This window comes from Pleurodeles waltl, chromosome 5 (assembly GCF_031143425.1).
Source record: "Pleurodeles waltl isolate 20211129_DDA chromosome 5, aPleWal1.hap1.20221129, whole genome shotgun sequence".
NCBI lineage: Eukaryota > Metazoa > Chordata > Amphibia > Caudata > Salamandridae > Pleurodeles > Pleurodeles waltl.
This window is the reverse complement of record NC_090444.1, coordinates 1,753,683,076-1,753,755,164: the sequence shown is the minus strand read 5'-3', so window position 1 is coordinate 1,753,755,164 and position 72,089 is coordinate 1,753,683,076. Positions and strand designations below refer to the sequence as shown.

The 72,089-nt window shown below is 43.6% G+C and overlaps 1 long non-coding RNA gene across 1 annotated transcript; it reads right to left on the bottom strand.

Annotated features, from left to right (window-relative positions):
• Positions 1-25,684: 25,684 nt before the first annotated feature.
• LOC138296741 (uncharacterized) lies at positions 25,685-59,906 on the bottom strand. The gene is made up of 2 exons (XR_011203887.1): positions 59,528-59,906; positions 25,685-26,229 (listed from the first exon to the last, which is right to left on the bottom strand). It is a non-coding gene; the product is annotated as an uncharacterized lncRNA (long non-coding RNA).
• Positions 59,907-72,089: the final 12,183 nt, after the last annotated feature.

Here is a 72,089-nt window from a genome sequence, read left to right as displayed (position 1 = left end):
CTATACCCAACCTCTAGACCTCCACCCTACATCCTCCCTACTCCCAAAACCCTCAAAATAAACGTTTAAAAAAGACTTACCTGTACAGATGAGCAGCTGCACTTTACCCCAACCTGGATCCCAGGTAATAGACTAAAATGGCACAAATAGTCTACAAAATAGAAAATAGCAGTAAAGAAATGGCCAGTAAATTTAACTAAAAAAAGACTATATTGCCATAGAAAATATTGTGAAATAATTGAAAAATGTTGAATGATGTATTATCATTAAAACATATGCAAACTTGCCAAAAATGGTGTAAAAAAATGAAATATTATAAAGTATCAACTAATTAATAGTGTAAAATATATACAAATATGGAATACATACTGAAAATCAAATGTGAAAAAAGATGTTAGACATATGTAGAACAATTTAAGAGTTGTTAAAAAATGTTAAAAAATGGGAAAAAGTTGAAAATGTACAACATTCGATACAGTTTAAATATGATATACATTTTATCTAATAATAAAAGTGCATTCAAATGTTTTATTTATCTATATAAAGTTTATTTTTAAGCTGAAATATACATGTTTAGAAATGTACACATATGCATTAAATAAACTTTAAATACATACAAAAAATTCGAAAAATGGGTTATATGTCTTTATTGTATAAAAATATGTAATTAATAATATTTATTTCAAACATACAGCCAATTATTTTATTACATTTCTAAACTCCACCAATTAAACAATATAAACTGTTCCTACTACATACAAATACAATTTAAAGAAAGGATATCATACTAAAATGATACAATTAAATAATCACACTCTAACATAAAGTATTTTAAGAAAGAGTTGAGCACTAAAGGAGTGGCATTTATTATACCCACTCAATCTATACCAATTTGAAGAAGGTGTTTGACACCAAAAGAGTGACACTTACAATTCACACTCCAATCTAAACCAATTTGGGGAAGGTGGTGGACACTAAAGAATTGACATTTACTATTCCTATTCTAATGTAACCCAATTGAGGGAAGTGTTGGACACTAAAGGGGTGACATTTAGTATTCCCACTCCAATCTAACTCAATTTGGGAAAGGTGTTCGACACTAAAGGGGTGGCATTTAGTATTCCCACTTTAATCTAACCCAATTGAGAGGAAGTGTTGGACACTTAAGGAGTGGCATTTACTATTTCCACTCCAATGTAACCTAATTTGGAGAAGGTGTTGGGCACTAAAGAAGTGACATTTACTATTCTCAATCCAATTTAAAACAATTTGAGGAAGGTGTTGGACACTAAAGAAGTGACGTTTACTGTTTCCACTGCAATCTAAAACATTTTGTGCAAGGTGCTACACACAGATAAATGTTTATACACAATCAATACTCCCTACTTACACATACCTTTTCACCTATAAAATAAAGTGAAATTTACTTAACAATGCCACTAACCAAACGTTCATAGCTATGTATTAATAATTAAACATTAACATCTATCAGAACATGTTTAGCACTATTAATAATTAATATATATTTAAAATATGTACTACTATTCCTTAACTTTGAACCATAAAGTAAAAAATAAAATCATAATCCAAAAGTAACAACCAATAAATTGAAAAAAAAAAAAAAAACTATTTTTACATTCATTTCTTAAAATCTTTTCACAATTAATTATAATACAATTACATTATGATTTACAATATAAAACTCCAACTTATTTTAATTTTTATTTTTTTTCCCAAAAATATATAATTTATTTATTTACTTACAAAAATTGCAAACTTATTTCATTTCTTTAAATTTCATTTAATTGTTTTATATTTTCATTTTTTACTGTTAAATAGTTTAATGTTTACAATAAAATATTTCTATGGTTTATTATAATTGATATATATTCTAATTAAACATATATTATTTGTTGTTAAAAGTATTAATGAAACAAAATAAATGTAAAACATTACAATATTAATTTGCATATTTTAAAACAATTACCATTAAATTTACATTAGAATTGGCACTTTAAAAAAATCTTCCTATCCTTAATGCCTTAAAACCCAGTATTCTCCTGCAAAAAAAATTATAAAGCCATTATTTTTAAACACTAATACAACTAAAACACACATTTCAACAATTTCATAATTAATAAATTATCTTACTAAAACAGAAATAAAAAAAATAATAAACATGTAGAATCAAACAAACTACAGTAAATAAAATACAAACCAACACTTACAAACAATATTACATACATTTTTTTGTAAATCAATATTTTTTATAACAATATTGAAAACAACACTTAAATCATTTTTTTACCTTCAATTTTCCTGTCAACATGTTTTTGACATCCTGATATTCTTGACACAGTATTTTTATATCACAATATTTTTTATGCAATATTTTGTCCAAACACCACAGTGCTGGATACTGTGACTTCTAATTTCCTGGCGTGTCTCCCTTATATGAACTTGATTAGGTGAATAGTAGTTAGCAAAATAGACCCGTAAACCATCTATCAAGCCATATATCAACCCCTGTAAATAGAGAACCAAGTTGCAAACTGGGGCATTTTTGTACCTACGGTGACTCTCATTGGTTGGGCGATTCTAGGATCATGTCAGCATAATCGCATTCCCTTTTTGCACTGATTTATTCGTACTTTCCAGGCTATTATAAGTTCACTACCCTTCTTTGCAATTACTAGTATATTCTTAGGTGTCTACAATTCATATAGATATGCCAGTTTTACTTCACCATTTCATTTCACCTTGGATGAAAAGGTGCAATGAACACTTATGCAATACCATGTTCTCTAGCTCAATTCTTGAGAATCACTTTCTTATGTGCTTTACATCTTGAATTTGTACTAAATCTTTTATGGTATCCCAATCTATCAGTTTCTTTCAATGAGCATTTAAATGTCTAAGTGACCTTTCACATTACTGAATATCCTGTGGAACTATCCATATTTAAGATTATTTTTCAGAATCCTGGAGCGATAATCTCCAAAAGGTAAAAACAAATATTTATCCATTTCTGTAGTGAACAGAGATGTTAGAGGTGCCTCTCTCTGAAGTTCAATTACCAGGCACAGTATGGCTATGAGACTTTTACTATTCTTAAAGTAAAGTTCAACTCAGAGCCACGAATATTCAGCCATTCATCGAAGGAGAACACATCTCCCTCTTGTGCACTTCAAACATAAGAAATATAATTGATATACTAGGCCAGCAATTTAATGCAAAAGTCTAAAGTAATTTGTGTCTTCAGAGCTATTGTTAAGGAAATTGACCTTTTCTGGAGCCACAATAGTGCCCTTGAGCTGTACAAATAATTTTACTTTGCTTGTGAAATAATTGGGATTGAGAGACAATTTAGCCAGGTATACAACAAACTGTGTGCACTTTATGAGGTCTCTAACATTTTTGGCCTTAGCTACAGACAAATTTCAACTGTCTAGTGAGATCTTTATCTCATATTGTCACATAATAGGTGTAGTGGATCCTATTTAGTTTTAATGGGAATCAGGAGTTTAGCTTAGCCTTCTGGCTTGCAGGCCTGTGCCCCCTTCACCTAGTTACTTTTAACCTACTTAGCTTGCTCTGTCTTAGCCTATTTATTTAATTATTCCTTCCAAGATGGCTGCTATGTTTCTAGTTAGGAAGATGTTTTGATTTCACGTCATCAGTGCCACTCTGTGATGGCGTCACTTTCAGAGTAAAAGTTAAGTGAGATGCATAGGTATTCACATCATGTCCTTTTCCCACTTACGTGTGGCAGGAACACAAAGTCTCATTTTGACTTCGGTGGACAGAAATGCTTGTCCGCGGAAGTTTCGCCGTCAGGTCACCGCCAGTGCGGTGAGCTGACCGATGTCCCTATTATGAGATGGCCGCTGGGCCAGCGGGCGGAAACAGAGTTTCTGGCTGCTGGCCCAGCGGCCAACGGGACACAACATTGGTGCTGGCTCGTAATTGACCTGGCAGCAATGTTGCTATGCGTCTGTGCACCAGCACCTGTCATGCTTTTCATGGTCTGCAAAGCAGACATTGAAAAGTGCGACGGGGCTGGCCATTGGGGCCCCTGCAATGACTATGCCAAGTGCATGCAGCACTGCCCTGGCGGATCAAAACCGCCGGCACTGCTGTCACCCCCAGGCCATCCAGAGGCCGAAAAGTGGTGGAGCCAGCGGTCCGACCGTGGTGCTTTTGCCACAGTCATAATATGGCGGTCTGGCCTCCACCAAAGAGGTGAGAGCACCACTTTGGCAGTGTGCAGACTGCCACCATGGCCCTGACGGTCAGAAGACCGCCATGGTCATAATGTCCCCAATAGTGTACTTTTGGAGGGAATTGTTTATATAATTGCTGCCCCAAGCATTCCTTCTTATCTACTGTTTGGGAACATACCTGCATCAGGGGTCCTACATTATTTGTGTAACTACATCTCACACAGACAGGGTTGTCAGAGGGATTCCTATCAGATGCCATTAATGCTACCTCTGCTGCACGTCGCCTTGATGCAGATCCAGCCTTGGTGTCCCCATGGAGTCTGATCTAGATCTAGGTGTTTTGTGTAATTTCTCCAGCTGAGATTCGTTGATCTTCCAGCTGTGATGTAGGCATAGCGTCGATTTCAGCACTGAGGCCGGCAGCATGACGTTTATCAGCCACATTGCAGGTGGTGCGTCGGACTTCTAGCCTTTTCCACCAGCTTCACCTTTCAAGGGCCCAGAGACAGGTTAGGGCACCCCTTGGCAGGGCAGTAGTCGTAGCAAAGAGTCCAGGTGCTGGCCGAGAGAAGTCTTTGATGTCTCTGAGACTTGAACAAAAGGAGGCAAGCTCAGTTCAAGCTCTTGGAGATTCTTCACCAGTGGGAAGTCACACAGAAGTCAGTCTTTGTCCTCTCTCAGGCAGAAGCAGCCACTGCAGGCCAACCCAGCAAAGCACAGTCACAGGCAAAGGGGCAGTACTCCTCCTGCAGCTCTCCAGCTCTTCTCCTAGGCAGAGGTTCCTCTTGGTTCCAGAAGTAATCTGATTTTCAGGGGTTTTGAGTCCAATACTAATACCCCTTTCTGCCTTTGAAGTTGGCAAACTTCAAAGGGAGGTCTCTCTTGTTTGCAAGATCCTGCCTTGCCCAGTCCAGGCTCCAGACTCCCACCAGGGGGTTGAAGACTGCATTGTGAGAGGGCAGGCACAGCCACTCTAGCTCAGATGGCCCATCAGGATATGCAGGCTACTCCCTAGCTCCCTTTGTCTCACTGTCTAGAGGGAATTCACACCAGCCAAACTGTCAGTCTGACCCAGACAGGGAATCCACAAACAGGCAGTGTCACATAATGGTTTAAGCAAGAAAATGCCCACTTTCTAAAAGTGGCATTTTTAAATTGACAATTTAAAAAACAACTTTACCAAAATATGTATTTTTAAATTCTGAGTTCAGAGACACCAACCTCCAAATTTTCATCTACTCCCAAAGGGAATCTGAACTTAAATATTATTTAAAGGTAGCCTCCATGTTAACCTATGAGAGAGATAGGCCTTGCAACAGTGAACGCTGAGTTTCGCAGTATTTCACTGTTAGGACATGTAAAATACAACAGTACATGTCCCACTTTTAACATGCACTGCACCCTGCCCATGGGGCTACCTAGGGCCTACTTTAGGGGTTCCCTATATGTAGAAAAAGGGAAGGTTTAGGCCTGGCAAGTGGTTACACTTGCCAGGTCGCTTTTGCAGTTTAAAACTGCACAAACAGACACTGCAGAGGCAGGTCTGAGCCATGTTTACAGGACTACTCATGTGGGTGGCACAACAACTGCTACAGACCCACTAGTAGCATTTGATTTACAGGCCTTGGGCACCTCTAGTGCACTTTACTAGGGACTTACTAGTAAATCAAATATGCCAGTGATGGAAAACCCAATCACCAATTCAATTTACACGGGGTGCAAATGCACTAGGGCATTGGTTAGCAGTGGTAAAGTGCCCAGAGCCCTAAAGCCAACAAAACAGGTCAGAAAAAGTAGGAGGAAGGAGGCAAAACGATTGGGGATGACTCTACAAAAAGGGACTGGTCTAACTAGGCTGTAGGTTGTTTGAGCTTAAACTCTTAAAAAGACTTTACCCTCATTTGGTGTTCAATCTTTTTACCCATTTTTTCAAAAATGTCAGCGAAAATGTCACACATGCACAAACACTAAATCTAATAGGGTATGGATTAAGAGATGAGGGTGAGGATGTCACATTCATTGTAGAAGCTAAGGAAGCTTACCAAACAGAAATGTTCTATTCCTGGTTAACCTTTTCTGAGGAAGACCCTATAACATACATATTCTACCCATACAGAGTTGCAAACGTACCACAACGGTATCAAGCATACCAGAATGTTGAAATACCAATTACTTATCAAGAGCATCAGAACTAATTTAATGGCACCCTACCACACAAAATACAACCCGTGAGATTGGGTCCCTTAGGTAATGACAGACCAACTTGTCTAATGTTTGGCAGATTTACGCCACACCCCGGAGTATCAAACTTGCAGGCAGCTGATCTGCGCAATCTTTCTGATGAGCTAGTAACATTATATAGATGACTTGATCAGCTCGTATTGCGAACTTTGAACACAATACCAGCGCATCCAGCACCCGCTGGATTCCAATTGGCTGTTACTGGGATCAACCCACAAACGGTATATTCTATCATGGGAAAGGTGCCCACAGAATGAGAGAAAATCCTGCTCTGGATGGCCCTGGAAACAAATCAGCTGGAAGCTGTGTTTCCCCATACGGGACCACAGGAAAAACATGGAATTCTCACAATGTGCTTGCCATTCAGTATGGTTCCCTCAGTGGATGTCTGCACTACATGGGGTAAAGGCTTCGCTGCAATATATGCTACCGCACATGATACCCCAACACTTTCCAATTTATCTGAAGTGTTAAAACAGGTTTAAAATGAACACTGGGCTGCACCAGCCCTAGACTTGGGGATGAAATTAATGTGTACCTTTGAGGCAGCCTGCTCAATAGTACTCAGTAATATTAAAGGGAAAGCAGTCGCCTAAGCCATACGCCAGCGGCTCTGCGAGATTCCACACCTGGTACAGGAGAAACAGCTACCGAAAATTATTTCCGATACCTATACTAGTATGGGACGGGATAGCTTGGGAGCCAGGCCAAAAAAGCCTGAAATTCAGAGTACCACCCCTAAGAAAGGTACCAAACAAGCACAGGAGGGTTCTAGAAAGCACTGGGATAAACAAAAACAAAGTAAAGACAGACGAGGTCAAAGAGCAGATTCTCTACACCCTGAGAACTCAGAAAGGACATATAATCTCAGAAATCGAGAAAGTATAAAGGCTCCTGACAGATATACTGATTCACGCCCCTCTGCTTTCTTTCAGGATGCACTGGATGAACGTAGAGAGAGAGTGGGCCAGTTAGAACAACGTCCTGATTACGTGAAACAGAAGAAAGACTCAGTGCGGTCTTCAGATAAGAGAGAAGACAAGTCCCCACAACAAAAGCCACAGTTTAAAAAGAAAAAGGTGGCAGGTCTTTCAATTGAAAATGCCAGTAAACTTGAGAACACTGCTGGACAGCGCAGCAGAAGTCACAATATGTCGCCAGAGTCTGAAAGAACATCTGGAAACGACAGAAACTAGTGACTTTATTGCAGTCAAGACTGTGGATGGGCATGTTCTCCCACCCGGCAGTAAATATCCAAATCGAGGGAGACATAGAGCGCACCATTAGTGTAATATTCTGGGATTAATTTAGTTGTGATATCCTATTGACCGAAAGGGACTGGCCTCCTGAACACGTCCGTAAGTTCCCACATGGAAAGATGTCATTTTGCCTTCTTTCTCTGATCTTGTTCCAGAGGTGGTAAAACGAGCCAACGCTCTCAACTGAGCTTTAGCACAGGCACATGCGCTATACCACAACCATGTAGACTGGGATAAGGATAATCCTTACTATGTAATACCGATTAGGTATACACCCAAGTCTCAGCCCCAATATCCTGTTAAACACAAAGCAAAAGCTCCAGTGAGGGAGATCCTCAGTCAGCTCGAGTACCAACATTGTAATTGAGCCCTGTGTCTCTGCAATGAATAACCCATTATTCCCCATTGCAAAACCTGACCATTCTTACAAAATAGTCTTAGATTACATACACTTAAACAGTCACACACGCACATATACAATTCAAAACTCACACAGCACTGCACTAATTACCAATATAGTGCGTAAAAATTTAAAAATAACTTTGGATATATTTTTTTCTGCCAAAATTTAGCTCATGAAAGTTGGGACATGAGTGCATTCTCATTCAGCTCACAAAAATACTTCTGTTGTTTGCCCCAAGGCTACAAGAACTGCCCAGGGCTGTTCTCAGCCTGTGTAACATCAGTATTGCATGATATTGACCCTGAGGCATTGTCCTATGTGGATGACATATATCACACAGATGACAACCTCAACATTCATCTTTCCAGGGTCGATCGGATCGTTTTGGGATTCCCAGCTCTTTGTTACAAATTTAATTTTAAGAAAACAAAAATAGCTTTTCTTGGTGTATTGTTCCTGGGATATGAGCTACCAAACGAGGGCAATAGCCTGGTCCTGCACTTTTTAGAAACATTTGATCAACTCCAGCCACCAAATACTGTAAAATAAACTACAGTCTTTACTTGGTTTCTTTAGCTTTGGCAGAACATACATTCCTAACTATGCACAACACATCAAGCCACTCTATGATTTAATAACCCAGATTTTTCTAGCAGACACTGGACATTTGAACACACATGCATCCTTAGAGGTTTGCAACAGGACATGCTAGAAGCAAAACACTTACTCACCTGTGACAACAAAACAAATATGTTCATCAGAATAATTGCTGGTGCCATTGGGTTCACTTATGTCACCCTAACCAAAGGTGACACGGTGCCCATTGCATATAAGTCACATTTATATTCTAATGCAGAACAATGCTTTGCACCCACAGAAAAAATTCTGACTGCTGTACAGATGGCTGTCATCAAGGAGTGCCACTTGCCCGAGGGAGACACATTATTGTCGTTACCCCGGTGCTAGCCTTGGAGGCTGTCACCAAAGCACGCATTCCTGGCGCTAAAGCATTATATCCACGCTGGATTCAATGAGAAAACTCCCTTCCACTGATGTTGATTACATCTTTGATCCCAAACTTCAAACACAAGAATGTATCCAATACATGCGTACCCCACACCTCTTGACATCTTGCGGCCACAATAAGACTCTTACAGAAACGCTTCTGGTGGCCAGGTCTGTAAAGACCAAGCAATACTTCATTTGCTGTGACATTTACCAGCACTAAAGGGCTCAAAAATCAAATGCCGACCGCAAACATTCCTCTTAGTGTCCATTAGGCCACTACAATGTGTGTACCTGGACCATTGTGGTCCCTTACAACCTGATGGTGCATACAAATACATCTTAGTCGCTATAGATTCTTGTTCTAGATTCCTGTGTGTATGGCCACTGCGGACGGCTGATGCTCGATCTGTTATAAAAGACTTGCTGATCTTTATTGGTACATATGCGGTTGCAGCATTCTATTCAGACCAGGGCCCTTCTTTTGCCTCTAAGGCATTCAGGGACACCAAGAGGACGATGTGTGTTGAACTCCATTACTCCTCACCCTACCATCCTGAGGGTAATTCAGTCATGGAGAAGAGGAATCGAGATCTAAAGCAATCCTTAACAGCTTAAGTATTAGGTTCAGGCCGCAGTTGGCTTCTTTACCAGAGTGAGGGTCTAGAGAGCACTGAATAATCTGGCAAGATGGTCCTTGGGTGGACGCATTCCTTACGAGGTTCTCTTTGGGATACCTATGTATGTCCCAGATCTAGTTGGCCCTGGCTTGTTGACAGCAGATACACCTTTTGACATAAATGAACGTCTCACTGTCTTACAGGAGCTTCAGCAAGTTTGTGATGATAATCCATTCGCCAGTGCTGCCACCTTAGAAATAAAGAATTTGCCAACATCTTCTACAGGCTGGATTCCTAAAGTCGGGGATCTGGTTCGTGAGAAGATTGCTGTGAAGAACAAATTCGGCCCATTCTACAGAGCACAGATCCTGGTCCTGGGAATACAAGGCAACAGAACAATCATCTTATCACCGCTGCCAGGCTCTAAAGTAAACAAGTATGTCTCCATCGACAACATCAAATTATACCATGTGGCTGATCCTGCACAGTAGACCCAGAGGTCCCCTGTATAGTTCCCGGTCCCCTCTCACTACCCAACAGGACATAACTCTTCAAAGAAGAAACAACAACTCCTATGACTACAAAAGCATGTACAATGATGCTGCAAATGCCTCCTCGAGCATGGGGAGGGTGGAAAATGATCTTCTGCTAACTCCAGTTACCACTTTGCCAACAACTGTCCAAGATGTGGTTGTCTTCAAATCCAGCTCAACACAAACAGAAGACATTGTCTACTATGAACCTCCATGTGAAGTGGATCCATCCACCAGTAATGCACCGGCTCCTGTGTTTTCAGAGACCGCTTCTGGTTATTTAGTTGACCTTGATGACTTTTCTTCGTCTTCATCCACTCCTGCAACTGAAAATGTTTCAAGGACACGTGAGCTGTACATATGGCTTAAAAATAACTATTTGGTTTATCTGTGGAATTATCTGTGTATATTTCTGACATTGCTTGCCTTTCTGTTATGGATTGGTGTTGTCACTGTTTTCTTTCTCCTTATCATTGGTCATTATCTTCCTCAACGCTTTTATATCGAGCTGGTGGATGAAGTTTTAACTCCATAGCTTTTCACACATAAGGTCCGAAGAGACTTCTCCCTTGTGAACAGTTCAGCAGTACCAATTCCAGATGGGATGGTTTGAGATAAAGTTCCATTCAATATGTACGGGCCTACTGAGGTCATTCAAATTCCATATGTCTTTAAAATCTCAATGTAATACACCTGGTGTTGTTTCTGATGACAGGGATGTTTAAACAGTTGATTCAATTTTTGCAGAAGTGCAGGATTATACTCTATTTGAAAGTGATGATTTGTACACTAACACTAAGAAATATGGGAAAATGTTCTGTTATACTAATTGGAGACATTACTACCTGCACCAAGCAACTAGATATAGATTGGTATTTAACTACACACAGTGAAAACACTGCTCAACTTCACCTGTGAAGGACCAAAGCTTTATTCAGATAAATTCACATACTTTTCTAAGCATGACATTTAGAATGCAGACTGACACTATCTGAAGTTACCACCTTCTACAATTAAGAAGATTTTGCTAACAAACGCTAAATTGATCTACTCAGATTCCTTTGTTCCCAACTTCGGGTTGAAGGATACGAATACTGGAAAAACACTATTGACGTGAAAAGTGTATGGGGAACACAAGATTGGCAAATTCAGGGTAGGGAATCTTTGTTTAGAGCATGCCTTATTCCTGTTCAAATTATATTTTTAAATGACACAGTTCAGCAGACATCCTGCCTAGGGTTAGCAAAAATTCACCATTTGGCAATCCTTCCTAAATGTTAGCCAGGAGGAATTAGATACGAAGGTTCAGGCTGCTGCCTATAATTCTTCACTTTCTGGTCCTGGCGGGTGTTTATTGTGGTCAGTAGACACAAATGGGTGCCAGGCGTGTTTTTTTAATTCCTCAGTGGGTTTCAGGATTAGCCATCCGGACCCTCGCTTTGTCTCGGGTCAACACTCAGGTATAGTCACCACATATACAGTGTGGGTAAAATGTGCCAACAATCGGTATAGACTAACACCTTAGCAGCAGTTAAAGAACACCTTAAGAAGCTATCTGAAGATATAAACTTACAAGATTTCTTGTTAGGTCCCAGAAAGCCACGCTCTAAACGATTTCTGTATGGGATATACAATGAGATCCGCAAGCTTTCTCAAATGGAAGCAGCTGCACGGTTAAGACAGATAGAAAAGGGAAATTTGGAAAAGACTTTGGCTGTTGTAGACATTGGCATGAATACTCTGTCCAACAGAATATACTCCATTCAGAACATAGTGTCATCTGTGATAGACATCATTCAGAATGACATGTCCTTTTTATTCCATGGACAAAGTCAACTGCATTCAATCATGTAGTTAGGTTGGACACTACAGACTCTGAAAAATGGTTGCATTACATGGAAATACATTAACAATAGTGACCTGTTTGCTGCTTTTAATTTATCCAGGGAACAACAGACAATGGCGAAAAGGGAAGCGAGTTTCACCATGCTTCATATAGAAAAGTTAGAAAAGTTGCCGTTCACAGTTGCAGAAAGTCCATCAACGGTATGGCTGGTACATTGGATTGTAAATCTGCCCATTTCCACCCTTCGTTTTTTTAAAAGCTTGAAACATCTTGCCGTGGGCAGATACGAGCGGCTAAGAGATAGCTATATTAAAGAAGAATGGGAGTTGCCTTTTGAATATAAATGTCTGAACAGCGAAACAGAAGTCTTTTTCAGAGGAAGCGAATGTGAGACTACTGTTAGTCATTCAATGATCTGCAAACAGGTGTCCCTTCATGGTCTTTGTAATGCGGGGGTCGTGAACTTGGCCTGTTTTCTGAAGGGTACTCCCATCCCTTTGATTCTTCCAGCATTTCATATACTTTTGAATGGAAGTTATGTGGTCCTGAACGAATGCGGTATGAGACCAGGAAATGCCTACGCAATTTCAGTCTCTAAGTTTGTAATTTGTTGTGGACATGTTTTATTCCCCCCACACAAGAGATAAGAGTAGCTGAAATGTGCCCTCACATTCATAATAATAATGTAAATTATGACAAGCTGAGCAGATTGAAGGCGCTACTGTTCCAGCAACAAGTTGCGTTGACTTCGGCTAGAGAGACATATGCTCTCCAGATAGAGAGATCATCAGCTGAGATACAATCCCTATTAAATACCAACATCCCCGAGCACTTCAGAGAGCTGGTATTGAGCATATTCAATGCTTCAAGCACTACAGGGATTGTGCACTTCTTTAAGACTGCTGGGTCTGGGTTTGTGTCTATCTTCCAGATTGTTTTCAGAGTCATTCATTCAGCCATCCATTCATTCTTTTCAAGTGTGTTTGGTGGCTTTCCTGTGACTTTAGCATTGATTGGTGTTATATTGCTGCTGCTGTTCCTGATATGCAGTGGTTGTACCTTCTCAGCTAGGCAAAGTGATGAGCTACTACCACCAGCCCAGCTGTGCCGTTGCGCATGGTGCAGTTCTTTAGTGCTAATTTGCTGGGGGACTTGGAGCATGATTGGTCGCTGTCATTCTGGCCAATACTATGGTGTGTGCAGCCGGTTTTACATTGCACCTGGTGACTCTTTGAGTGTCTACCTTTGGTGTTCCTTGCTGTTCCACCGGTGCCTCCTGTGGACCGAGAACTGCTCATGTTCCCAATAAGGGTTCATTTACAGCCGTGCCCCATGAGACTGAGGCTGATCTGCAAGGCCACCTATGAGCCACCCCTTGTCAACTATCGGGCCCCTTCAGGCACTTTGGATGATACTGCCTTTGGGGGTGATCCTGCACTTGAGGCTGCTCCACACTACTGCTCCGTGGATCCGTCTGCCAATCCTGTCATTGATCTGACGATGTGGAATCATTCCTGGACGCTCTTCCTTTCGATGACTTCAGAGACATTCTTCAAGATCATCACTACTGGTAAATAAATGTGGCCATTGGCTACTCTAAAGTCTAAAAGTTAAGCCCAAATTGCCTTTTAATTTTAACTTTTGCCTTCTGTGCTTGCCATAGTTTACATTTTTATCTCTTTGTGTGTTTTTAGCTGTTTTTAACTAGTTTTTAATAAGCTTTTACTTGTTTTTAGCTCAGAGCATTTTTAGCTTAGACTCATACACCTTCTCTGGTGTCATCACTGTGGCGTCGTCCTTGTTCCTGCAATGGGGAGGGTGTAGTGGATCCTATTTAGTGTTAATAGGAATCAGGAGTTTAGCTTAGCCTTCTGGCCCGTAGGCCTGTGACCCCATCACCTAGTGACCTCTAACCTACTTAGCTTGCTCTGTCTTAGCCTATTTATTTAAGTATTTCTTCCAAGATGGCTGCTATGTTTATAGTTAGAAAGATGTTTTGATTTCACATTATCAGTGCCATTCTGTGAAGGCGTCACTATCAGCGTCAAAGTGAGATACGTAGGTATTCACATCATGTCCCTTTCCCACTTACGTGTGACAGGAACATAGGTGGTCAATGTGGCGGTCCGGCATCCACATTACGACCATGGCGGTTGCGCCACGGTCAGACCTCCAGCACCAGCAATGTCTTTGCCACCCGATGGCCTGGCCGTGCTGACGGCCCCAGGGAAGCGCTGCACTGGGGATTATGACCGCCCTCCCTGCCGGTGTTTACATGACAGTTGCCCCGCCATGTAAAGGCTGGCAGAGATGGAGTGCAGAGGGGCCACATGAGGACTTGGCATGGACAGTGCAGGGGCCCCCATGGCCAGCCCCTTTGCGCTTTTCACTGACTGCTTTGCAGAAAGTGAAAAGCGGGATGGGTGCTGGTGCACCCTACGCACCGCAGTATTGCCACCAGCTCAAATATGAGCCAGCGTCAATGTTATGGGCTGTTTTCTGCTGGGCCAGCAAGTGGAAACTCTGTTTCCGCCCACTGACCCTGCAAAAACTCTGCAGGAGTTTGGCGGATGGCCTTTTCCATCCGCCAAACTCTTTATGACTCCCATAGTGTACTTTTGGAGGGAATTGTTGATATAATTGCTGCCCCAAGCATGCCTTCTTATCTATTGTTTGGGAACATACCTGCATCAGGGGTCCTACATGATCTCTCACGCAGACACAGTTGTCAGAGGGATTCCTACCAGATGTCATCAACGCTACCTATGCTACACGTCACCTTGATGCAGACCCAGTCTTTGTGTCCCCACGGAGTCTGATCTAGAGACCTCCTTCCAAGGTAACGAGGGTTGGGGGGCTCCTCTCACGGACATGGTACTGGCAGATTAAGTTCACCACACCTAGCTCTCTTTAGAGTAGAGATTAAATTCCACGCTAGGATATTAGGACCTATTTCAGATCTCATGTTATTACAAGGTGATGGGGGTCTTTATATTCATAACTCTCTATTTTACAATTCTGCTTCTTGCATTGGTTATTTCCTAATTATTTTCCTAAATATTGCAGCTCATGCATGTTACAGTAGATTGCAATTTTGTTAATAGAACCTATTGAAAACTTCACTGCATCTCCTTCATTGCCTGTGTGTGACTGAGACTTATTGCTCATGTGAGAAAAGGGCAATCTCCATTTAATCAAGACTCCCGTGAGATGTCACACTCTTGAGTCCATGCGTAATGGCTGCCAGAAATCACCTTTTACTATTTTGGTTTTTGGTGAGGTACTGCTTGTGAGCCGGGAGGGTTGGGCTGACAGTTGCGACTTGTTGGATTGGTTTAGTCGCCTACAAACAAAAGTGCTGTCATCCCTAAAACCAGCAGTCTTGCCTAGAGCAAGAGTCCAACTACGACATAGGTGTATGCACACACTCTACACAACATGCATATGCATATAGAATTCAGCTTTGAGGCAGCCCCTTTCAGCTATTGGCTAATTTGGGTCAACTGGCTTTAGACAGTTGCTTTAGGGGTTGTCTATCAGCATTAGTTTCAGCCGGTTGAATGTCATGGATGTAATCTACTGAAAAAGTAGTTCACATGCGCACACTTTTGTTAGTTCCTTTAACATTGCATTTTTTTATTTTATATGAATGTTCCTGTCATTCTCTCTGCATGCATAATTGATCACCCATACCACCTGTCCGTTGCTCCACACCCCTGCCAATCCTCATTCTGCATGTCTGCAGCAATGTTCTAGAGCTGGCATGCATGTGAACTACAAAACATGTGCTCCTCTACCTCACTTCAAAGCATGGGCGTGCACAGCCCCAGCCACAACCACAAGTCATGGGTTCACAGTTTGCAAACTAGCATTATGATGGTTATTGCTGCAAACTTAGACCCTGACCCACTGCAACCCACGGGCCCATGGGAGTGGCAGGTACCTGTCAAAAACAGACTTACATACTCCAGCCTGGAGGATCACCCAATGTTTCCTTAAACGCACTGCAACACGCCGTGCATGATGCCTTTGTACAGCAACCCCATACAGTGAGCAATCTCTTCCCAAGAGTAAAGCTCATGCTTTGACAAAGTTCGGTCTTCATTGTGTTTTTCATTTGTTGCCATAATATAGGCTCACCATCTCTGGTGATTCTCGGCATATCCGCAGCCAGGACACCATCAGACTGCAGACTCAGAAGTGTAAAAAAGAAAAAAACATGACAAAAGGCCATTTTTATCTATGCACCTAGAATCTTTTATGTGTGCCCGGAGAGTGGAGTGTCAGATTCCGTGCATTCACACTTTTGGTTTTAACAGTGTCTGCTATGTGGATAGCACACAACTTCTGATCTATGTGGACCAATGGCATGGTGACCCAGGTAAAACCTAGGGCATAACTTTAAGGGGGTGTTTGGGGTGTGACACCCCCAAATATATTCCCTGCTTGTTATTTGGGACTGGGCGTGCTTTGTCTCTGTTTTTTCCTGATCTAATGCAAAGAGGTGTTTCATATTTAAAAGCATTTTTTAGTCCTCATTTCATTTAGGGAAGTTTCAACGTGTTCATTTTTTGAATTTGAACTTAAAATATGTATACTGATTTACGAAAAAGTAGTAATTTGTATCCTTCGAAGTAGTCCCATAACTGGATGAAGATCTATTACAATTGGAATTCACAAGCAATGGCAGTAGTGGACTTAGAAACCGTCAGTCACATGTTTCAGGTTTCCAGGCATACTACTGGCAAAGCCGTGTGCCATTTGATCATGTGACATTTATAGCTGTTACTGTTTCTAAAATGCAGATTTCACACACACTATGGGTCATATTTACAAGAAATAGGACATCGTTGCAGTAAGGCAGCGATGTGTAATACGAACTTGTGCTTCGTTGCGACAGTTCCAAATGCTTTGGGTGTGTCGTATTTATGATACAAAACACCATGGTGTAAGGTCCCAAGGTGCGTCCGAAATTCAGACTGTGAGAAGGGTGGTGCAAAGCATCTGTCCTCAAAGTGATGCACAGCTGATTTGGGGCTTACGACAAGTGCAACTTCAGCAATGCGCCATGCAACAGAGGTGATGCGAGGGTAATGGCTGACGCAACAGGCTTAATGTATGTGGACTAATGTAGTTGAGTGTGAAATGGAGGAATTCCAACCTTGGACACAATTCCATTGGTCCACGATGAATAGCAGACATGTATGAAGTATGGCTATGGTTACATTACAGTGGGCATAGTCTACTTATGTGCATTAATATACATAAGTATGTGTGACATATTGAGTGGATACAAGTAATTGTTGTAATTTAAAGTGACAGTGACAATTCCTGTGTTACCTAGCTTATGTATGCACTTACCTTTTGTGGTTTGTAGTTGGCATAGCTGGATTTGGGGACCCATTCTATGTGGTTAAGTAGTAATCCTGGTCTGACCCTCACATGCAGTACACAGCATCACATTAAATTGCTGTGGTGGATGATAATATATTAGGAGCCATGGTCCCAGGCTACTCAAAGGGTCTGACAACATGATTGATACATGTGTGGGTCTACTACTAGTTGAGGGTGTGTGATTTAATTACTGATCCCATTGTTTTAATTGACTTCAGCTGGGCAGATTCCTATGCCACAGCCACTGTGTCATTTCCTACGCTTGCATACTACCATTAAAATCTGCATGGTGCAACCGGTTCTTGCACAGGTATTTTCTGATGCAGGCCTACAAAAACTGACACATTAGGCCTAAAGCGTTGCCTCGTAAATATGGAATACTGACAGCTCCACAGTCGTGTCAAAAATAATGAACTTTAAAAATTCAGAACTCTGGTTCTACTAATTGGATTGTCATGGTTTTGGCGTCAATTTATTAATATTTACTCTATTTTTTTTTTAATTGGTTAGGGATTTTTATTGTGTTGTATTTTCACTGTGTTGCTGTTTGTGTACTGCATTAATACTTATCACATTGCCTCTGAGTTTAGCCTGACTGCTTTTTGTACCTCACTACCCAGGGTTAAGCACAGGCTAATTTAGTGACTTTTTGTGGTTCACCCTGCAGGGGATTGTGGCTGTTGCTTGACCAGGACTCACATCCAAGTCAACCAACAATCTAGTTTCTCACACTCACAATATGCATCACACTTTATATACCATACACCATACCATACATCACATGGTATGCACTACACATAACACTAATCCTATACCACATGTAGTATAGAACACATTATATAGCACATATTATATGCTACATATCATACCACATGCCCTACACACATCTCATAGATTACATACCACAGACTATCCACAGATATGCTGCAGATCCTAGTCTACACACCCAACCGCAAATCAAACGACTCAAGTACTAGACACCAAGTGCCCCTTTTAACACCATAATTTATATATGACACATCAAACCACATATATACTACTCATTACTCTCCACACAATATATCACACACCAGCCCACATCATATTCTACACTATAAAGCCCACATCATGTACCATATGTCACACCTTACTCCTCTCCGTGACCCGCCAAGTCAACGCCATCTCTTTGTCATGCTTTCACACCCTCTGACTCCTGCAGAATATTTTCAAATGAATTCCCTCCGACACAAGAAAGACAGTCACCCCCCCACTTGTCACCAACAAACTGGACTATGACAACACACTCTATGTCGGCATCACCAAGCAGCTTCAATCAAGACTACAAAGAGTCCAGAATTCAGCAGCCAAACTCATGCTGGACATCCCCCAACAGAGCCAAATCTCTTACCACCTCAGAGACCTACACTGGCTCCCAGTCAACAAGTGCAACACATACAATCTCCTGATCCACACCTACAAGGCACTGCACCACATAGGACAGGCATACCTCAACCACTGCTTTGCCTTCTGCGTACCCAACAGAAATCTCTGCTCCTCACAGGTCTCCCTGGCAGACGTCCCAAAGATCCCGAAAAGCTCAGCTGGAGGAAGATCCGTCTCCTACCTGGCAGCCTGGACATGGAACACGCTACCTCTTAAGCTCAGGCAGATCACATCATTGAAGCAGTTCAGGAATGACCTCAAGACCTGACTCTTTGACTGAGCAGCACACCCACAACAGCACCTTGACCCTATGGGTAATTAGCCACACTCTACAAATCTATGATTGATTGATTGATTGCAGTCGAGAACAATTGTTTGCCTAGAAGGACAAATGAAGAAGCTAGGATCAAAATGTGGCTTTTGATGTTGCAGATCAGACAATCCAAAGACTATAAGGCAAAGCTAAATGGTGTAGATCAGTGAGCCCTGCCACTCCCACTGCCATTGTAACCCAGATCTAGGTGAATTCTGTCTACTGTTGAGAACCCAGGCATATCTTTAAGGATGCCGTGCATTCCCTCACAGAGTACCTGCACTCAGTTATGTAAACAGCAAATATTCTGTACATGGTGCTGGAATTATTCTGTGGTAAAAAAGGGTCAGATCACTAGCCAGTGTACACATAGAAAAAAAGCCGATTCTGTGAAGCAGGCTGGAAAGTCTGTCATCTCTATTCTTTGGTTTTGCACGTGAAGCACAAACCTCACTGGAGGCCAGTCTGCTGGCATGTTTTCGTGGCCAGTAGCCCACAGAGTGCCACAGAGATGAGCAATGATTTGTAGTGCAAACACCACAGACCTCCTCATGGAACACATTCATACTTTGTCACTGTCTCAGTCTATATAGGTGCTTGGTGGGATGACTTCAGCAATATATATTTTATCCCTCAATAATCATAAAGCATTTATTCATAGGAATCTAAAGGACGTGAAATGCAAGATATTACAGAGCTGCAAACATGATGTAAATCGGCAAAGAATGTGGATTGTTCATTCTGCTTCAACTGTCGATTCCAGGCTGCTCTCCAGACACAAACTTTATGTAAAGTGATGCTCCTCATATTAAGCTTGTCCTGCAGTTAAGATGACTCCATGTCACCCAGGATGTGATGCTCCAGTCCTGCATTTCATTTAACTCCCTGGTGCATTCTTGGAGTTGTAGGCCTGGTCCCCTTCAGTTGCTCAATCTGAACTAATAAACCTGAAAATTATCATTGTAGTCAAAAAGCTCAAAATTGGAGCATTGTTTCCGTGGGGACCTGAAGCCATATGGTAAATTTTTGGAAATTAGATGTAAAAGGCCCCATACTTTATCAAGACAATTCATATTCTTAAAGACATGGAATATCACCTTCCCAAATAAACACCATGGGCTCATTAATGTGCATGCCACCTGAGACCTTGTAGTTTCTAAACCATTTATTCATTAATAAAGAAAAACACATGCATCACCAAGTCATTCTTACCATGCCCATCAAGTGTATCTACTACCAATGTAATTTTTTTAAACAGTTAAAATAAATATACATCAGAGGATATCCATCTCATTCTTGTGGTTTAAGGTCCATGCGCACTCTCGTAATTTTAACTAGCATCAAGACGTGCAGTTCTAGGTGTTCATTGTCTTGCACCACCACACCAAAATGAATTGATTTGTTTAATGCAGTGCACTGTATAAATGTTATCATTTGTTCATCTTTTCATCCAAGCTAGATACACAAAAGTCAAAGATTCAGTATTGACACCACATTATTTGTAAATGATATTCACAATATTTCAGCATTAGTAATTTCCATAACAGTGGTGTAAGTATTTATTAATTTGATTTTCATAGTTATGAATTTTCATAGCTATCCAGTTGGTAATTCTTGAATAGCTCAGCTGATGCATAGTTCACCAAATGGTCTATGCCTTTTTAAAGACTGAAATAAAACATATCATCGCTATTTGAAAAGGACATAAGGATCAATTTACGTTAACACTTTAATTTGGTGGCACATGGGTACAGAAGCACACACTAACTTATGATGGTAAAGGAAGAGCATATTGATATTACTAAGACGTAAAGATAACAAGTTTGTGACAGCAGAAAGCAAACAAGACCACCCTTTGTTTTCTCACCTAAGGTGATTTCTTCATCTAAGAAAATAGCAATCGTAATGAGAGTATAATGAGCGTATCATAGTGCCAGAGTAGGAGAGTCTTTGAATAGTATGGTCGTTGTCTATAGATGCTAAAAATAAAGTAGAGAGACAGAGTAAAGTACGAGGAGCCGCATCCTAAAATTGGACCACTATACCTTTGTGGTGTTGCAGTTAGGTACTGTCTAAAATAATAATTGTATGTTGAAACAATATACTATGTTGTAAATAGTTAGGTTAACTACAGATTATGCATGATGGTAGTGGTCCATATTATTTGGTTACAAGAGAGTTTCAGGATGCAGCCTGTAATTCATTGTTGTGGTTTGTGCAGATACATTTCTGGTGCTGTTTTTAGGTCTATACTACAGAAAGCATTAGCCTTCTTGCAAGAACTCATGTCATCCCACAACACAAACCATACATGTAAATTAGCACTTGTATAGCGCACTACTCACCCGTTAGGGTCTCAAGGCGCTGTACTCATACCGCTATGGAACCCCTCCTGGCTTTTCCCTGTGAGGCGCCCACTCCTGAGCACCCCCAGGGTGAAGCCAGGCATCCAAGCACTGTTGGGGCCGTTGTGGAGATTAAGCAAGCTATTGCCCAGAGGGACCCATGAATTAGATTAGGCACCGAGGCGAGAATTATCTGGTCAAGGGGAATTGAGCCCAAGACCTGCCGAAGCGGGACTTGAACCTTGGTCTTGAGCCAGATCTCTGCTTCAGGGTCTGCCGCTCTAACCATTGAGCCACACTTCTCCACATGATATATGTGAATACAGAAAGGGGCTTTATAAGAGCTCCTTTCAGCAATTGGCTATTGTGATTCAGCTTGCGCTAGGCACTGACTTTAGGAGTTGTCCACTTACTCTCCCATTGCCCTTGCGCTCTCTCTAACTGCTGCCCCTTCCAGCCCTCCGACTCATCCATTGAGCCCCAGGGTTGTTCCCTTCCTGTCTCAATTCCTGCTGTGTTTACTTTTTTATCTAGGGCCCAGCTGCTGTATAGTGCTACCTGGCTGTCCCTTGCAGTTTTCATGTTCTCAATGCTCTCTTTTACATTTTTTACTTTACTGTTCTATCTTGGTCAGTCATTTTGGAATGGTAAAGAAAATATGGAAAATGGTTGCATGTGTTGTAATGCATATGTGTGCAATCACATACATTTTTAGGTGTGCACACACGTAGCACACATTTTGAATGGTTTTTCATACTGTTCTAAAATGGTCAGTGTGTGGCCCATGAAGGTGCATTGGCAGGCACAGTGTCAGTTCATGTTTACATTCCCATTGCACACATGCTATGTAACCAGAGGTGGCTCCTTTGCTAGGGCAGAGAAGCGGTCCACCCCTCCCCCGCCAGCAGCTGCAAACCCTTTAAACCAAACTGTGACAAGCAGTGAGGGGAGTGCACTGTGCACTCCCTCAGAGCGCATGTGTGGTTGGCCAGCCATCTCAGGCCGACCAAACACACATACGCAGTGTGCTCTCTCCAGCCCATCACTGTGTTGCCGGGCTGGGGAGAGCAGGCACAGGCTCCCAGTCTCCCAGGGTGTGATCTGGCTGGGTGCTCTCAGTCAATCCTAACTCTGCTCTGAGCACATCAGGATTGAGTGCAAGGCAGGCTGAGAGCCTGTGCCTGCACTCAACTAGATGACAGAGGAGCAGAGCAGCACGTCATTAAGGTAAGTTTAAAAAATATATATATTTTATTTTATTTCTTTCCCACCTCCACCACGCGCCGCACCGGCCCACTCCTTTTGCCTCCCACAAGCTGCCACTGTATGTAACAGGGGAGCACAAAGGCAAACAGGCATTTACAAGGCCAGTAGGTCAAAATGTGTCTATTAAAGCAGAGACCTACTGGCTTTGCCACAGAGTGTTCTAAATTATCTCTATTATTTATAGAGCCTGGTGCTGAGCTATAGTAGTCAGGGGCCGGTTCTCCATTAGGGCAGAGGAGTGTCACCCCCCAGCCAGCAGAGGCAGCTGCAAAAGATGAAAAGAAAACGATAATAAACGTTGTTTATTGTCGTTTTCTTTTAAAGGGACGGGTCCACGGGGTTGACGAGCAGTGAGGGGGAGTGCTCAGCACTCACCTTCAGAGCACATGTGTGTTTGGCCAACCGACTCAGGCCAACAAAAACACACATGCACAATAGCCTCTCTCCAGCCCCGCAACTTGAGCCTGCACAGGATCCCAGTCTGCCTGGGAGCACCCTGGCTGGGTGCTCCCAGCCAATCCTGATGCTGCTTTGAGCAGTGTCAGGATTGGCTGCAGAGCAGGCTGGGAGCTTGTGACTGCAGCGGCAGAGATGGAGGAGCAGAGCAGCGCGCAGGGTTAAGGTAAGCGTTTAAAAAAACTAATTTACATTTTATTTAATTCCCACTCCCCCGCACGCGGCCCCGCCCCTTCTGCTTGCTGCGAACCGCTCCTGATATTAGTATCAAGCGATTCAATATCTATTTAGAATCTGAATGGCACTGTTATTAGGAGCAATTGTCCACTAAATAAAATAAACCAAACTTTATATGAGTGGCACAACCAGGAATAGTTTCAAGGTTCAACTCTCTGCAACTGGAAAAGAAAAACATTTGATTCCTCCTTTGAGCAATTTGAAAACCAATCACATGGACTGGTTTGCCAGTGCCCAAAGACTTGATACCACACATGCTTACTGTCATGAACTTTGACAAATTACCCGTGCAGACATACATACACATGGAAGTACAGATGAAACTGACACCCACTAAATAAATATTTAACTGTGAGCATTTACTTTCAATGAGCATTTCTTCTGCTGTGAAATCAAAGGTCACAACCTGCACAGACACTGTCAGCACTAAAATCAGTGCCAGATTTGCCATTTATCCCATCTGGCATTTCCCTCTTGGGCTGGAGCCATTGAAGGACAGTTTTTGAAGGGGGATGGCTGCCGCCTCTGCCACTCTCTCCAGCTACCCGTGGTTTACCGCAGCAGGTAAAAAGGAAGAGAGAACGAGAGCGAAAGATAGAAAGAGAGATAGAACAAGGGAGAGAGTGAAAGAGAGGAAGAAAGTGAAATTGGTTTGAACACCTTTGCCAGGGTTGCTTTTGTGACTTTTACCGCAAACACCCAGGGTTACAGAATGTGCTTTATTTTATGTGCAGATGTTACTTTTCAACATTGGTTTAAATAAGCTTCTAATCAGGACAACTGTGCCTCAGGTACATTTACATTCAGAGGTGTTTTCCAACTTCCCAAGAGATTTTAACCACATCTGGGTTTTATTTTCAGGGACTGACTTGCTAGTAGGGGAAATGTGGCAGTAATAACACTCTATCATACACAACACACTGGCACACATTAAGGACTGTTTCACCTTTAATCCCATATCTGTAAACAAACGTGATTCACTGGGAAAAATACTGCAGTCGTCACCATCATCATCAAGCAAACTATATTTATTAGGGTGAAACACCTTTTTTTCTGAGACATCTTTAATTTGACCTAGAGTGCTATGAAAACTACTCTACATGTTTGTCTTTGGCCATTTACAATGACGATTTTAAAAATGATAACTTAAACTAATAAGTAATGTCCTTGTCTGTATGGTTATAGAACAAGCATTATACCCATATCATCATCACCAAATAATCCAGGATGAACATGAAGTAGAAACTCTGTTTACATAGCAGAGTGTCATTGTCCATCATTTCTTTAACCTTCAGTGACTTGCACTTGACTTAATCGATTCACCCCTGGAACATTCAAAATACATAAACCTGCCGAAAAGTTCGTGAAAAACTGGAATTTTACTTCTGTAGGGTTATTGCTAAGGTTGGAATAAAGTTCGGGCTTCTCTGGAAGTCAAATACAAGCAGTATTTCTAGATATCTGTACACGTCATAGGTAACCACGGATACTCAAATACATAAATATTTCTGCACGTGAAAATGTAGCACGTGCAGTTCCATATGTGGAAATATAACACAAAAGTTCATTTACATTTTGTTTTGTTTCTAGTTTTTGCCTCCATGGTGAAATATTTGTGTCCACGGAGAATCAGCTTCCCATAAATGATGGTGGTGTTTCCTAATGGACTGGAAATCCATTTACTCTAGTTTTTGCTACGAATAACGTTCTTAGTATTTATGGGGATATAACCAGCAACGTGTTGGGTTCACCAATACAGTCAGACCCACCAACAAACCCCCACAAACCTGCCTTTGTAATGAGATTGACACTCAGGAATTCCATCACACTGACAGAATTTCCAAATGTATATTTTCCATTTTTGAGGATAAAATCTTACCATTCTTGAGTCTCTGACAGAAAACTGGGATTTTTTTCCTTGCAGAAGATAATTATGCTGAGGTGTGCAATAACGTTTGATCGTTGAACCCAGCAAGGTGAGATTGTCATTGGGACTGAGGCCTAGGGGAGGAATGATTTAAATGAGCACCCAGACAGTGGCCACGCTTAAAACAAATGAAGATGCAAAAATCTTTGCGTTTTTCAATGAACTATGTCACAATAATTCAGACAAAAGGTATGAATTGTCTAATGTATATTAGTTTTAATGGAAACAGGCAGGAGGCAGTAATCATTTTACAAATACCTGTTTGGATGGGATTGTATTGTAAAGGTGTTCATGCAACCATAAAAGGATGAGATGACAGATACATGAGGCTTTTTCTTCCACATTCTAACAAAATAGTGCCCTTGTTAAAGGAATACTTTAGAAAATGTGTTCGGTTGGAGAAACAAAGACAGCAGAGAAGCAAAAATGTAGATTTGGCTGCTGCATATCAATTGATTAAGGTCTATATATAATGCAGTTTGAGATGTTTCAGCAATCTGCCACCATGCTTTATTGATTAATCTTTCATTCAGTATGTTTCCAAGGAGGCCCTCCTGTCTTCTTCTGGGCTTCTTCCATCATTCTCATTTATCCCAAGCTTCCACAGCCGTTAAGGACACACAGCAGTTGTATGTCCCTCCCCTGCAGGGCCCTTTGCGTATTTCATCCTCATGGCAAAGTTCCTGCCGACAAACACCATGCATCCTAATTTGACATAAAGTTGAGTCCGGGGCAAACGCTGCAGGACAACAGACAAAGATAACAGATTAGTTATGTAGTTCTTTTTTCAGCAAATATTCATATGACAACAGACGTATAGGCATAGGATCACCTAGTTCATCAGTTAAAATCACAGAGGTAATTTGTATATGGGAAGCACTACCAGACTACTGTTTAGTGGTGCATTTATCTTGTATCTTCAAATTACTTACCCATGAAGGATTGTGTTAAATTCATGCAAGTGCTTTTGACTTGGGCATACAATACTGTAGATGTTGCGACATGACAATATATAGATATATTTTTCTAAACTAAAAGGTCAACTCGTTGAACAGTTGTCCTACCTACTAGGGAACTGTAAAACGCATACACAACTTAATGATGATGGTGCCTAATTCAGGCAAAAAATGACAGGATGCATGCTACTTAAAGATGACTCCTGAGAAAATGCAGAGCATGTAGAAGATGAGGATGGATTGGGGGTGGAGGGACAACAGATAGAGGCATGTAGCTAGACATCACATAATGGTCAAGATTCCTAAAATCTCAGGCAACATTGGTGCTGCAGATGCCACCTTTAGTTATGCTTATGAAATTCACGATTGCTCATTTAATCTTTACTGATATTTGGAGCCAGATGTCAATAAAATTCATCATCATCCTCTGCTTCTCAGATGACACACTATGTTATTCTGACTTGGCATCTTACATTGGAGTTAAAAAGACTGACAGTACAAAAATATGAATATGTAACAAGTGGTGACACATGATCTCACAGCATGAGTGCCCATTCAGCTAATTCTCAACTTTTGGCCGACAGCACTTTGCATTCTGGGTCTTGCAGTTTTTTAGGTCGAGTATTGCAGCGCGCATGTGCTGCTTTTCCGACGTGATGGTGTGTATCTGGGCTTTTAACAACACCCACCTCACGCCCATCACTACCACTCGTTCGTGGGCTTGCCCTTCAAAAATACTTTGATTACATTAGTAAATGGTTTACCTTTGTCCCTCCTTGGGGAGGTTTTGTTACCACTTTGGCCATGCCCCCTGTTACATGGCTAATTGCACTTTTGCCGATAAGTTTAACTGTAAGCGAACTTCTTTTCCTTTTTTGTTTCTCTTCACTCTGATGCTCATGGCGGCCGTGGCGCTGTGAATCGGTTTCCTTATGTGAAAGTGTTTAACTTTCAATATTCAGTTTATGTGGCAAGAAAAGTTGGGTTATGAGTTTATAATGCTGATAGCTCTACCTCGAGCAGATGTGAGACCCATTACATTGCAAATGCTTGTTTAACTTTAAAATTCTAGGCATGAGACTATGGATCCCATCACTAGACTATTTTTGACATACAAATACAGGACTGCCAGAGGGGGTCACATATGGGGTGTCATCAGACGGCTATCTACAAGAAAATGAGCATGCATTTTATTATATTCCGCTTTGTGTTTAAGCAGGGGTATGTGGACTTTGTGTTGCATCATTCTTGGTGATGGGCCTAATTGGTAGAAAATGCCTGTCGGCGGGGTGGAAGAGGGAGAGGGGACACAGCTGCAATCCCTGCGGTGCAAACACCGGCGTGGAGATGGGTCAGTGTTTGCCTGAACTGAAATGTCCACAAGTCCTCTGCGGGTACCTTTGACCTTAAACCAGAAAATGTTAAATAGCAGCTTTTATGCAAAACACACAGCATTTCCAAATCTTTACCGTGAACAAGGAAAAAATATGTGAATGTTTTAAACATGTAACTATTTCTTTGTCATATATCATGATAGCACAGCCTCTCAGACGAACCTGCTATAACAACTGTTGTAAAAGATTGTTGCAAAAGCCTGTAGTTCTGGTGATGAAGTGCTCTGGTTGTATGTGGCTACCATGGTGGTATTTAGTACTGGTAAGCATTTATTCAAAGTGGAAGGTATAGTTAGTTGATGCACTAAGAACTAAATAATCATCATTCTATATCATTGTATCCTTGCCTAGCGATTAAAGAAAATGGGATCATAACCGTTACTCTATAAGATCCCATTCTTGTTGAAGGATGAATGAAAATGTTAACTATTGGCAGGTGTGGAGGCGGTGTCTCCAAATCGCTTTAGTGGGACTCTCATGCTCTATCTTGCAGCCCCAGAAATCCCCCCGTATCTAAAAAAGCAAGATAATGGGTCTGATCATTCTGAAAGCAAAATATTTTATTATAATTTTAAAGTGTTTGAATAATACAATTTCAGAGATTACTACATCACTGAACATCACGTTGAAAACTGTATTATAAAAATAATTAGAATCAGTTTATAGCTGTAGTCAATAGAAATGCTGGCACAACTGTGCAGCAGCAGTGGATAATCCCAGTGTCCTAATGTATGCACTTCTTAGCCCCATCACAGGAAAGCTGCATTTTAATCACTTTGGCTTATGTTAGCCGGCGATTCTGATGTTTTTGGTGAAATCTGGCTAAGATGGATGCAATGCTTTTTTAGTAATTACTTTTAAGGTTTAGTTTCTGAGAACTGTCTCAACAATATATATATTTTTTTTAACTTTGTTTATCATTTTTTTTCATGTCATACATAAACATAATCGGACCCACTGGTCAGGGAGTAACATGAATTGCAAGATTGAAGTACAAATTGCAAGGAAACCAAGGACAAGTGGGACATTGTCAGTATTACAGTCCAGTTTAAGAGAAAAGAAGTCCATGTACTGAATTACACATAGAGGCTGAGCTTATTAGCATTACCAACGAGTGCGCGTGCCAAGCATGCCATGTACCAGAGGTCCGAAGGTGCACTAAGGCTAATCCCCTATCTCTGGGGTTCCCAGTGTCAACAGATAGTCCCTCAGCATTTGCCATATGTCTTTTGGTCAGGCGGTGGGTGGCTGCAGGGAAGTATACAATTCACTAGCAGCAGCGGTTCCTTCGTTATGGGGGAGGAGCTTCATCCCCTGCCAGCAGCAGCTGCAAAACTTTTAAAATAAAATGATAATAAACTATGTTAAAGGGGCGGGACTATTGGAATGATGAGCACAAGAGCACAAAGGGGAAGTGCACAGCCCTCCTCTCAGTGCGCATTTGTGTGTAACCAGCCATCTCGGACCGCCCAAACACACATGCGCACTGAGCTCTCTCCAATCTGGCACTGTGTTGCCGGGTTGGAGACAGCAGGCAGAGGCTCCCAGTCTGTCTCGGAGCACCAAGCCATGATGCTCCGGCCAGTCCTAACGCCAGCAGCATGAAAGCAGCATTAGGATTGGCGTCAGGGCAGGCTGGGAGTCTGTGCCTGCTGTGACGAGGACCGAGGAACAGCGAGGCAGAGGTGGTGAGTAAGGTAAGTTTTTTTTTTTAATGTATTTTTTGTGTTTGTCATTCCCCCTGCTACGCGCCTTGCTGCCTCACCCCTTTTCCACGCCACGAGCCACGACTGTTCACTAGTGTTGTCTCAGTACATAAGACTCTTCATCCACACTTTTGTTGTGGGTGGGCTCTTCCTACCCCAGTGCAGGGCTATCTCGTGTTTAGCCAGGAGTAATTATATGGCTGTGAATCGTCTCACACTTTTAGGAACATCCTCTATGTAACCCAGCAGTCCAAGCAGGGGGTTGTTTTAGAGTGTGGCACCTATCATCAAGGTTAAGTGACCGAAGATGTCCCTTTAATAGGATGCAAAACTGCAACATGTCCATGTCATGTGGGTGAAGTCTGCTGCCATTGTGTGACATTTTGGGAAATAGAAGATCGCGTAGGGTCGAGGCGTGTCAATGTAGCAGGTGTGGCGTATGCTCTATGTAAGAACTTATAATGTATGAGTTTGTGGTTGTGGTTAAGGGATACGAAGCGTGTTTGTGCACAGCATGTCTACCAAATTTGTTTTGGATAGGGGCTGCCCTCAGCTCTTTTCCCAAGCATCTCTGAGCTTTGGATCACATGTTGGTAAGAGGCCTAAGCAAGCATACTATAATTTGGAAGTTAATCTGTCACCCGTTTTGTCTGTGATTACTAGAGTAAGTGTTGTAAATTCCTCTGGAGCTAATGGATATGACAGGATCTGCGCCTGCAGGGCACTTTGGAGGTGCCTGAGCATTAAGTGATCCATGTGTTCTGCGTTAAGAAACCTGTCATCCTCGGTGCTGGAGAAAACATGTTCATCTGGGAAGAGGTCTCTGAAAGTGTGGGGGACATGGTTAGTCAATGTGCATAGGACCAAATTATCTTGGGTAATGGGGAGTCATGGGGGGCATGGTTAGTCAATGTGTGAACCATGGCCCCCATCTTCTCTTGGGTAATGGGAAGCCATGGGTTATTAGTCAGTGGTATTGCGAGGGAGTAAAGTATGCCTCCATTCTGACGCTGAGCAAGGTTCGGCCAGTACCCGCTAGTTGTGGAGAGGGTTTGTATATCCTTGGATCTAGTGGCTGGCCCATTGGGAATAGTGCCTGCAATGGTGTTGGGCCGCTAGGTCTTTTTCAGGTGTGCTATAAGGAAGGTGTGCATCTGCATGGTACCAATGTTTGGCCAGCTGACACTGTGAAGCCAGATAATACAAGTGAAAATGGGGAACACCAAGCCCACTGAGCTTGTAAAGGAGTATCAAGAAATCCCAACGAATTCGGGGCTGTCTGTCCACCAATATAATCCACAGTAGTCGACTGCTGAGGGCTGCAAAGAAGGAGTTTGTGAGAGGTGTGGGCATGTTTAGAAATAGATACAGAAAGCCGGGTACAACCACAATTTTGATAGAGGCGATGCAACCTGCCATGGAAAGAGGAAGTCGGATCCATCGTTACATCTGAGATGCCAATCTGTCCACAGCTGGGCCATAGTTTAATCGTATGACTTGTTCTTTATCACCTTGTATGTGTATACCAGGATATCAAACATAGTCGGTGCACTATGTTAGGGGAAACTCACAATGCACAGCTGCTGCCATATCCGTGAGAGGGAACAACTTGGACTTTGCTCAATTAATGTGCATACCAGAAAAATCTCTGAATCTGACTATCGGGGTGTTGAACGAATAACAGGATGTCACAGGCATATAGTGAAATTAGTAGGGGACCAGATTTAAACTGCAATTCTCTGTGCACATGCTTCTCATGTAGAACAAGGGCGTACAAGGGGGTTCATTACTATAGTGAAAAGCAGAGGTGACTGCGGGCACCCCTGCTTTGCCCCCCTGGTGACAGCAAAGGAAGGGGTTAGTGTGCCTCTAGCCCATATCCGCGCAGTCAGTTGTGAGTATAAGAGCATAATCAGCGATGTGAAGGCACACGGAATATCTAGTTTGCGGAGTGTGGCATGAAGGAAGGGCCATTCTAAGGAATCAAAATCAAATGCTTCTCCCACGACTAGTAGGGCCTCCGCAGTGGGTGTAGGTGGGGAGATTCTATTGAGTGCAGCAGAACAGTGTGAAGGTTTAAAAACATAGATCAATGGGGGACAAAGCTCAGTTGGTCAGGAGGGATGATTTGGTCCACCAAAAGTGAGAGGCACGTAGCTAACAGTTTGACCAGTATGTTATTATCTAAATTAAGTAAGGACGGTGGTTGGTAAGAACTGCATAGATGAGGGTTTTGGGAGAAGGGTAATCACTGCCTCCCATACTTTCAGTGGGAGCTTACCTACTTCTAGGCTTCTGCATACATGGCAAGGAGGGGTGGTGCCAATACATGTTTATACGTTTTGTAGAAAACCACGGTAAGGCCATCCAGGCCAGGTGCCGTAGAGCCTTCCATGGCATCTATTGCAAGTATGATCTCTTCGTTGGTGAATGGTTAATTGAGGAACTGTTGTTGGGCAGATGTCAGTCAAACCATGGCCTCATCAAGGTATTGCGCCATCTCGGAGGATGCCCTGTTTTGGCATGGGGAATAAAGATGAGTATAATAGCTGAGTAATTCAGCCTGTCTATCTACAGTGTCCATGACGCGGGTGCCGTCTGTCCATTGTACCTCTGGTATGTATGGTGTATTTCTGGGTCTGGCTAGCATGCGGCCTGTTCTCTCACCCTCTCCATAGCAGCGAGCCCTAGCATACGTCCCTTGGTAGTTTGGTTTGCGCTCTGCTAATTAGTTAAATTTAGCTAATAGGGTAAAGTGTTTGTGCAGTAGAGATCCAGTGGACTGTTGGGTGGCTGCCCATTCTAGGTCTGTCAGTTCTGCCTCAAGACAGGCGAGACACTGACATATGTCTTGGAGCGCCCCAGAGTATTTTGCTATACAGACAACCTTGATGTATGCCTTAAAGGCCTCCCAGAGGGTGGCTTGCAAACTGACTGAGTCCTTATTAAGTTTGAAATATTCTGTGGTTGTGGATCAGAGTTTAGTGTGGAATAGTGATCGGAGAGAGAGAGCATGGTAAGAGCGTGATGGAGCCGAGCCAATGTGTAGTCATGAAGGTTTTAAGACAATAATAAATTCATGTCTACTTGTTGTGAGGTGCAGAGTGGAATGTGTATTCTGGGGTATTAGCATGTCGCATGCGCCAGGGATCTGTACTTTTGAAGGTGTCATAGATGACACGGAGTATGCGCAGTGAGCGGGGTTTTTCTACAGGGGCTTTGGCTGTGGTCCAAGAGCATATTAAAATCACTGATCGGTGTCCATATGGTCAATTTGGGACAGTAGTGTCTGGAAGAACTTTGAAGTGCCTGTGTTGCAGAATCTGTTTCGCTGCATGGGTACCCGCAACTAAAACCCATCTGCCCCACTCTTCGACATAGCTAGCATAGGAGTGAAAAGGGAGGCTTTTATGGATTAATTTGCAGACCCCTTGTGATTATGTGCTATAGCACCAGAAATACCAAGGTGGACACCATGTGGCCGCAAATGTATGTGCAGAGTTCGGTGGCAAGTGCGTCTCCTGTAAGAAGGCTATCTGCCCGCCATATCTGTTCAAGTATTGCAGTACTCGTTTGCCCTTTCGGGGGTTATTAAGGCCCCGGATGTTCCAGTACAAAAAGACAATGTCAACAATGGACTTCGTATTGTTGCTCGTGCTTGTCATCTATAAACATATATCAATGGTAATGGCATTAGGTATGGGGAGAGCTTGTTGCATTTAAGTAAATTGGAGAAATAAAAACAAACAACACAACAGTTGCATGTCTCCATCTTCCACCCACATCTGGCAAGAACATGCCCAGTGAATCCCAGGAATACAAAAAAAGCAATAACAAAGCCCCTAAGAACATCGGTGTGGCATCAATCTCGGGAGGGGGGGTTAGCAACACTGCAGCGGGGTGCACTTCTTGCAGGATTAACAAGCAATGTTTGAAATGAAGACGAGTTACGTGTTGCAGTAATGGTGCAAGTGTCATGTATATAATGTCTGTAGGAAAATGCCCTCTTTTGTCTTGGTTACCCCCACTTTTTGCCTGATGTCAGTGTGGTTTTACACTCCACAATTGGCATACTGGTGGCCCCATGTAAGTCCCTAGTATATGGTACCCATGGGAGCCCATGCAAAACCTCTCTGCAGGCCTGACATTGCAGCCTGCGTGAAAGGGTGCATGCACCTTTTTCACTACAAATCACTCCACCAGGTCACTGTAAGTCACCCCTTTGGTAGGCCCTCATAGCCCAAATGGCAGGGTGAAGGTACCTGTGTGTGTGGGCACCCCAGCATGAGCAGAAGTGCCCCCACAAACTCCAACTCCATTTTCATGGACTTCGTGAGTACAGGGACACAATTTTACGTGTGTACTGGGCATCGGTCACTACCTATGTCCAGCTACACAATGGCAACTCTGAACCTGGGCATGTTTGGTATCAAACATGTCAGAATCATACCTCAATACTGTTGCCAGTACTGGAAGTATGATTCCATGCACTCTGGGGACTCCTTAGAGGACCCCCAGCATTGCTCCGACCAGCTTTCAGGGGTTTTCAAAGCAGCCCAAGCTGCTGCCACCCCTCAGACAGGTTTCTACCCTCCTGCTGCTTGATCAGCTAAAGCCCAGGAAGGCAGAACAAAGGATTTCCTTTTAGAGAGGAGGGTAACACCCTCTCCCTTTGGTAATAGATGTTACATGGCTTGGGAGGGGTAGCCTCCCCAAGCCACTGGTATGCTTTGAAGGGTACATTTGGTGCCCTCCTTGCATAAACCAGTCTGCACTTGTTCAGGAACTTCCAGTCCCTGCTCTGGCATGAAACTGGACAATAGAAAGGGGAGTGACCACTCCCCTGTTCATCACAACCCCAGGGGTGGTGCCCAGACCTCCTCCAGTGGGTCCCTTGATTCTGTCATCTTGAATCCAAGGTGGGCAGGGGCCTCTGGGAGCATCTGGGTGGCCAGGTCAGGCATGTGACGTCAGAGCCCCCTCCTGATAGGTGGTCACCTGGATAGGTGCCCAATCCCCATTCCAGGGCTATTTAGGGTCTCCCTCTTGGGTGGGTCCTCAGATTTGGCTTGCAAGATTCCAGCAGGACTCCTCTGCAACCTCTACTTCAACTTCTGGTCACTGGAATTGCGAGTGGACCCTCCAGGAAGCGACAATCTGCATCCACGACGAAGACTCTGCTTGCAACATTGTTTCCACAACTTCTTCCAGCTTCTGCAATATTTCCCGGCTGTGCATCCTCTGAGGGTGGCAAGTCTTCAGTCTGCATGAGAAGGAAGAAGAAATATTCCTTGGAGTGAAGGAGTCACTCCCCTGCATCCACAGGCACCACCTGCAATGATGGCTGGCTGCAGGGATCTCCTCTCATCCTGAGCTGCTTGGAGCTTGCATCACAGGTTGTGGTCTGGAGTGGTCCCCTTGGTCCTCTCTACCAGCTATCCAAATTTGGTGAAGGTAAGCACTTGTCTTCAAACACAGGACAGTACCACATGTGCACTGTGTCTCTTGCAGCTACCAAGGCCTGTTGGCATCTCCTCCAAGGGACCTTCAGGCTCCATGTAGCCCCAGCCCCCAGCACTCTTCCCTGCGATGCACAGCCCTCTGCTTGCTTCTCCTGCAGTGTGGGACCCTTCCTCAGTTGTGCCGTCTGGGCTCGTCTGCTACTCCTGGGTCCTCTTCCAGTGGGTCTTCTGTGGGGGCTGCCTTTTCTTCTGAGGACTCCCTGCCTTGCTGAGGGTCCCCTGAGACTTCACCCCATGGATTGAGTCCTCCTGGGCCTGGCTGGTCCCCAGCAGCTCCACTTTTCTTCTACCACGACTCTTGTCTTTGCCAAGGCTTTTTGGTGACTTTTCCATGCCACAGACAGACTGCAATCTTCCATCCGGCGTGAGACATCGACTGCATCCTCCAGGAACTCTTCTCTGATTCCAGAGCTGCATTGCTGACTGTCTTCGTCCTACCGTCGACCAACTCCTGCAACGACAGATGGGTGGGTAGTGACTCCTGCCACCACCGGACACTTTTCAGGAATCTACTGCTGGCTTTTTGCAGTCTTTTTGAGTCTTGCATTATCTTCATTTTCAGTCCTTTGGGTGGTTTGGGGAAAATCCAGTAACTTACTCCTTTCTTCCTGGTCGTTGGGGGGCATGGTGGTACTTACCTTTGGGGTTTCCTAGTTTCCCCAGCTCCCCTCTACACACTCCACTTACCTAGGTGGGGGTCCTCCATTTGCATTCCATTTTTTTAGTATATGGTTTGGGCTCCCCCTAGGGCAGAGGTCTTCAAACTGGGGGGCGGGTCCCCCTAGGGGGGCCTGAAGTGATCCCAGGGGGGCCCCAGACTCTGGCCAAAATAAATATTATACAGATAACAGGCCTTTGTTTAAAGCAGAAGCATGTTATTTCAGTTTTAAAAAGGTAACAGTACTTATTTGCAATGTTTAAATAGATTTAGACATATTTAAACATTGCCATGTTTATAAAATAATTGTGAAAAATTCTGAGGGGGGCCCAGTGATTTTTATTTTTAAACTGGGGGGCACGGCAGTAAAAAGTTTGGAGACCTCTGCCCTAGAGTCGGTATTGTTTATTGCTATTTGCACTGTTTTCTATAGCTATTTATGACTATTTCTGATTACTAGTGTACATATCTAGTGTGTTACTTACCTCCTATTGTAGGGTTGCCTCTCTAGTAGTTTGGTAATTGTATCACTTAAATTAAGTACCTTTATTTTTGTAACACTGAGTGTTTTCTTTCATGTGTGTAAGTGCTGTGTGACTACAGTGGTATTCTATGAGCTTTGCATGTCTCCTAGATAAGCCTTGGCTGCTCATCCACAGCTACCTCTAGGCTTCTAGACACTGCCTACACTACAACAATAGGGGATACCTGGAATAAGGTGTATGTACCTCAGGTACCCACCAGACACCAGGCCAGCTTCCTACAATGTCCAAAAAAAGGTAAGGTGGCATTGTGGAAAGAAAAAGTCGGACTGGTTGATTCACATGAACCATAGGTATTAGCCTGAAAGTAAAGAGGCATCTCAATCCGAACAGATTGATGCTGGTAGAAGCCTGTTTGTCTGAGAGCGACCAGTCCAGTGTGTTTCGCCTAGGGGAGGCACGTTCCTTGGCATGTTGCTTGCAGAATGCCAGGATGTCCATTGGATTATCAAAGATGCGAGCCCGGCCATTTATGTCACAGTTGGGCTGGATAGAGCATGCTGTATCGGAGACCCAACTTGCATAGTGCAGCTTTGGTGTTCATAAACTTGCGTCAAGCCTCCTGGACTGCGTTGTGAAATCTCAGAAAAGAGGAATCACTGCACCTTGGTACAAGAGTGGGCCCAGTTCTCTCAGCAATCGCAGTGCTGTGTCACGGTCCAAGAAATTGAGGATCAAGGTGATAATCGGGCGTGGTGGGGTGCCCTGTGCAGGATGGGGACCCATGGACCTATGCGTCTGTTTCACTACTAAAGTGGATGTGAAGTTCTGACATCCCAATAGTTCAGAGGGCAGTCCTTCTACAAATAAGTCTAGGCGGCCAATGCCTGTAGTCTCTGCAATAGCCAGGATGCATATATTATTGTGGCATCCCCAAACTTTCAGGTCTTTGATATTAATTGCTGTCGTCTTGAGTCGAGACTTCAGTTTCTCCAGTCATTTCTCTATCTTGGCGGTGCTGCCCTCTAGCCCAGAGATGGTTCTTCTGCTCCTTGTAGCCACGTATTCTGCCAGTCAAGATGTTCCCCCATTCGGTCCAGCTGACTTATGAGGGTATCAAATCGTGAACCAGTTGCTCGAAAACCATCCTGGAGTTTGACCATTATGGCATTCATGCCTGCTGTCTTCTCGGTTTCAAGCCTTCCCATTGCACCACCCTCCATAGTCGGTAGTATCTCTTGAGTGTCAGCTGCCTAAGGGTACTAGAAGAGTAGCTTGTGTTGCTTCAGGTCTCCACTCACCATTTCAGAGGCAAGGACAAAGTGGGAGTCCCTGTGTAGATCTGAACTTAGTATAGGCTGGTCTATCCTGGGGATGATGCCTAACTTCTGTTGCCTGGTTTGTTAGCTATCTAGTGTGCGCAAATAAGGGACATGGCCCGGGGCCCATCTGTGCGTGGTGCAGTCCCAAGGCTTGACAAATAACCATGATCTGGAGAGTGGTAGAACATTGTTATGGGGGAGGAGCTCCCTTTAGCTGTTTGTAGGGGGTTTGGAGCTGTCGCGCTGCCACTGGGCCGTCCCCTAGTTGTACGGGTACTTGAAAGGATCATTGGCATGCGATAAAAGTGTTGAGACAGCACCTTCTGTGTTTAGGCCGCTGTATGTATAAAGATTGAGCAGGGAAGTATTCTACTAAGGTGGGGCTGCTGGTGAGGCCCCTATAATTAAAATGAGGTTGTTATGGCCCAAGACTGAGTGTAGGGTTCGCAAAAACATGCCATCCTGCCAGCTCGCACTTGTAATTCTATTTCAGGACTCGAGGCTCTGATTATGCTATCTCCTTCTTTCATGACACAAATACAGCAGCCAATTAAAACAGAGAAAAACAATAACTACATTTCCCATGATGCTCAGGCTACAGATCACATGGACCAATCACCACCCGTGCCCTTTGTCCATAAATGCTTTGACCCCCAATGTCACTTCCTCTTTCTTTGCTGCTCCGCAGCAGATAAATGACATTTTTATTTTCTGCTGGAACAGACATTGTCTAGAATTCAATGCGCTTCCTTTTGGTCTCTCGTCAGCCCCCTGGTGCTTCACAAAACTGTTGAGACCATTGATGGAATGGCTGAGAACCAAGGAAGTCAGATTGATAATTTACCTAGACGACATTTTGTTGATGGTCCAGAACCCTCTAACTCTCATGTCTCATCTGGAATGGACCATCAGTATTCTGCAGGATCTGGGCTTCCTGATCAATGTGCAGAAGTCATTATTGACCCCCTCTCAAGTGATAGATTTCCTGGGATTCAAGATAGATTCTCTCTGATCTCTACTGATTCTTCCATCTCAGAAAATTCGAAATATCAAGAGAGAATTGAGGTCCGCTCTATCCAATCAGATGATTTCTTTGAGGAACATTGCCAGAATAGTGGGCCTTCTAGCCTCGTCGATTCAGGCAATCTTCCCAGCTCCCCTGCACTATCGAGCTTTACAGAGACTCAAGATCAGACACTTACAACAAGGACTGAGTTACTTGGAAATGATTCCTCTGTCCAATGAAGTAAAGACAGAAATTCGTTGGTGGCTTCAACACATGGAAGCTTGGAACGGCAGGGCGATATTCGGATCTCATCCGGATGTAGTGATCGAATCCGACGCCAGCCGATGGGGAGCCAGATGCGGCTCCCTAGTAACTGGAAGCCACTGATCGAATTGGGAGCAGACCCTACATATCAATTGCCTAGAGCTTCTAACGGGGTCATTTGCCATAAGGAGCCTTTCTCCTCAGAAGACGGACTGTTGCATCCTATTGAGGATGGACAACATCTCTGCAGTGAAGTACGTCAACAAGTTAGGGGGGACGAAATCCAGAATCTTGGTGGAGATAGCCAAGGAGTTCTGGCATTATTGCCTCAGTCATCGTCTGACGGTCATGGCAGAATATCTCCCAGGGGATCAGAACACAATAGCAGACTGGAACTCCAGATATCTAACGGACTCCAGCGATTGGAGACTGGATCCGGTAATCTTTATGCAGATAATCAAGATGTGGAGCCCATGCAAAGTGGATCTGTTTGCCTCTCGGCTCAATACCCAGATTCCGAGGTTCTCAGGCCCTGGCGACAGATGCCTTCCTGCAGGATTGGTCAAGGTTTCGGGGATATGCTTTTCCTCCATTTCTAATGATCTCCAGAGTTCTCTCTCAGATAAGACGTCAGAAAGCGGAGATCATATTGGTGACTCCATTCTGGAGAGCTCAACCTTGGTTCCCGATTACCCTACAATTAGCTTGCGCTCCCCCTCTCCTCATTCCTCCTCGTCCGGATCTTCTATTGAACCCGGGTCACCATCAACATCCAATGATCATTTCAGAGAAACTGACACTGATGGCTTGGAGGGTTTCAGGGCAAGATGGAATTCCCCAGGAATTTCGCAACAGGCTGCTGATTTCATCAAGCAAGCTTGGGCATCAGGCACGCATAAAAGGTATGAATCCGCATGGCGCAGATGGAATGGTTGGTGTGTTAGACGGGATATTAATCCTGTGGAATCAAGTGTTGAAATGATAGTCAACTTTCTAGCAGAATTGGCAGGTTCGGGCTTAGCTTACAGAACCATTAATAATTTTAGATTGGCCATTCCAGCTGGACATATTCATATAGAAGGTAGGCCTGTTGGTGAACACCCTCTTATCTGTAAATTACTTAGAGGTATTTGTTTATCTAATCCCCCTCAAACCAGGTATTCGGTATTATGGGATGTGAGCATTATTTTGAGATTTTCAGATTCATGGCCCTCCAATAGATACCTGTCTCGTAAACAGATTTCGGCCAAATTGACAATGTTGTTATGCCTTATATCCTGTAGGTGTGTATCGGATGTCAAAGCCTTGGACTTGGCTGGTAGAGTTTACACTCCGGACGGAGTTACGTTTAATATTACCAGACCGACAAAAACTAATTGCAGGTCGGTAACATACCCAATGTTTGTGGACAACTCAAAACTCCGTGTAGTTCAAAGCTTAAAAGAGTATGAAATAGTAACGGACGAATTCCGTCAAGACGCTAATGGGCAGTTACTTATAGCTTTGCAAAAACCTTTCAAACCAGTCTCATCAGCCACATTATCTCGATGGATTAAATGGTTAATGAAGGATCACATTCTGTATAACTGTGCATTCTGTATTAAATCAGTTCAAGCAAAGTCATATTGATTTCTGTATTATTTGGGAGTTGCTAAAAGGTCTGAAGCTGAAGTGCTAATAGCTGTTCTGCAGGGGTACTTTTGTCAAAGAAATAAAACTCTGCCTTAAATATCCAATGTTTATTGACTTTAGATCACACTTTTGCATAGCTGTTTCCACAACAATTCTAGAAGCAGTACAACATTAATACAACATTAAAAATAAACATTGAAAATATACTAGAGACTATAGCCAAAACAACTATTTATGTATTTGCGGGAGACATATTTTAATGGATTTTCTAATTGAATAGTTAGGCGGTGTACATAAGCTAATTCAGGATTTTTAAGCCTGTAACCAAAAATTTTGTAAAGTTAAGCAAGCAGAAAGTGTGGTTAGGAATAACTGTTTAATTATTGCTATTCTTAAGTTAATGGATATTATTGTTGTTATTTTTGTTGTTACATGTACAATACATATTACCGTTGATTAGTTGTTACTAAGATAATGATAATAAAACAGTTTAGTATAACACTTAGGGCCTGATTACGACCTTGGCGGATGGGATATTGTCTCACAAACGTGATGGATATCCAGTCCGCTGTATTTCAAGTTCCATAATATCCTATGAAACTTGTAAAATGGCGGGCGGGATATCCGTCACGTTTGTGACGGAGTATCCTATCTGCCAAGATCGTAATCAGGCCCTATATGTCAGAGGTCTCACATCGTCATACTTTTTCACATTAGATGTGTAGGTTGAGAAATAACGTAGAAAGATAGATTAATTGGTATAGTACCTGAAATCATGGATTCTTGCTGTTCTTTCTAAAAGAGAATAGTAGGAAGGAAGACATTATAGATGTGCGCAGAAGATAATTCCAAAACATTATGCCTTGATTTGAAAATTCAAATAATATAGTTTGTAGATACACTTTGGGATTTTCTGAAATAATAGATCAGCAGTAGTAAAGACCAAGGATATACTGAAATGATGTTGCCTACACTGACTAGAATTCACTCTATTGTCATGATAGCGAGGATAAGGTGACCTAGTAAAATATAAGACATACTTTGCATTCCCTTCAGCCATGCACACGTATTATTGAAACACATATTGTGCTCACATGTTGACATGTTGCAAATTTCAGAATGGAAATTATAAAGACTTATGTTTGGATTAGAATTTTCTGTAGAGACAAAGTATAAGAATATCTTATATTTTTCAAACTCTGTCATTAAGTAACATAGGTTTGGAAACTGCATAAAGCTAATATCTAGAGAGAATAACTTGCCCAAAAACGAACATAACGCTCGTGGTCTGTGTTGGACTTTTTTGCTTATGCAGGGTTATCTCCAATCTTTTTGCCTCCTATTTTTCCTGACCTGTTGCTGTTGGCTTTTGAACTCTGGGCACTTTACCACTGCTAACCAGTGCTAAAGTGCATATGCTCTCTGTATAAATTGTATTGATTGATTGGTTTATCCATGATTGGCATATTTGATTTACTAGCAAGTCCCTAGTAAAGTGCACTAGAGGTGCCCAGGGGGCCTGTAAATCAAAGGCTACTAGTGGGCCTGCAGCACTGGTTGTGCTACCCACATAGGTAGCTCTGTAAGCATGTCTCAGACCTGCCACTGCAGTGTCTGTGTGTGCAGTTTTAACTGCAAATTCACCTTGGCAAGTGTACCCACTTGCCAGGCCTAAACCTTTCCTTTTCTTACATGTAAGACACCCCTAAGGTAGGCAGTGTATGGTTAAGGTAGGACATATAGTAATGCGTTTTATATGCCCTGACAGTGAAATACTGCTAATTTCGTTTTTTTACTGTCCCTCTCATAGGTAAACATGGAGGGTACCTTTAAATATGATTAAAGTGTAGATTCCCTTTGGGAGCGGATAGACATGTGGAGTTTGGGGTCTCTGAGCTCACAATTTAAAAACACATCCTTTAGTAAAGTATTTTAAGATTGTGTGTTTGAAAATGCCACTTTTAGAAAGTGGGCATTTTCTTGCTTATACCATTTCTGTGACTCTGCCTGTTTGTGCATTCCCTGTCTGGGTCAGTTTGACAGTTGGGCTGGTTGAACCTCTCACCAGACAGAGACACAAAAGGGAGCTGGGGTGTAGTCTGCATGTCCTGATGAGCCACCTGTGCTAGGAGGGAGGGCAGGTGTGGTCACTCACACCTGAAAGGGCTGTACCTGCCCTCACACAATGCAGTCTCCAACCCCCTGGTGTGTGTCTGGGGCCTGGCCTGGGCAAGGCAGGATTTCACAATCAAGAGACTTTCCTTTGAAGTAAGCCTACTTCAAAGGGCAAAATGGGTATAAGAAGGACACCCAAAACCACAGACTTTAGAACACTTCTGAAAACCAAGAGGAACCTCTGGCTGGCGAAGAGCTGAGGAAGAAGAGCGGCCCTGCCTATGACTGTGCTTTGTGTAGCCCTCCTGCAGTTGCTGCTTCTACCTGAGCTGAGGACAAAGACTGGACTTTGTGTTGCCTTCCTTCTTGTGAAGTACTCTCCAAGGGCTTGATTTAGAGCTTGCCTCCTGTTGTTTGAAGTCTCAGGGACAGCAAAGACTTCTCTCTGCCAGCTCCTGGAGTCTCTGGAGAGACTCCTACTCTGCCAAGTGGTGCCCATCCAGTTCCTGGGACCCTGAGAAGAGAAGCTGGCAGCCCCAGAGTGAGAGATCAACGCACAGACCGCCGTGTGGGGAAAAGATTGACGATACTCCGATCTGCAGCTGAAAATCGACATGCCACCGGCTTCGTGGCTGAAAATCGACACTCACCTGCAACACGACCGGAAGATTGATGCCCGGAGCTGGAAAAACAATGCGCAGCATTGCTGACGGAGGCTGGTGAGATCCCAACCCGCGCTGCATGGTTTTCGGACCATTGTGCGGCTGAATTTCTGATGCAAACACCGCTGGGCATGTAAAAACAATGCAAGGCCTGCCTGGACCTGAGAGTGCTGACCGGATCGACGCATTGCTCTCCTGCGGAGAGAAGAAGTGATGCACGCCGACCCGACAAAAGGAGGTACGACGCAAGTTCTCGCTTGTGAGTGAAATCAACGCATTGCAAGCCCTTTTTGATGCCCATTCGCCCATGCAGGGTTAATTTTGATGCTTCCAAGGTACATTTTCACGCTAACAGCGTTAGCGCTGTGTTTAAAATTACATGAAGACTCTGCATTTTTAGTGATAACTTGACTTGTGTATAGTGGATTTTTGTAGTTTTGGTCTTGTTTTGTTTAGATAAATAGTTTCTATTTGTCTAAACCTGTGTTGTGTCATTTTGTAGTGTTTTCATTGAGTTACTGTGTGTGTTGGTACAAATACTTTACACCTAGCACTCTGAAGTTAAGCCTACTGCTCGTGCCAAGCTACCAAGGGGGTAAGCAGAGGTTAGCTGAGGGTGATTCTCTTTTACCCTGACTAGAGTGAGGGTCCTTGCTTGGACAGGGGGGTACCTGACTGCCAACCAAAGACCCCATTTCTAACAGTCTGATTCTGAATACCTGGGGTAGTATAATTAAAAGGAATTCATGAAGGTTGGGAAATCCTAAATAACCACAAACTATAGAGAGCTCACACCTTGCCATACAAACTATTATGACATGGGGTAGCATTTTTGATACGAAGGTTAATCGGTATTTGATGTTTAGAAAAGTTCAGTGAAAGAGAATAATATATCCTAGATATAGTCAGTACAAATTCAGTTATTTGCAGTGCTGTGAAGTGCCCTCTTCTTGGAAGAATCTAAGCTTTCAGAGGCAAAAATGGCCTTTATGAGAAAAAATTGAAAATCAACCTGTTGCCACTTGTGTTATTTTATAAAGAAATTATGCCACGTCAGGGCCCTTGGTTGAAAGTATGTTTTTGGGGTTTAGTTTTAGGTGTATACTTACATTACTTTAGGTGTAGTTATAGTCCTGAGGCAGGCAATTGCCATATGACATTTGATTTTTAGTTTGGGTTCCACGGAAATGAGAAATGAGTTGTATGTGTGATGTCGCTAGTCAAGAGTTTGTTGAGCCTGGCTCTAATCCAGACAGGAGGTGGCCTCTTTGTCTCTCTATCCTGCTTTCATCTTCTTTTTCACATAATTTGCAATAATGCTCTTTATATAATAGAGGATCACATGGAAGAACAAAGTATATCACCCATTTAAAAGGAAACACGTCAGCCAACTTGTCAGAGATTTGAGAGTGGACAGCGTAACATACGATATGCCTTTTCGTCAGCTCTTGGAGAAGTAACAGGTTAGTGGGCTGTTCCTTCATGAGTGCCTATTGTGTACTACTAGTGGTCTTGGGAACTGCTTGTTGAGCATCAAGAATCCCTATGTCTGTCTTTAATTCTCTACAGAGTAGAGTGGAGGAGGAGTCAAGACTTACTCGAGGAGATGATGAACTCAGACAATGCAAAGCAGGAAATAGTAACATTTGGTAAAGACCACTATACAGCCAGAGCTATATTTGTGCAAAGAGTATAGGTCTTTATTTAGGATAGCAGAAAGACATAGAGCAATATCACCCTTTGAGTCTCAAGTGCATGCTGTTTCATAGTGCGTATACGGTAAGGCTCTGTTTAGAATTTCACTGAAGTACATGGGGCAATACTGTCCAATGGAGAGAATTAGTGGATGTTAAAATGTCTTCAGAAACCTTTTGGTATCAATCCTTTACCTGTTGATTTGTTTGCTGCTCCTGGTGAATGGATTTGCCAGACAGAATGCTACACAAATGTCTCAAGTATACTATCATCCATTTGCCATTTGTGTATTCTCTCAGCACGCCAGAGGCAAGAAAGGACAACTCAAGGACTTGAGCCCAGACAAGTGAAAATCAGTAACTATAGGTCAAAGCACAAAAATATTTTAAACATGCACGCCAGTCTTTCAAAATGCAAACTGGAATTCCACCCTCAAAGAAAAATCATGAGTCAAGAGCCGTATATTCTAGTGTCCAGATACATGGTTACTAAACAAGCCAAATGGAGATGTGGTGAAAGGGGCATATGTGAGGTTCTCGGCCATGCTTACCTGCCGTCCAGCGCCTCCACGTAGCCAAGTCACATGAATGCTTGGACATTTTTCCAGAGAACTGAGCAGGAAAGATCTTTTTTTTTTATGCATTTATTAACGAGGCAGGCAAATACATACAAGGCAAGTAGCCTCGAGCAGTGGCAGAGTACTGTTAACACTGTATATACGACAGGCAATGAAATATACGTCAGCTCATCAGTGCAGAGATGGTAAAATCAACAACAAACATGAATCAAGCATAAATAAACAACATTTCTTTGGTTGGCTCCATGATAAAGAAGAGCATCAACTCAGTAAAGTTATCTCCCCCCGCTTACTCATCTGGGAAAAGTAATACAGAAGTAGAGCTCTCAGTCAGTGCCAAGAGTACGCAAGTAAATCCAGAATGGTTCCAAGATGTCTCTGGGTCTTGGAGCGCTAGGCAGAGTAGAAGAGTAGGTTTCAAGCCATTCGTCCTGTCCTTGAGCCAATCATGGAATCTGGGAGAGCGTCGCCCCCCCCCCCCCAATACCATGGTAACTCTATATTTACCCAACAGTATCATAGTTGCGATGAGCTAACAAAAGGTTTTAGGGATATTATCAACATGCCCTAATAACACAGTGTCAACCAAGAGCTGGATTCCAAGGCCCATATTTATACTTTTTGACGCTAAACTGCGCTAACGCAGTTTAGCGTCAAAAAATTTAGCGCCGTCTAACGCCATTCTGAAGCGCCATGCGGGCGCCGTATTTATGGAATGGCGTTAGCCGGCACAAGCAGACCGGCGCTGCCTGGTGTGCGTGGAAAAAAACCACGTAGACCAGGCAGCGCCGGCGTAGGGGGAAAATGGCGTTAGGGCGTCTTAAAATGGGGCAAGTCAGGTTGAGGCAAAAAAATCGCCTCAACCCGATTTGCGCCATTATTTTCGACGCCCAGACGCCATTTAAATGACTCCTGTCTTAGTAAAGACAGGAGTCATGCCCCCTTGCCCAATGGCCATGCCCAGGGGACTTATGTCCCCTGGGCATGGTCATTGGGCATAGTGGCATGTAGGGGGGCACAAATAAGGCCCCCCTATGCCACACAAAAAAATTAAAAAAATATAAAAAATTATACTTACCTGAACTTACCTGAATGTCCCTGGGGTGGGTCCCTCCATCCTTGGGTGTCCTCCTGGGGTGGGCAGGGGTGGCAGGGGGGTCCCTGGGGGCAGGGGAGGGCACCTGTGGGCTCATTTTGAGCCCACAGGCCCCTTAACGCCTACCCTGACCCAGGCGTTAAATAGTGGCGCAAATGCGGGGTTTTTTGACCCGCCACCTCCCGGGCGTGATTTTTGCCCGGGAGTATAAATACGACGCATTTGCGTCGCCGTCATTTTTTTAGACGGGAACGCCTTCCTTGCATCTCATTAACGCAAGGAAGGCGTTCACGCAAAAAAATGACGCTCTTTACTCATACTTTGGCGCTAGACGCGTCTAACGCCAAAGTATAAATATGGCGTTAGTTTTGCGCCAAATTTGCGTCGAAAAAAACGACGCTAATTCGGCGCAAACGGAGTATAAATATGCCCCCAAGTGTAGTCTTGGCTTTCATAGTGCAAGGCTTGGTCCCAGAATAGGGCAATGCTCGGACAACGCCATGCTGAATGCAAGAAAGCTGCATCCCAGGCACCACACATTTTACAGCTACTGTCCCCAATATGTGTATATATAGCTAAGCAGTAAAGATCTTTACCAGACAGAATAAAGGTCAGGTTAAATGAAGACCAAAAGGACAGAGGTGTTTGTGCACTTGTGGCTGCATAGCGCCAACAAGGGCAACCTTTCACCATGCTGTAAAGGTGCTAGCACAAAAACAATCCAAAGAGAACATAATGAGGAGAAATAAACCTATTTCTCTGTGTTATGCCTCTATGTGGTAGGCGTACCTATTCCAAGCAATTCCAGCTTTACAAGCCTTAGTAAATCTGGAATTGCATGAAATACATGGGTGGATGCACAGGATCGCCCATGTTCCACCAATGGAAAGCCTACCTCTAAGAAATATACTGGAACTCAGAGCAAACTGCTGCGTTACATTTCTTTACAAAGCCACGAAAGGCCACGCAAATCAAGGCTTGGATGGTTTGTAAATTCCAAAGAAACCTTTGCGTTAATATGCGTTGCATTGCGCGAAGCAAGGGTGGAGCAAAGTTTCAGTAAATATGGACCTAAATATTTATACTGATAATCATATATGGCCATCTCTGTGATTTTGGTGCTTGAGGAAGACAGGTTATTTCTAGCCACCGTTTATTTTCTTTTAGGTGTCAGCGGGTAGTAGAAACATATCTTCAATTAAGAAGACTGCATTACAGATTAATATTTTTCCCACGGAGCCTCCCCAGCCAATCAGGCATGTAGTTCAGGGAAGGGGAATTGTCCAGCAGCTTCTTAGGATTAGCACGCCAGCAGCCAAGAGTCCCCCATGCTCATGCATCGGCGTCTGAAGACTTGTTCTATAACTCTATTTCTTTTATTGAAGACAAGCTTATACTATTAGCTGATAATATATCACATTTATCTGTAGCCTTTGTCCATCCATCAGGACGTCTGGTAGTCTACAAACCTTTGACAAGAAATTCTTCAGACCTCATTTTGGTGTCTCCTCATAACTGAAGATCCAAGCATAAACAGTTGTTCAGGCGAAACAGCCTTTACCACGCAGTGCCTTTAGAACACAGTCTAAACAGCAAATGCGTCTTTACAACGTATTCCTGAAGGGAAAGATCCGGAACAACGTGTCCGGAACCACGCCTGCATTGTTCACGCAAGCGAAACGATGCTTGCCTGAACAACGCAGGCCTTTTTTTCTGCCTTAACCACGCATGTGCTGAACAATGCACATGCGTGGTTAAGGCAGAGTAAAAGGAAGATCCACTGGGAGAGGATGTGGTCAGGTAAGTGGGGCTGAGGCAGGGTTGGGGTAGTTTTTAGGGGTGGGGCGGAGGGTGAAGGGGTTAGGGTGGTTAGGTTATTATTTTTTTTTTAAAGGTGCGGGGGGGTCGGCACTATGGTTTTTAGGGAGGGGGTGGGGGGTCTGGGTTATTTTGTTTTTAGGGGCGGGGTAATTTTGTATTTGAGGGGGTGGGGGTCAGGTTTTTAGGGGTGGGGGTCAGGGCAATTTTGTATTTAGGGCGGTTGGGGACAGGTTATTAGGGGTGGGGGTTAGGGTAATTTTTTATTTAGGGCGGGTTTTTAGGGGTTGGGGGTCGGGGTAATTTTGCATTTAGAGCGTGTGGCGGGTCGGGTTTTTATGGGCGGGTGGGGGGTTGGGGTAATTTTGTATTCAGGGCAGGCGGGGATAAGGTTTTTAGGGGCGGGGTGGGGGAGTTAGGTTAATTTAGTTTTTAGGGGTTGGGTAGTTTTATTTTTGAGGGGTGGGATCGGTTTTAGGGGTCAGGGTGGGTGGTGGTGTATCGGGGTAGTTTTTAAAAGTGGGGGGTCGGGATACTTCTGTTTTTAGGGGCAGGGGTTTGGGGGGGTCAGGGTAATTTTGTTTTTAGGGGTTTGGTTGTTTTATTTTTGGGGGTGGGGGTCGGTTTTAGGGCTCTGGGTGGGTGGGGGGTATTGGGGTAGTTTTTAACGGTGGGGGTCAGGGTACTTCTGTTTTTAGGGTGGGGGGTGGCATGTGACAACCACGCATGCCGTTTCCACACATGCCTTTACTAGGCATGCCTTTACAACAAAAAATCATTGTAAAGGCATACGTGGTAAAGGCATGCGTGGAAACAACGCGGTCTTTGTTCCGACCGCGTTGATCAGGCATGCGTGATTGCCATCATACAACCATTCCTGAACTATGAAAGTCGTTACAATTACTTCCTTTAGTGAACGCATTGTTGGACCGGTGTTGGATTTTAAGTCCAACACATTCCCTGCTGTGCGCAGGCTGAAGTTGGAATAGTAAATTATACCATTCCAAAGTCCAGCGCTTCCCTAAGGGATGTCGTTGAAACGACTTGCATGCTAAAGGAATGCGTGGTAACGACGCATTCGCTATTTAGACTGCGTTCTAAAGCCATGCATGATAACAGCATGTGCAGTTCCAACATACAACCGTTGTTCACAAACATTTATCATTCTTTTTAACTGATGTTCTAAAGTTTTCAATACATTCATTTAATTATTCTTGTTGTGTAATTATTTAAAGTTAAAACTAGTTGCCTATTTCATGGTAGACCAATTGCTTCAAGTGTTAGTTAGGTTTTCTATGTTATGGTCATTAGCAAAATACTCTAGTCTTCATAGAAAGCCATGTAAATGTATTCTTCTATAGTATAATATTAAACAAAAAGAATTAATTTGATAAGAAAAATCGATTAAATAAATTGAAAAGATTGAAAAAAACTAGACTTTATGAAGAATTGTTTATAATAAAATAAATGCATCCTTTATGAATTATAGTCACTATATACCCCTTTGGTATTGGGAAAATTAGAATTACATTTGGGCCCCAAACTACAAAGTACACCCTCAGTAGTCAATGAACAAAATCAGGAGTTTCAAGTCACAAGTGATTTTAAGTCTCTGCTTGCTACTTAGAAATGATGATCAAAATATCTGACTAGTAAACTACAATTTATTACCGCCATTCCCATACCTGACAACGGAAGGAGGGGATTAATATGCTGGTAGTACTAAAGTAAATCTTGTTTCACTTGCAATCATAGCCTTTATTCTTACCACAGATTTACATAACAAGCTATTGGCTAATTTGCTTTGTCTGTGTGCTCATCTGGGAGGGGTTAGTGCTATTGCAATTTATTGATCAGTCTTGCAGTAAATGTAGTGCTGCAGAATAATTAATTCCTGAGCAAACTGTAGATCAGATTTTTAGAAACCAATCGGCTGTGGACCCTGTGCAGTCAGTAGAAACATGTGATGGAGTCTCCTTAGAAGGAACAGATCAGTAATTGGCGAATAGTAATCATTGTTGTAAAGAAAATGCAAGTAGCCGGTCACAACTCTGTCAAACTTAGGCTACCAAAGGAAAATTAAGGAGAGGTGGAAGGAAGACACTGCTGATCTGGGAGTGGAGTGTGAGACCCTAGCAGAAAAAAACAAGTTACTGTCAGACCTCAGAAAGTTTACTCAACCACTCCCCAATAGAAGCGACACTTACATGAGTAAAGAAGGATTCACTCTTTGCTAACCAAAATTAACAACTAAATTAACCTGTTAAATTGATAATTTATTTCCTCTGGATACTAACTTTATAATTGTAAGAGGCTAAGCATAATGTTGACTGGAATACACAATATTTCAGTCAGGTTTTACTTTCCTATTTTTGTTACAGTGTTGGAGGAGTAAGCGTTTAATAAATGTTTCTAGCCGGAAAGTAATGTGTGCCAATGAGCTATCCTTGGCTTGTCAGGCTGATTAACCTATTTGAATTGCCCTTCGGGAATCTGTCAGTATTATGGCATCCTCTTTCAGTGTTAGTGGAAATATGTAGCTTATACATTGTTTCTTTCATTTTAGCGTTTTGAAGTTAAGAATCTTTTCTTCATATGAAAATCTCACAGGACTTTGTGTATATCATTTAGCTGCAAAACTGTTTAGTGTGGGAATGAGTTTAGCCTTGCTTGGTCAGATGTCAAATGGATGTTTGCTTTACTGGGGCCCTCCACAACCTCTGTTCCTCTTTTTTAAGGTGTGACGAGCAGAAAACAGGAAGGAAGATTCTTGTGTACCTCCAGATGTTCAGACCTTACTGCTTGAACTTTCTTGTATGAAAGCAGACTTTCCAGGACTGCATGTAGACAATCTCTTGGAAAGACACTTCAGGAACCTTTGTCTGCCATGGAAGTCTGCCTGGCTGCTGAGGAATCTTTGACCCTTGAAGCTGTGTCTTCAAAAAGGGCACTGTGACTCCATACTTGACTGCTGACATGTGCAGGATTTGCCAGTTAACTTGACTGTGGGATTCCTAACTGGCCTGAAACCAATATATGTGGTGACCCGGTATTATGGGGACACAGTTCCTCTGTTGGAACATCTGAAAAAAAGTTTCTTCCAGAGTGGACAACATCCCTAGATATCTGTCCTGATTATTTCTGTAAGAAAACAACTTGTAATGCCATACAATATCACGAGAGAGAAACATGTTTCTAGGTCCCTGAATTAAACTCATCTGCCCAGCTTCTGAGCGCCCTTAGGCTGAGGTTCCCTAGTGAATATTCTTGCAGTACTGCTGCTCTCCAGCGACTTACTTCTCTGATTAGTAACTCTAAAGAGCTGGCGGGGTTGGGCACCTTCAGTCACATACCGTGATCACTTCTAACACACTAGAAGGATTGGACAAAGACGGTCACAAATCACACATCCAGCTGTGCTAAAAATTAATGGTGCACAGGGTTGATGAACTAAAATATTGTTGTAATTTATTGTTGGCTCACTTTTAACAAATACCCATCATTTCAATTTAAAAAATAACAATTAACTAAAAATATGTTTTGGTTAGTCTAGACCTCATTGATGCCACCGGGGTGGGGAGTATGGCTTTGTGGGGCTAGGTTAGGGGTAAAGTGGGTGCTGGAGATGCGAAGCATGTACATGGTGTCAGTGAGTAATGGCGTTATTTTGAGGGTTTCATTCCATACTGCCCTCTAAAATAACCCTCTAGTCTCTAGTAGAGTCATAGATTTTACAATACTAATTTATGCAGAATCTGAATCAATTTCCCTCTTTCACACATTGGGGGTAAGCCTTCACTACTTGCTATGACTACATTGGGAGAGTCAAGTGTAAAAAAGAAATAACTTCAATACTTAATCAGAATAAAAAAGAATTGTACAGTGTGAAACAAGAAAGGCTATGATTGATCCCAGCTTCCCAACTTGACCAAAGTGTGTGATCCTAGGCAATTGTTTTATTTCACTTTGTCTCCCTTTTCTTCATTATCGCATGTAGGCCCACCTTGAAATATATGTGTTCAGGAATGCACTATACAAATCCTTCTCTTGTGTTTGATTTAATAAACCATAATGTCTCCCAAGTACATCCCAGGCCGCACAGAGGGTTCGACGTGACAAGTGACTGGCCTCTTAGTTCACTATAGGCATTGTTGTCAGGGTGGGAGGGGGCATGAATGTGTCTACATTCCTTTTTTGAAAACTATCACTTTAAAAAAATACTTCTGAATGCACTGATATAATTTGCTGTACTAAGGTGAAATGCACCTATATGTTAGTGAAATAAACTTTTGGGAATTTTAAAGAGAGTTTGTCATTTTTATACACGTTTGTTGTAAGATGTTTTAAAAATTAATGTTTCTAAAATCTAGTGCAGAATACCTTCTTTGCTGCTTTTCTATTGCTTCAGTTATCTTGTAAATAAACCCTTGCCCGTTTGTTTAACATCTTTCTGAAAGTGAGTGCTCTCTTAAGTAAACAGAAGGCCTCTGCGGGGGTTCAGCGGGGGCCGCAAGTGAAGGTCGGGAGCACCGCAAGCGGCTCCTCGGCCATACTTCGAGGATCACTGCCGGAGAGCAATGCCTGGGTGAAGGTAAAACTCCTAATATTGAAACTGTGAACACAATGCTAAGGTGTGCATTGATGGAATCACGTTGTTCTCCATTGCATGCTACATTTACTTATTTAGCCTTGTTCATTTAAAACCTTTTTTTAGGCTTCTCAGTAACATTTATCTTGATTAGTGTTTTGTCTTCATTTGACCTTGTTTAATCATCAGCATTCCTATAGAGACTTTAATTATGTTGTTTTATATGATACTTGCTAATAATGCAATCAAAAAATCCAAGGTGGTGCAGAAAAGTGTGTGTATTCATTAGAAACTACAGATGTAGTTAGGGATTGGCCTTTATAAAAGCAGAACACTTTCCAAGAATTGTACTCACTCGTGTTTATTGGTTTTCTGAGACCATGCCTGAACTCACTATTCACAGCAAATTAAGCCATCTGGCAGAAAACACAGGAACATATTCTGCTGACCCCTACAATAACCCTTCAACACTTTAACACTACTGTAAGATCAAGATTAATAAGATAAGTAGATAGATAGATAGATAGATAGATAGATAGATAGATAGATAGATAGATAGATAGATCTTCAGTGATAACGTTATGCAGAAGGAGAGAAAGGAGGTGAAGGGCTCAATGGAAATAAAAAGAGAAAGATATTGATGGAGAGTTAAGAATTAACAAAAGAAAACATAGACAACAAAAGAAGAAAAAAGAGAAGGCTTCCCTAAGGGACAGAAACAATAAAGAATTATGAAAAAAGCAGAAACGGCACCCTGGATGGATGACTGGAGCTCAGAGGTAAGAGTCGGTCCAGAAGGAGAAAAGATAGTTGTTAAAAGCAGAGATTTAGCAGACAAACTAAAAATAAAGAGAATCTGAGCAAGGGAAAGATTAGAGAGGCCACCAAGAGACAGAATAATAGAACACACGAACACCAAACTAAGAATAAGGAAGGTACCAATGTGGCAAAGATGGACCAAAAAAGGGCAGAGGGACACCAATAAATAGGTTTATACTATAAAATGTGACCATCATCCATGTCTTAATATTTTGGCAGAATTTTCAAGAAAAATAATCTCAAAGGCAATGAATTTTCGTAGCAGAGAAGAATACCCAGGCCCATCCAGTTTGCCCAGTTTTAGTAACACACAAAACATACACAGGGATCATCTAGTGTTTAGTGGATGTGGGACAGTCCCACTAAGCATTAAATACCCTGTACTCCAGCCTTGTGGTTCCAACAACCCATTTTAAATTGGGGGAACCACTGAGTTATTGACAGCAGATTCTCAAATGCTTCTGCTATCAGAAAGCATTGACCCAGTGGTCTGCTAACCACCAAAGCCAGACTGGCAGTGCCAGGTATCAAGTGTTTTCCCAAAGAGGATGGAAGGGTGAGGGACAGTTTAGTTTCTGGGGTCTGGTTTTATTACTGGGGGACAATTGTTCCACAGTGGTGCAATATCTGCCCCGAACCGGCAAGGAAATGCCCTCACTATTTTTAAATTCAGGTATCAGGTGTTTTACACAAACAAACTCCTGTTTTGGGAGTTTGTGAAAAATAAAACAGAATGCTAAACCAGCAAAATAAGCATGGCGCCCCCTCAGCATTCATCTGCACCTTCAGTAAATCCACATCACTGGTGAATGTACAGACGGTACATAGATCATCACCAGGCGGTGGACATGTCTAGGGTTGGAGGGCTGCCCAAATGACTAATAGTGTCAAGCTTTATTCTAACAGGTGGGGCGCTGTTTCGTAATTTGTTTCTCTTCCAGTGAGATCTGTAAACCTGTCCTCTCTCTGATGCTGTTTGGAATTATTTACACGCCCTCTAGATGTCAGGAGCATGAAATAGACTGATGCACTCTCTTCTACAGATACAGAGTCTAACTAATTTTTACATATGTTAGTACATGATTTTCTCAGTTATGGGTCATAGTCACAACATTTGTTACACACATACTTTTAATTTCGGTACCCAAAAAATGGCACTTGTGGTCAAAATGACATATCCTGATTAACTGAATACATTTCTGATGAAATTTGCTGTCACCAAAAATCCATTTTAGAAGCAGCGGTTTGCACACAGTAGTACAAGCCTCTGCTGCTAGTTTAGAAATTAAATTTAAGACCTGAATTATGAAATAATTTAATTTAAGATACAAGCACTTCTCTGCACTTTTACATCTCTGTATTATTGTTTTTCTTTCCGTTATCCTTAATAGGGGGGTCGGTGAGTTAAGCACTTGCTGCAGTCTGCAGATATTTATTATGAGCTGTTGCTCACGAGTGTGAGCCCTGGCAGGGCCAAATCTCTTGTCCATCATTCAAAAGTCGATACATTGAGCAGTATTACATTCGATAATAAAATGCAATGCTTAAAGGGATTTCAGGAGGAAAATCTGAAAGATTAGGTGATGTTTAGCAAACCTGTTTTTTATTATCGATAAATGCACTGTGATAGGTGATGCACAGTGGCTTAATCATTGAGAATTGTGTAGCTCATTTTCCCTTTTACCGCTTCCATGCACTATCTGCCTGATGTAGAGTTTCTCATTGAACCTGAAGGTCCGCCAGCCTCATTTTGCGCCAGGAGACCTTCAGTATGTCTGCGACAGAGGCTACTCCGCTCCCATCACTGGTATACCTCTCGGACGAAGACACAGTGAGAGCCATTGGAGTTTTGGATAAATAGTTGGGTACATTTGAACGCCTGCCCAATATAGAGAGAGCAGTCAAATGGCTAGTTTGCGCTGTCCATTACCACCTGGTAAAGCCAGGCAGTAAAGGAATGTTAGAAGTGTGAAATGGCCCCCACACCAAAGGAGACGCTATGGTATTTTGTTTTTTAAAATAAAAAAAATGTCTTAAAAGTTTGTCAGGCGGTACTATGACAGCAGTTCCTGCCAATGTAAGAGATGTTCACTGGGGTGGTGGACATCTCTAAATTAAGAGTGTGGTTACTTCATCGGGACGAAGGTGTATTTTACGCCACTGCCCTGATTTAGTAATAACTGTACTCCGAACTTTAAATCAGCCCCTATGACTGTGTTTGATCGATTGGTGACATATTTTTGGTACATTTTAGGGTTAGGCCTACATGTGATATCTACTCCTAATATTGATATAAAGACTGCTCCACTACTTGCATTTTAACGCAAAAATGTCGACATGCAAGAATGTGTCAATCCCCCAAGAACGGGGTGAGTCCAAATTGCGAGGCGTGGAGTTAGATGGATCAATAGCCCAGTGGAATAAAAAGTGGGAAGTGATTTTTGCAAAGCCCGTCAAAAGATGCAAAGACAACATTATGGAATGTCTAGATGAGCAGTAAGTGATGATGTTCGTAGAGTGCTGTGGCCCAAAACCCTTGCAAGTTAGCTGAGGTCTCTTTAGGACACCTGTTCTGTCTCGATCATAGTCTCTCAGTCACATACCAGGACCACCTCTAAAAACGTATAGGGGTGGGCAGGGCAGGCCTTAGTGCTAGTGGCACCCTGTGCGACAGTGTTTGTTGGAGCCCCCCAATGACCACTTCTGCCACAGATTCCCTCACTACCACGCTTTAACTGTGGCCCTCAAGTCTACATAACCACTCCCTCTCAGATACACTTTCCATCACACACACGTTACACAAACGAAAACAATCATAGGTGAAAATCAGTGTATGAGAAACGTTACATGAGACAGGACTACAAGGTGTAGTGGTCACAGGTCATCCACACTGGTAGGCTGTATAGTTTGAGTGCTTGGTCTGGAAAAGCACAAATTCGGAATTTAAAATGTAATACCATGGTTGGGGGTTCTCTTTAATAATAAGAATGGATTGCTATCCAAATGAACCCTTTTTACATCATTAGGATAATGAAAGACTGGGTAAAAAATCATAACGCTGGAATTTATACCTTGCAGTCTGCGTGCAGCTCTTTGACGACGGTTAATAGCTCACTGTTCTATACTAGGATTTTAACTTATACTCTGCAAGTAACAAAAAGACCTCTCTGACAAAAGTAGTAACGCACTGACCTATTTGCATTATATGCACTTAATCTGCATGGTACACTTTCTTTGCAGCAGGCATATTAACCCTCTGCCTACCTTAGAACGTCCACTAGAAAAACTCTGATCTGTCTCTAGGCAGAACATTAATCACCAGAGCTATCTTGACATATTTATTGTTACCTAAAAAGGAACTCCACAGCAGGTGCTTTTAAAACCATAATATACCTGCAAACCTAAAGGCAGCACCCGGTACGGTGGCGCTGGTCGCACCGCCCGGGGGTGGAGAGGTCAAGCATTAGACAACGTTGCCTCTGAAGGCAAAAAGAGCTTCAGCAGAGCCAATCGCATCCCAAGCCACTTACTCTGAAAGGTTAGCACCTTGGAGCGGAGTCAGTTACATGTCAGGATCACTTCTGATAGGCTATGAGGGTTGAAACGCAGTCAGTGACGTCAGACAACCAGCACTCTGACTTATATGCTATAAAACTGTTATGCAAGAATTCGGTTAGATTGAAATATTCATTATTTTCAATAAACAATATGTAACAGTTAACAAACATATATACGTTTGTTCACTCTTGAAAAAAAAAGGTTGAATAGTTTTTGCAACGACAACAGATGATGGACGGAATGCAGATCAAATCAAACATTCACCCCCAGTCACAGATCTGGGTTTAATCCATCATTTGTTTTGCTCACCATGCCATTCCAGTTTGGGCCCAGCCATATGCAAATCAGTCTTGACCCTGTTCCCCATGGGAACAGTCCAGCCCGAACTGCCAAGCCAGGTCCCCCCAGACCAGAAACAAGCATCCTGGGACCGGTACCAGGGTATCACCCTTCATCAGCCAGGCTAGTTTGAATCTGGTGGCATAGCAAGCACAGGACCCATGTCTGGGCATACCCTTCCCACTTGGGCCGACAAATGCAAAAACAACAGATGATGGACGGAATGTAGAACAAATCAAACATTCACCCTCAGTCACAGATCTGGGTTTAATCCATCATTTGTTTTGCTCGTCATACTATTCCAGTTTGGACCCAGCCATATGCAAATCAGTCTTGACCCTGTTCCCCATGGGAACAGTCCAGCCCGAACTGCCAGGCCAGGTCCTCCCTGGACCAGAAACAAGCATCCTGGGACCGGTGATACAGTGAAACCGGTCCTAGGATGCCTGTTCCCGGTCCAGGGAGGACCTGGTTTAGCAGTTCGGGCTGGACTGTTTCCAGGAAGAACAGGGTCAAGACTGATTTGCATATGGCTGGGTCCAAACGGGTGTGGCGTGGTGAGCATACAAACAATGGATTAAACTAAGATCTTTGTAACTGGGGGTGAATGCTTGCATTGTTCAGCTTTCCGTCCATCATCTGTTCTTTTTGATCTGGGAACAACTCTACCCAAAAAATATGAACTGCGGGCAGGAACGCAGAGATGCTGATTCAAAGAATCTGCAGACATTTATAGAACCAGGGCTCATTATTATCTACAGTCAGGGGCTTAGCTTGAGGGGGGTATTTGGGGTCTTACCCCCCTAATAAATGCATTTGTGATAAATAGTTCGGTACATGTGCTTTCTGCTGGGTATGGTGAGGTTCCTGTCAGATTTCAAAAGGAATGTTAATACTCACAGACAAAACGAGCACACATTCTCTCCCACTTTCTGTTTGCAAAGGCTTCCAAAACGTTGGTTATTTCACAAAATAATGCGCCTTCTCTCACTAGTCCTCCTGCCGGTCCGCATTCCTCCCCCTTTGAGCCCCTGTTATGCACCCTGCTTGTCCTGTAATGTATTTTAGCATCATAAGCCAGCGTGAATGTTGGGAAATTTGAAGCTCACCTCCCCCCACCCCCAATTTTACTAATCACGCTGCGCCCATGTCTACAGTATGAATGAAATGTGGAGTTAACGGCGCGGAAAAGGGAGCTTGAATGGTGGGTGCATCCTGGGTGTGACGTTCACAACCGTGCTTGCAGCTATGCATAAAATGTCATTCCACCTGGAAAAGCTAACACCGAATGACAGTGTGAGTCCGGCTTGGAGAAAGGGAAATTAACACAGGACTTTTTTTCCTGCCAGGAGAGGACTCCCAGTTAGCAGGGCTGTTGAGGCTATTGAATGATTCTTGCATAAATGTGATCATGGAATATGTCGTGATTAACAAGGTTAAGCTTCTGTACGAAGGGGCGACTTATTCTGATGTATTAAATTGATTTGTACGATTGTATAATCACTCTGTATTGTTTATTATTAATCAAGCAATAGAGATTCAAGTGACATGAATATTTCAATTTAAAGAAAAAGTATTTAGTACTGTTAAACATTTCTGACACGCTTAGCAATGCAGCCTATCAACCCACGAGTGGAGGAAGCATGAATATGAGAATCTACAAATGACATAGATTTTCCATGAATCCTCCCACCAACATTTGTGAATCATTCTTGTAGGCAGCGTGAATCTACAATTCAGAAATGTATTTTCTTTTTTAAAAATCGTTGATTTCCCCCCATTTAAGTAGTTGTACAAATTACACATCTCTCAGTTGTTTTGTACCTACCAGTAGCATGACAGAAGAGGAGAGCAAGAGCGAACACAAGGTAGAACAGTTTCATGTTGTTTGTACAACTCTGAGGACGGTCGTCAAATTACTGCAGCAAAGCGGCCTTCACAGCACAGGGATGCTCGGTCCTCAGCCTTCCAGACGGACTAAAGATAACTCAGCTGCCGGCCCCAGTGTTATAGCTTTTTGACTCATGGGTGGACCAAATAAATCAAGGGGTTGTATTCTTCAAAGAGAAGAGTAGTTCCAATGTGTTTTAATCCACGGTGTTTCCAGGGCAACAGAGGCACACTGTGATTACTTTGTAATGTCCTGTACCAAATCTAATGTCCAGCAAACACATTAATGTAATGTCTTCCCAACCTTGGAAGGCGTAATTGCAACTTACATAGTTGCAATAGTGCAATATGGACTTCAGGATCACTGTATAAAAGCTTAGAAAATAATCTGACTAATCAGATCAAAAGAATGCATATATTAATTAATCCAATTAACTGTCCTGGAATACAGTACATAAAGACCCATTTACATGCTGTTTATATTCGACAAACAAGCAAAATACTGTTGAAAACTTTTGTGTCACATGATTATGCCTTCCACGTCACACAATGATATGAGCTCAGGTTCCCTAACAAAATGTCAGCACCGATCCATCCTCTGTTCATAATGCGTAGAAAAAAGTATTTTTCAGCTCTGCTTAAAAGCTTATTGCACTAGTGTCTGAAAACGACTGCATAATTCCATGATAAGGAAGAAATTGAAACCACAACTTCAAAATATGTATTACAGAGCTATTTAGTAAGCAGGAATATACAGGATGCTTCTTTTTGCATGATCACTGTTAGACCTGACAGCTTTACAGTGGTCTTCCCCCAACTTTTTGCCTACTTCCTCCACTTTTCTGACCTCTTTTTTGCTGGCTTTTGGACTCTGTGCACCACTACTAACCAGTGCTAAAGTGCTTGTGCTCTCTCCACTAAACATGGTAACATTGGCTTATCCCCAATTGGCATATTTAGTTTACTTATCAATTCTTAATAAAGTGCACTACATGTGCCAATGACCCTTAAATTAAATGCTTCTTGTGGGTTTGCAGGACTGATTGTGCCACCCACTTAAGTAGCCCTTTAACCATGTCTCAGGCCAGCCAGTGCAGAACCTGTGCGTGAAGTTCTACACTGCCATGTCAACCTGGCAAAAGTAACCCCTTTCCCAGGCCCAAATCTTCCCTTTGTATACATATAAGTCTCCACTAAGGTAGGCCCTGGACAAACCAGATGGCAGGGTGCAATACATTTAAAAGGCAGGACATGTACTTTTAAGTTTTACATGTCCTGTAGTGAAAACTCCCAAAGTCGTTTTTCACTGCAGCAAGGCCTATCTCTCCCACAGGGTAACTTTAGAGTTACCTTATTACATTTTATGTATAATTCACAATCTGGAAGAGATCAACTTGTCAAGCTTGGTGACTCTGGAATCACAATTTAAAACCACAACTGATGGTGAAGTAGGATTTTAAATTGCATTTCTGAAAATGCCCCTTTAAAAAGTTGGCATTTTCCTTATGTAGCCATTTGGTGCCTGCTGCCTGTCTCTGATCTCTTGTCTGGGGTGGGTGACATCTGGGCTTTGTGTATTCCCCCTTGACAGTCCCACACAATGGGAGCTTAGGTGTGACTTGATGGGCCATCCTGGCAGGATGGGTGGGAGAAGGTGGCCACAGCCTCACTCACACCTGAATAGGCTGTGCCCTGTCCCCACACAAAGGGCTGCATAACCCCCTATAGTGAGTCTGAGCCAGGGCAGGAAGGACAGGACCTCTGCACACTATAAAGGCCTCTCTTTGAAGTCTCCCCCACTTCAAAGCCCAACTGGGTTTAAGTACTGGACCTCTGACACCACCAACCCAGTACACCTCTAGACCTGTGAATACTCTGCCAGGAAGAATGACTGCCACTTTGCTGGACTGCTGCTTTGCTGGACTCCTGCATTGCGGTGCTTCTCTGCTGTTCCCCTGCATGGGAGAGACGGACTAGACCTGCATCACTTAAACCCAGAATGACTCCAAGGCCTGGCTGACTGGCCCCTAGATATAAAGTCTCAGGGACATAAAAGACTTTCAACCACCCTGCTCCAGCACCTGGACTCTGCCACATGTGAGTCTGTCCTGCCAAGTGGTGCCACCCAAGTCCTGGACCCTTGAAAGTGGACCTAAAGTGCTCCAGCAGAATCAATGCATCCTCTGCTGCAGGAGCAGAATCAACAGATCACCACTGTTTGGTGGCACAGATTCAGCACATCGCCTTTGAAACCGTCACTTTGATGCTTTACTCAGCGCAAGGTCCTCGGATCCCTCTTGACAGCAGCCTTGGCTATGATGCCGAATCTCCGCCTTGCAACCTTTGCACTCATTGGAAACCCAACACATTGCCTCAAATGCACTTATAGCAGAGGCTGCACCCGAAGGGGGCTTAGGGGGCTGGTGCCATAAATGGCACCAAGGCCCGGCAACAGCTTGTCCTGATGTTTAGCGACAATGGGGGACGGTAGTTGCACCACCACCATCCCCTTCTTTTCTGGCACAAAGGTGAAGGGTAAGGGCACCAAAATAAGACTGAGTGGTGCGAAAAGCTGGCCAATGGGAGGCCGTGCATGTTTTGAACTGTGCCCTCAGGGCATGAAGCTGGTACGAGTTGGGGGCAAATGCGGGGCCCAGCCACTGCTTCAGGATGGGACAACACCGCTGACTATGGAGACAAACTACGATGCTGCAGCGTACCTCCATCTTACCTGTGCCTGCACAGAAGGATCGACAAGCGGGGAAGCTGGGGAGAAGAGTCCTCAGGCAATGGAGGAGTTGCAGGGTCTCCCGCTGTGTTTGGTAACTGCCGCAGATGACCGCCATATCTTAGGTGATGTGACTCTGTCGACCATCTCAGACTTGCAAAGGAGTGCCATTCCATTTGGAGACGTGACTTGGCAGGGAGCGGATCAAATTGAGGCCACCAGTAGAGGACCGCTACATTGTGGCACCGCAACTCTGTGTGGCAAGGGGTCAAGCAGGAGAGCAGATAAGTGCAATTTTGAAGGTTTGCTTAAAATCATTTGCACCATTGCTATTTGCCAACAAAGGGGGCACCGATGTGCTGGGGGTGACAGCAACAACATATGGTGCTACATGTATGTTAACCGTGGCAGCGCACATTAAGTAAGGAATGAGTCAAACACCAGAGACAGCCTGTGATGGTTGACTAGGGCAAGCGTTTAGACTATGCATACAGCCCTTTTGCAGATACGCATCTTAAGCCTTAGAGCCCCCTTAATCAGCTTAGGGACTTGTGGCTGCACTCCACTAGGCTCAATTTTGCCCTTTGAAAATGCCAAGAAGAGTTGGTAGCTGGGTTATCTGCTGCAAGTACTTTCCCCTCACTGCGATTGGCTGAGGACAGCCCAAAAGGGGCGACTTGAACCAGGCCATGCTGTAAAGCAGTGAGAGTAATCCGGCTGGGGACAGCCCTGTAAGGATGATGCAACACAGACCGTAAGAACAGTTACAAGTAGCAGAACACAGCATGGACAGCCACTATTCAGTAACGTGATCTGTCTGTGCGAATGGTGGAGCCAGACAGTAAGCTGCAGCCAGAGGAAATTGAAGAAATAATAAGCGCCGCAAGGGAGGCAGCAACTTCACATAACAAAGAGTGTCTGTTGAACCAAATAAGGGGCAGTCAGAAGGTGCAAAGCAGCCCCGAAGAGCCAAGCAATAGTGGAGAGTGGTGATCAGATTGGGGGTCCACAGGAAGGAGCTGAAAGTGTGGAGGGCCCCAGGAAGTGTTGCCGCATTGCAAGCAAGGAGGGGAGAAGTGTGATGAAAAAGAAGGGAGACAAGGACAAAATGGAGGCACCACAAGATGCTTCAACCACCACCAGCAAGAAACTGTAGCCTGCTGACGGTGAGCAGATAAGTGCAATTGTGAAGGCTTGCTTAAAAATCATTTGCGCCATTGCTATTTGCCAACAAAGTGGGCGCCAACGCGCTGGGGTGACACGGCAAAGGCTAGTAATGCATGCACATTGAGAAGGGACGAGTGCAGCAAGCACCACCAAAGAGGTCCCAGCCACATGCACCGCACAGTAATCACCCCCAAAGCCTGGGGTAGTAAGCCGGGGGATGGCATCCAAGAACAAGTTGCGGATGGATCAGTGCCTGAGGCTTACAAAAGGGGTTCCTTAGGTCACCCGTACATGGTTACAAGGGCCACAGGATTAGCAAGTCTGATACCATTGGTGGTAAAGGAGAGCATCTGGCGTAAGGAATTTATAGATATGTTTACACTCCTAGAAATTCAAATAGAGGGGTTAGACCTCACCACGTGAAACAAGAAAGAGAAAGATAGGAGAAAAAAGGCACGGGTGAAAAAAGAAAGGAATTTCGATAATTGGCTGGATGCTTTCAGAACAATGGCCTGCATGATTGTAGACAATTGTGCAAAAGATCTGTGGCCACATGAATATAAGATTCACAATCCCTACAGGTAATTTGGGGAGGATGCCTGGTTAGATTACGACAAGAGTTTTAGAATGAAGATGCAGACACACCTTGACATGTTGCTGGCCCTGCCCAAGGTATGCAAGAATGCTTCGGAGGTCACGTTTTTTAAGGCAGCATTCACGCTTTCCTTCTTCGGAGCTTTCAGATTAAGTGAGCTGGTGACGTATGCCCACTGCACTGACTGAAGGAATATTGGGCAATCCACCCTCCAGGGGGCAGGCTGCTCTGAACAGAAGAATGGGGCCCACCTGAGCACATTTCAATTCAAGGTGGTATTGAAGATGGCTCTCACGAGGGCAGGCCTGCCGGCAATGGCGTTTGGCACACACTCCTTTCGCATTGGGGTGGCAACCACAGCAGCCTGGTTGGGACTGTCTGAGGATGGCATTAAAAGCATGAGAAGGTGGCGCTCAGCAGCCTACAAGCGTTATGTGAGGCTCTTTCATGGAAGCCAAGCTTAGAGCCACTCCATAGACCATTACAACAAAGGACAAAAGAAATGTGGCCACCAAATTGTCAACGTTTGTTTTGATAGGAATACGAAGAAGGACAGTGTGGATGGTGGGGCATTCCTTTGTGCAAAGAACACAAAATTGGTGGACCAAGGAGGGGGGCACTCGAAATCCCAGGCTGGTTAACACCACGTTGAGATGGGCAGTGTTGGAAAATGGGTTATTGGTAGGGCAGGTAGGTACCTACACCTAGCAACAAGCCACAAACCTCCACATAAGTACAGTTAGGTCTCAGTAAATTAATCCCAGCTCTACCCTTGGTAGCTTGGCATCGAGCGTCAAGGCTTAACTTAGGAGACAAAGTGTAAAGCATTCAAATATCACAAAACAGTAATTAAATAAAACACAGGAAACAGTTTAAAAATCCAAAACCAATATATAAAAATAGCTTATATTTTTATCTTTAAAATGACACAAAAACGATTAAAATCGGTTCAGGGGAACCGGAGATATGAATTTTTAAAGTATTATTATTTTCTAGCGCTTAGAAACAAAAAGCGCCAATCGGGTCATCTGGTTGCACCAGGACCGGGGCAAAGTCAAACTTTCAGGCCGACCGCGATGGAGCCCTGCTCGGCTACAAGTCGCGGGAGGCCTCGGTTAAAAAGTTACCTTCTGACTTAGTCTCTTTTTTGATGTTTTTCTTCCCCGGGACGAACCTGCCAGTTGAATCCGACCTCCTGGAGCCCTTGTCCGGATACACGAAGTCGGTTTCCTCGGTGGTGATTTTTACCTTCGGACTTAGTCGTTTTTTCGAGATGAAAATCCTTCGACCGGGGTAAACCTGGATCTTGATCCGATGTCCGTGGAGCCCTTCTCGGATACGATGGCTAGGAGGTCCCGGTCAACTTTTTACGTTCGGACTTAGTCTCTTTTTTGGATGTTTTTCTTTACCGGGACGAACCACGAAGTCAGGCCGGGTCGCGGTTGAGGCAAGCCGGCTAGAATTTCCGCGTCGGGTCGGTCACTTTATGGAGCTTTTTTTCAAAAATTCTCCAATCTTTTCCAAACTTCTGGGGCTTCACCCAGATGTTCTTTTAAGGTTCTTTTGGGGTCCACAGCTCACCCCAAGGGTCCAGAAGTTCTGTGATGGTCCTTGGGAAGTGCGGACTTCAACTCCCAGAATACACCTGGCGCAAACTCCTTTTTGGCCACTGGACAGTGGTCAGCTGGTCACTTTTTCAGGAGTTGGTGCAGGGGACTCTGGATAGCAATTTTTCACCTGTAGCAAACAGGGAGTCCCTCCTTGAACCAGTGGAAGCCAGGCAAAGTCCTTCTTGTGGTGAAGCCCAAGTGTGCAGCTGGTGCAGTCTTTCTGAGTGCAGGGTCCAGGTGCAGGCCAGGGGTCCAGCAGGGCAGTCCTTCTTCTCCTTGTAGTTCCTTCTTCTTGAAATTTGGTGGGGATCTGAGGCGTGGGTGCAGGTCTGCCAGTTTTATCCTTGCTCCTGGGTGAAAAGCAGGGGGGCCCTGGTTCTCCAATCAGGGACAGGGTCGTCCCCCTGTGATGACCACTTCCTGGGAAGTGTGGCAAAAATCCATCCCAGAAGGCAACAGTCTCTAAAAATCCAAAATGGATGAATCTGATTTTTGGAGGAGAGATCTGGCTGAGCCCACCCACTGGTGTGGCTAAAAATCATAAACACACCCGTCTCCTGCCCTCTCCTAATCTAATCAAGGGGGCACCTAATTGTCTGGGGTTGCAGGATGTGGGGGTGTTGCTGGGTGCTGCAAATGTCCTTCTCTGCCTTTGAAGACCAGTTTGGCAGCCCTCCCCCTTCCTGCCTCACCATCTGCTGAGGGGAGATTCTCTCCCCCAAGCACATTCCTTTGAGTGAAGCCAGGCCACTTCACACCTCATTAAAGTAGCCTGGCAGAAGCTGCTGCAGGCTGGCCAATCAGAGCACAGCAGCAAAAACAATGCAGAGCTGAAATTGGCAACTTTTTAGGTAAAGTCTAAACTTTTTACCTGAACTGGTTATATTAAATCCAACAACTGGAAGTTGTGGGATTTATTATAACAATCAATTTGATACCAAATTCTTGGTATGTAACATTTAAGGAGACTTTAAAATTTAAAATAAAGTCTGCCCATTCTAGCCTATGAAGGCCATTTACTTCAATGAGGGAAAAACGAATTTGGCTGTTTTTACCTCACCAGGGCTTATAAATCAATTTTTATAAAGTCCCTGCTTATAGTTACATGGCACCCAGCCCTAGGGGCACATAGGGCACACCTTAGGGGTGACTTATATGTAAAAATAAGGTAGTTTAAGACTTTGGAAGTACCTTTAATTCCAAAGTCGAATTTGCATATAACTTTAATTTAAAAGCAGCCAGCAAGGCAGGCTTGCTTTTAAAATGACACTGGGCACCTCAGCAATGCACCTAGGTGTGCACCACCTCTGCTGTGGTCCCTAAACCTACATGCCCTACCATATACTAGGGACTTATAGGTAGGTTAACTTAGCCAATTATAATTAGCCTAATTTGCATATCCATTTTACACAGAGCACTGGCCCTGGGACTGGTAAGCAGTACCCAGGGCACAGCCAAGAGTCAGTAACCACCAGTACCTATCCAGAAAGAGTGGGGGTGATCAGGCAAAAAAAAAGGACTTTCCTACAGGCAGGAATCCCAGGGATGCGCTGGAACCAGCTGGAGGATGTACGGAACAGTCTGCATTGGCAGTACCCGGGGAGCTGGATTTGCTGATGGTGCACCTTGGGGGGGATGATCTGGCATAACTGGAAGGGAGAGAGCTACTGGAGAGCAGCTGACATGGACTAATCGGGGCAGCAAGGCTATTGGGTAGAGCAAGCGTGCTGTGGTCTGAAATTTTGCCTAGGCAAACATGGAAAGGGGTCTTGTCCGCCCGGCGCTCTCGAAAGATCCAGAAAAAAGCTCAATGTTGTGGTGGCTAAGTTTTGTAGGGCGGATGTTTTTGAGAGAATCAGGCACAGCCTGATCAATTTAAAGTGCCCGGAATATTTCGCACAGGATGGGGTGCACCTATCAGACGCAAGACTGGAGGTATTCTTGCCCAATCTGTGGGCAGCCATGGTGCTGGCCGGTTGTCAGCAGAGCGATCATGGTCCGAGCTGGGGGTGCTGCCCTAGGACATAAGTCCACGTGCAACTGGGCGTTGAACAGGGGCACCTAAAAGAGCTCAAGGAGTTTGAAAGGCCACCATGGGGTGGCGGACCGGGTACTTAACTTAGGATACCACACAACAGGGTAAGACGGTCTGAGAGGGGAAGGGGCGCCCAAAAGGGCACTCATAGCCTGGCCCGCCAGTCGGCGGAGCACACTGGATAATCCAAGGTAGCAAGTTGGACCTAAAATAAAGAGATGGTGGAAAAACCCTACACCCTGCAAAATGCTGAAGCTCCCGCTTAAGGATCTCAGTTACAAGCAATAAATACCAGACTGATGTAGAGGCTAATTTTGGCTATTCACTGTCAGGTCATTTGATTTATGATTTAATGATTTCGTTGAATGATTTATGCTCTGATTTATGATCATGTGTAATAAGCGGCAAATTGATTTTTGACTTGACAAATGCTTGAATGATTTATGACTGGATTTATGGCTTGCTATCATTATAGTATGTCTTGATTTGGGCAACAAAATAGTTAGTTGGATTGAAGAAGTGAAATAAAGCTGCACCATATTAAATGTAACCTGTGTATTTAAGAGTGAGAGTGCAAAGTTTATCCTCGACACCAGGGCCTGGGTCCTCGACGTAGACGCAGCAGGAACTCGCACCCTAACTACACCGCTCCTTGGAACCCACGCATTGCCACTGTTGCATGGAGAAAATCGACGCATACCCTCTACTGCATGGTTTGGAACCAACACAACACTCCGCAACCAGGATTTAAGGTACTTTGGTTCAGTGGGCCCAACTGGGTCCTTGTAGCTGGCCCACACTCCATCATGGTTAGCCTGAACGTTTGACTTTGTCCTGGTCCACCGCGACCAGATATCCCTGGTTGGCACTCCTTGCTTCTAAGCACTATTTTACTGTTTAATGTTTAAAAATTAATTGATAACTCAAGTTCTACTTACTGGATTTTTGTTGTTTTGGTCTTGTTTTATTTAATAAAATCAGAGTTATTTTCATTGTTTTACAGTTTGACGTGTTGCACAAATACTTTACACATTGCCTCTAAGTTAAGCCTGACTGCTCTGTGCCAAACTACCAGACGGCGAGCATAGGTTAATTTAGGTTTTGCCTGACACTTCCTCTGACTAGGATTGTGGTTGCTGCTTGACCAGGGCTTGCACCCTAGTCAACCAATAACCCAATTTCTAACAATCACCCCCATTTTTTTGAGGGTTGATTCTGCTGCTTCTTTGACTCTCTGCACTGAGAGTCTGCTAACCAGGCCCTTGGGCATGTGCTCTGACCTGTAAAACATGTTGAGATTGGTTATAGTTCTAATTGGCACACTAACCTTACTTATGAGTCCCTTGTATATGGTACTAAGTGTATCCAGGGCTCGTAGGTTAATTGTCACTAGTGGGCTGCAACACCCATTGTTCCCCCTGCTACTATGACAGTGCAGCCTTGACAGCAGACCTACCATTGTATCCTAAGAGTGACAGATTTAAAGATGCAATTCAATCAGTCCAAATAAATCTTTTTGACAGGTCAAAACCATCTGTTTAAATACTAATAAGTCACTCCTATGTAGACCTTACAAGCACTAAGGTACGGTACATGGTAAGTAAAAGTAGGACAAGTCGAAATTGAATGTTAATCCTAACAGCAACTGACGACATACGCGCCATACTGGACCACAGAGAAAGAGGCGCACTCATCCTCCTTGACCTCTCTGTCGCATTTGACACCGTCTCCCCAATCCACCCTCTGTGCCAGGCATCGGTGAAGAAGCACTGGAATGGATCAGATCCTTCATTACTGGAAAAACACAGAGTGTCAGACTACCACGTTCACATCGGAACCCAAAGAAACGGGCTGCAGAGTACTACAAGGATCTTCACTCAGCCCACCACTCTTCAGCATTTACATGGCCCTGCTCGCCAAAATAATCAGGCCTAAACATCGTCTCCGAAGTAGACTAGATCCAAGTGATCCTCTTCCTGACCCACGACCCAGCAAAGGCCAAGAGAAATTTCCACAGCTGAATGAGAGCAGTCACCACCTGGATGGAAACCAGCTGCCTCAAACTCAACTCAGAAAAGATGGAGATCCTCATAAGCAGCTCCATCCCCTCTGCCTGGAATGACTGCTGGTGGCCTACCTCCCTGGGAAACACTCCTGCTCCCACCAACCACGCACGCAATCTGGGCATCATCCTGGACTCCTCTCTATCTATGACCCGCCAAGTCAACGCGGTCTCATAGTCATGCTTCCACACCCTTTGACTTCTTCTAAAGATCTTCAAGTGGATCCCCACCAAGACGAGGAGGACAGTCACCCACGCACTCGTCAGTAGCCAGCTGGACTACGGAAATGCACTCTATGCCAGTATCACAAACAGACTGCAATCAAGACTACAAAGAATCCAGAATGCAGCAGCCAGGCTCATCCAGGACAGCCATATCTCCTCCCACCTCAAAGAACTTCACTGGCTCCTTGTCAACAAACACATCACCTACAAGGTTCTGACACACACCTACAAGTCACTACAAAACATAGGACCAGCCTACCTCAACCACCACCTCACCTTCTACACACCCAACAGACAACTCCATCCTTCCCAGTTTGCCCTCACAGCCATTCCCAGAACCCAAAAAAGTACAGCAGGGGGAAGATCCTTGCATCAGTGAAGCAGTCCAGGAAGGACCTCAAGACCTGGTTATTCAATGGAGCAGCACACCTGCAACAGAGCCTTGAGACCTCATGGATGATAAGCTGCGCTATAGAAGTATAGATTGATTAACTGTTACTCATGTTATTACAGTGAAAAAGCCCCAAAAGCTAATTTCACTGTAGGAAAGCTCGCTGCCCATTAGGAAAGCACTACATTACAGTAATAATGTTAATTTCAGTTAGGAATCAGCTGAAAATATATTTCAAAGACTCTTTTTAATAGTTATTTCAAATCCATTTTGATGGTAAATCGAATATGTGATAACTAATAAAGAATACTTACTTTTAGAAAGTTACCTTTTTCCTGCCTAAAGCCTCTGGAGCCCCTTTTGCATGATCTCCAACTGTCACCTGGAAGCTGCAGATGAGGTGTGAAAAATGCCTTGGATGTTGGGAAGTGTTTCTGTTCCTCTGGCAGGACGACCATCTGAGCTTTTCCCATGGACTTGATTAACTTTAAAGAGGTCTACCCTGTCACAGGTAAATGATAGCTTCTACCTGGGTAAGCCCTTCTTTGTTCCCCCAGTCGGACAGGTACCAATCCTAGAGGGAGTGGAACTGCCCCTAAATTGATCTGAAGTTACCTCAGAGGAGGGGTTGCTCATTCTCCTGGCCACATCCCTGGGGTGGGCCCACATGCACTGCACATGGGGAAAAGGCTTTATCCATCTTGGATTTGGGCACTGTGGGATTGTTTGCAGTAAAGCACACAGGAACTACCAGAAACGTGGGTAGGATTACCCCTGGGAAAAATTTTCCTGTTACTTAGAAAGGGGCCAGAAGTCACTCCTTACAACAGACAACTGCCCTGGACCCTGTGTAAATATGGCAGCCCTGGAAACCCTCTTCATAACACTACTGGTCCTGTGGACGATAGAAGAAGAACTGCATATGCTGTTGAGCTACAGGGCTACAAAAAGCAGCAAGAAGCCCCTTTTCCTAAAGAGCCTGGTTGCCCAATTCCAATTGGACATGCACTGAAGCCTGCTGGTAGCTTCTGAAGGAGTGAGTCTTGATCCCTTTTCTGAGTTCCTGGGACTTTTGTCTGTGTCCATGTGTACTCCTATCAGCCTGCAAAACCTGGGTCACAGACATTTTTGGCTCCAAAGACCTCCAGAGGACCGTGGCAAACTGGCAAGTCAATCTGAAGGTGCATTGCTGATGGGCCAAAGATTCAGATGCCTCCAGCTTGCAGCTTTTCTGCAGCAGCAAAATTGTTTCCGTGGGATGTCTCAGAGAGGGTACCCAGCTTTGTGGAGCCCTGTTGGGCTGCAGATTGCAGCCTTGCCCGTCTGGAGTAAACCGAACTTCAGAAAAGTTACTAAGTCCAAATGTAGAAATCTTCATTAGCTGAAAACACCGAAAAAATATGGCAAGCGCTGGTGTTTCCCTGGCCGCAATTACGTGTTTCTCCCACTCTGAGCTTTCCCATCAAAAGTCAACAGTTTTACCGGAACCTCTTCTGGTGGCTGTCTGGCTTCGTGGAGCCTTTCTCAGCACAAGCCTGATGCCTTGAAGATTTTTGACCTCCATTTCAGGGACTTAGGGTACAGATTAAGAGTTTGAAGGGTAGGCTACAATGTCACATGTGTGATGGATATCCTGTTGTATGTGTTACATGTGCATTAAATCCTACAGCACTTGTGATATGAGAGA